This window comes from Lutra lutra, chromosome 4 (assembly GCF_902655055.1).
Source record: "Lutra lutra chromosome 4, mLutLut1.2, whole genome shotgun sequence".
Taxonomy (NCBI): Eukaryota; Metazoa; Chordata; class Mammalia; order Carnivora; family Mustelidae; genus Lutra; species Lutra lutra.
This window is the reverse complement of record NC_062281.1, coordinates 61,166,722-61,232,214: the sequence shown is the minus strand read 5'-3', so window position 1 is coordinate 61,232,214 and position 65,493 is coordinate 61,166,722. Positions and strand designations below refer to the sequence as shown.

Below are 65,493 nucleotides of genomic sequence, written 5' to 3'. Positions count from 1 at the left end.
GAGACAAAGCATCATCAGAGCCAGAGCCAGATAGGACACAGATTTTGGAGTTATCTGGCAAGAAATTTAAAATAACTAATTTATTTGTTAAGGACTCTACTGGAAGAAGTAAATAATATGTAAGAACAGATGGATAATGTAAGCAGAAAGACAAGAAGTCTAAGAGAGAAGCTAAAAGAAATGTGAGAAATAGAAAACACTAATAGAAATGAAGAGTATCGGGGCGCTTGGGTGGCTCAGTGGGTTAAGCCTCTGCCTTACGCTCAGGTCATGATCTCAGGGTCCTGGGATCGAGCCCCGCATCGGGGGGGTCTCTGCTCAGCAGGGAGCCTGCTCTCTCTCTCTCTCTCTCTCTGCCTGCCTCTCTGCCTACTTGTGATCTCTGTCAAATAAATAAATAAATAAATAAATAAAAAGAAATGAAGAGTATCTTTGATGGGCTCATTGGTAGACTGGACATTGAAAAAAGAAGTGAGCTTGAAGATATGTCAATAGAAATTTTTCAATCTAAAAGGCAAAGAGATAAAAGAATGAAAACAAAACAAAACAAATGAACTGAGCATTCAAGTATTGTGGGACAACGTGAAAAATTGTGGCATACATGTACTTAGAACACCAGAAGGGTAAGAGGAAGCAAAGCAGATGAAATAATTGAAGTCACTGATGGCTACGAATTTTCCAAACTAATAGTAGATACCAAATCACAGCAAACACCAAGCAATGAATACCAAAAGATCTCCATCTAGGCATACTATATCCTTTTTTTTTTAAGAGATAGAGCATGAGTAGAATTGGTGGGGGGAGGGGAAGAGAGGGAAAGAGGAGAGAGAATCCCAAGCAGCGCTTGATCCCACAACCCTGAGATCATGACCTGAGTCAAAATCAAACTTTTAACCAACTGTGCCACCCAGGCACCTACCTGTAGGCATATCATATTCAACCTACAAAATCCAAAGGCAGAGAGAAAAATCTGGAAGGAAGCCAGAGAAAAAGGAAACTTTACCTGGAGAAGAATAAAGATAGCAATTACAGTGGACTTCTCATCACCAACCACGCATGAAAGAAAAAAATGAAATGAAATATTTAGAGTGCTGAAAAAGTGATTTAGGGTTATTGGTTACACAGGAATAAACATTTGTCAAAAATCCATGGAACTGTACCTTCAAGTGAGTGCACTTCATTTTATGAAAACCAGAAAGCCTCCATAAACTTCATCAAGGTTTACCATAAGCCGATTATCAAATGAGGGCCTGGGAATTTTTTAAGGAGTGGGGTATGGCTCAAGTGTAGTACTCACCTTTCATGACTTAAAGGCTAAAAGATGTCGGCATGGGGTATGGAGGAACAATTTGTGCAGTGTGTCAAGCATCCTAAAAGAAATATGAACAAGGACCCAGGGAAGCCAAAGTATAAGCACTTAGCAGTCCCTGGCAAGGTCAGGAAGGTCTTTAAAGGAAGTGACATTTGGGCTAAGGTCTGGAGAATAAGCAGAAGCTTACAAATGTTTTCCTTTGCCTCGTCTTACTGTGGCCTCCAGTTCTTATCATATTAATGCTTGCGGCATGGTGACCTGAGGTGTCTTCCCTGAATAACCAACCCCCTCTCTCCCAAGAAGCGTTTCGCTTGAGAGAGAGGTCTGAAATGTCCCTGCTGGTTCAGGTTGAGAAAAAGACAACCAGGCTGAGTGCCCTTTGTTGTTTGTTCCTTTGTATCCTCTCGAGTTTGTCAATTCTTTCCCTATCAGTTTGAGACAATAAATGTCCAGGATACAGTCAAATTTCAGGTTATAATGTTTCACTACCATTTAGATGCCTTTTCAAAAAAGGAAAACAAAATTACCTGCCCCCCAAAAAGTGCAGGCATCAGAAAGATTCGGAAGGGGGCGCCTGGGCGGCTCAGTGGGTTGAGCCTCTGTCTTTGGCTTAGGTCATGATCTCAGGGTCCTGGGATAGAGCCCCATATTGGGCTCTTTGCTCAGCGGGGAGCCTGCTCCCCCTCTCTCTGCCTGCCTCTCTGCCTCCTTGTGATCTCTCTCTCTCTGTCAAATAAATAAAATATTAAAAAAGAGAAAGAGGGCGCCTGGGTGGCTCAGTGGGTTAAGCCGCTGCCTTCGGCTCAGGTCATGGTCTCAGGGTCCTGGGATCGAGTCCCGCATCGGGCTCTTTGCTCAGTGAGAAGCCTGCTTCCCTCTCTCTCTCTCTCTGCCTTCCTCTCCGTCTACTTGTGATCTCTCTCTGTCAAATAAATAAATAAAATCTTGAAAAAAAAAAAAGAGAAAGAAAGAAAAAGAAAGAAAGATTCAGAAGGCCATTTTTCACTTTGTCCAAGTTTTGTGTCCAAAACAGAAATGTGGCATGCACTTATTGCCATAACTGTTTTCTAAATGTCCCACATGTGCTGTGACTGAGCAGGAGAACATTAAAAATAAAGTATTCGTTAATCTTTGGGTTACAGCAGTCTTCCCGTGAGAGTGCTTCCTCCCTCTCCCTCTCCACAGCCCCCCTTCCCATTCATTTCTCTCTGCTTCGCAGGGCCCAGCTCTGGCAGCTCTTCCCGCCCCACTTTTCCGTGAAGCTGCTGTAGCTCTAAGCTTCAGAGTGACTCACCCACAAAGGCTGCTTCCAAGTCCCTGAAGGAGCAACAGTGTCAGGCCACACCCAGTCTGGATCTGCTCTGGGCCTCTCTCCTGTGACTTGAACCTCCCTGAATCTGGGGACTGCCAGGGGGCCTTTGCAGCCACACTTGGTGGCAGCTCCCAGGCTAAAGGAGAGGGAGAGAGAGAGAGCAAGGGATGAATCCAGCCCTTGCTCTCTCCTCCTCTAAGTCAACCTACTGAAGAGCACTGGACTCATTAGCTGTGAACAAACCTTAATAATCTAATCAAACAGATAACACCACTAATTTTCATCTTGTGTGTTAATGGGGACACATACAGTAACAAGTAATGTTTCTCATTAGAGGAAGAGCGAAATTAGCATTTACAGGTTCTAATTAAATTTTGGCTTCCAAATATGATGTTTTTTGCCTTTCACTAAAAATAGGGAACTTGTAAACTAGGGCAGGAAATAATAAAATGCTCAAATGATTAAAAGGAAATTGATGTGTGAGGCACCATTTTGTTTCACAGCTTCTGGTATTCCAGAGTTCCATGAATTGTGGGAAACCCAGATGAACAATAAGACAATATAAGATTAAAAAATAATAATAATGAATGGGAATGTACAATGAAAAAGGTAAACTTTTCTCTGAAATATGACTTATTATTTTTGTTGTTGCTGTTGTCATGAAAATACTTGCCCTTGGGATTGGACAAAGAGTCTGTACGGACATAGAATAATACATGCATAAAATTGAAAGCAAGTATGCCCTTCACTTCTGCCAAGGTCAGGAATATCAGATGTTGTTCAAATCTTTAAAAATCAAAACCAAAAATACTTTTATGTGGAATGGATGGTTTAAAAAAAAAAAGGCATTTGGAGCAATAAAATTTCACCTGGACCTTGTATACCACACTCAGACAAAATAAGCCTTTATTTTCTTCCAAAACACTCTACAAAATGCCTACAACTGCCTAGTTACTACCAACAGAAGATGTCTCCTTCTATTTTGGTGGCCCTGCAGCTTTCTCTCCCTAATTAGATCCTCCATATTGTCTGGCCATCTGCTTCTGGGTTCTGCCCAAGCTGTGGTGATAGAAGAGGTATTTTATGATCTCATTCATTTGGTGGGAGGATAAATTCCACATTTCCTGATCTGGACAAAATACTTTGGGGAAGACACATGGACCCCCTTGGTGCTTCTTGTGGCAGTTAAACATTCCCTCTGGCTGCAGAGGTGGAAGGCTTTCCTGTTTGACCACCTCATAGCCAACTAACAGGGTGACACCATGTCCAGAACATACCCCACCTACTTTCTCCATCATTGTCCTATGTTGTCTCCCTCTACTTGATTTGCTACTTGATAGACATCTTGGTATTTCCTTCAGGCATAGTTGCCTTCTCTTACTGTTGAGTCATTTTGGCTAGTAGCTACAACCTGTTTGGGTAGCCATCCACCTAGACTAACCCTTTGACCCTAGTTTCCCATATTTTCACAAACACTCTGGCACGTAGTTCACAAAGATGGGTTTCAACAATCCCTTTCATCCCTGTACAAATCATGTTCCTCCTCCTTTCAAGAGCTGAAGTTTACTCACCTACCATTGAACCTGGGATGACCTCACGTCTTGCTTTGACTGAAAGGGCATGGAAGAAGTGACACTGTACAGCTCTGGGCCTGGGCCATCAGAGGTCTGAGTACGTCTGTTCTCAGTCTTGGAGCCTAGCTCCTATGGTAAGAGGTCCAGTCTATCCGACTGAAAAGAGAGGCTATGAAGGATCTGAAGGAGACACCATGTGAAAGGAAGGGCTACATAGAGAAAACCAAGGGTCCAGACATATGCATGAGCCCAGCTGACACCACGAGAAGAGAGAGGCTCTGTCAATTCACACAGAGCCCCATCTTTTGAGCCATCCCCGATAAGGTGCCAGACATTGACTTAGGCTACCTTGGGCCCTCCAGTCCCAGCTGGCTGCCCAAGTCAGCAACATGTGGACCCAAGAAAAGCAAACCCCATCAAGATGTGCCCGAGTTCCTGACCTACGGATTTATGAGCAATAAAAGGATTATTCTCATAAGCCACTAAATTTGGGAGTGATTTGTTATATAGCTGTATATACCTGATACAGAAATACTATGGTGAGGGTTAAAATAATGCCCCCCCAAATTATGATACCCGACATCTGTGTCCCCTTGCAACACAATACTGTTTCACCCCTCATCCAGAGGTGGAGGCCTGTGACTTCCTTATGACCAAAAGAATGAGCAAGTCCCAGAGCTGAGACCACAAGAGATGATGCAGCTTCAACACTCACTTTTAGAACCTGGAGATCGCCACACTGGAAAAAGCCTAGTCTAAATTAGTGGTGGAGGAGAGGCCATGTGGAGGGGAGTCAAGGTACCCCAGCTAACAGCCAGCATCATCAGCCAGAAATGTGAGGGAGGCCTCCAAAATCCATCCAAGATGACTGTGAACATATGAGTAATCCCAGGCAAGACTATCCAGGGGTTGCCAACCCATGGAATCATGAGAAACAACTACTGTTTTAAGCCACTAAATTTTGGAATGGCATTTCACATAGCAAAGGATAATTAGGAAAAATGCCACTCACGTGGCTCCTGGCTGGTTCATCTGGCCTGGCTCCCCCAACCTCCCCACTCTAATGCTACCTCTAAGCACACAGCATAGCCCAACAACATAGCGAAGTTTCTGCCTCCATTTTTGACTGCTGGAAGTATAGAGCCCTCAAGTTAATTAGGGCTCTGCCCCTTAATCAGATGAGCAACCCGAGGCAGGTTATCCTGTTTGTTATAGGAATAATAATAGTAAGCACTCACTGAGTTCTTGTGGACATTTAATGAGATAATCTACATAGAAGATACTCAGAAATGTTAGCCTCATTTTTCAAAAGGATGAGATAGGTTTTTATGGAAAGTCTTTACAAGTTTTGAAATGAAGTCATATCCTTCAAAATCTTTTTATAAAATGAAACTGAGAATGAAAAGCCCACATTCCCTAGCCCTCCAAACCTTCTTCAGGGAGTTGTCATGGTAGTACTGGAAGGATTGGAGAAGAAATGGTACAGGGCATCTTTCATGGGATAGATCTGTAGGAGGGGATCCTTCTAAATGATAATTTTAAATATTTTGGGGCAAAGCTTTAAGCTCTGCTTTAAAACAGAAAATTGCTACTTCTTAATTACTTCTTAAACTAGGAATTTTAAAATTTTAGACTTCCTGTCAATATGAAGGTAGGCATCTAATATACTTCATTTCTTCTTTTTTTTTTTTTAAAGATTTTATTTATTTATTTATTTGACAGAGAGAGAGAGAGAGAGAGAGACAGCAAGAGAGGGAACACAAGCAGGGGAGAGGGAGCAGGAGAAGCAGGCTTCCCACTGAGCAGGGAGCCCGATGCAGGGCTTGATCCCAGGACCCCGGGATCAGGCCCTGAGCTGAAGGTAGGCGCTTAACCGACTGATTAATTTATTATTACTTAATTACTACTTAAATTAGTACTTAATTTATTCTGATGCTGCACAACAGAATCACTGATAAACTAGAGAAAGGACATGAAAATGTGACTCTTGGGACGCCTGGGTGGCTCAGTGGGTTGGGCCTCTGCCATTGGCTCAGGTCATGGTCTCGGGGTCCTGGGATCGGCTCACATAGGGCTCTCTGCTTGGCGGGGGACCTGCTTCCCCCTTTTTCTCTGCTTAGCTCTCTGCCTGCCTGTGACTTCTCTCTCTCTGTTAAATAAATAAATAAAATCTTTTAAAAAAATGTGACTTTTCAATCGGAGGAAGACAAATATCATATGATCTCCCTGATATGAGGAAGTGGAGATGCAACGTGGGGGGCTTGGGAGGTAGGAAAAGAATAAATGAAACAAAATGGGACCGGGAGGGAGACAAACCATAAAAGACTCTTAATCTCACAAAACAAACTGAGGTTGTGGGTGGGGGGGGGCGGATAGGGAGGGGGGGTTATGGACTTTGGGGAGGGTATGTGCTATGGTGAGTGCTGTGAAGTGTGCAAACCTGGCAATTCACAGACCTGTACCCCTGGGGCTAATACATTATATGTTTATAAAAAATTTTAAAAAATTATAAAAAAATTTTTAAAATGTAACTTTTAGTAAGTTTCATTGACTAGAGTGAGAGGTTTCACGGAGGTGATCTGACAATAGAAGCACAGGAAGGGAATTAAGCAATTCCAAAAATTAGAAAATAACCGATGAAGACTGAAAATTAATGAAAAGATATTACATCTATGCATCACGAATTGTAGCCTGGGAATACCAGGCGAGATAAAGGTAAATGCTCCAATTTCTCAGATGGTAATGCAAATAATTTCATTTAATGGTATTAAGGGCTTTTGCCTTGAGTATTGCTTCATATAATTGAGATGTCAACAAAATTATCAAGACAGCGCATTCAAAAAGAGGCATCTTCTGTAATAAGAAGAAACAAGATGAGGATTCTATGCAGACAGAGATGACGCCACATGTCTGGAAATTTTTAATAATCAGCACAGAAAATATGTAGGAAAAAATTTATACTCAGTTGTCTAAGTTCAGGCTGCTATAATAAGATGCCATTGAAGGGGTCCCTTAAACAACAGAAATTTATTTCTCACAATCTTGGAGGCTGGGAAGTCCAAGATCAAGGTGCCATCACTTCAGTTCCTGATGAGAGCCCTCTTCCTGTTTTTGTTGGCATGGAGAGCGGGAAGGAGCAAGCTCTCTCCTGATAAGTTTCCTCTTATGAGGGGCACTAATCCCACCTAAGAGCTGTACCCTCATAACCTAATTACCTCCCAAAGGCCCCATCTCTAAATATCACCACATTGGGGATTAGGGTTTTGACATATAAATCGGGTGATGGGGGATACATTCAGACCATAGCATTAGCTAAAAGGTTACTGTGGCAAATTATATTTTCCAAAAATGGCCACAAATATTTTGTTTTGTCCTATATGCTCTTCCAAAACCTTGCTATTCCCCTATAAATAGATGGAACCTGAGCAGGCCTTTGTGACTGCCTCAAAAAATAGAACTGTGGTTTTTACCTGGTGGTGCTTTCTCCTCTAGGGAACATTTGGCAATGTCTGGGGACATTTTTAGTCATCACAAACTGGTGGGAAGGGTGTAACCACTGCTGAATATTCTAAGGAGGTCAGAACAGCCCCCCAACAAAGAATTATGAGGCCCAAAATGTCAATAGTGTGGAGACTGAGCAACTCTGTAATCGAGTGTGGTGGAAGTCATGCTTTGTAACTCTCAGGCTAGGTCATGAACAGCCGTACAACTATTGCCTAGCACTCTCTCTGTGGGAGATTGCTCTCCTTTGGAATCCAGCCACCATGCAATGAAAAGCCCAGGCCACAAAAAGGAACCCACATGGGGAAGAATCAGAGCTGGCTCTTAGCCCTTGCTGAAATCTCAGCCAACAACCAGAACAAACTCAGATAGTCATGTGAGCGTGCCATCTTGAATTCAGCTCCTCTAGCTTCAAACCACCCCAGCTGATGCTCTGCCGGGGCAGGGACGAGCCATCCCCTCTAAGCCCTGTTTAAGTTGAAGATTCACGAAACAAACAAATGACTTATTTTTTAATTCACTAAGTTTGGAGATGGCTTGCTGCACAGCAAAGAGAACTGTCACCTTATCTATCTAGCCAGCCTTCAATTAACCCATCATCCATGTATCCAGTATCATGAGATGCAGAGATTAGCACCTTTATAAGTAGTATTACGGGCTTGATAAAACACTTCTGTAGTTTATTCTCAAATGCCTCATTACTTGGTCTATGGAGCCGAGTGGAGGATCTTTGGGGGGCAACAGGCCCTTCCAGGAGGCCCTTCCCTTAGATGCAGTGCATTGTGGCCACCTACAAAGTTACCAGTAAATCTGACATGAAGAATTTCCACAGTTCTTATACCAGTAAAAATAACCCGGTAAGCATAAATTAGAATTCCAAGATTTTATAGCAAGAACATAAAAGAACATAATTATTGATCCCTTCATAACACTTCTGAAATAAATGTAAGCTTTCAATGCATTTGACAGGGTAAGAATATTACTTTTAAAGAATCAATATATGTATATATTACATAGCTATAATGCTTTATAGGAAAAGATTTTCAGGAGAAATTTGCCCTGGGGCAAATTAGTAAAAGAAATTTAAATAATGGCTTTTATTTCTACTCAGAAATTTCTATATTACAACACAACAAAACTTATATCAAGAAATTTTTGCCAGGCCATTGACATGCTAAATAAAATAATGAAGGCAACTGGAATATTTTAACATTAGTTAGTATCTTAGGACTTATCAGGATCTTTCTAGTCAATATCCTCACCCTTTGAGTACTATGTTTTAAATTTTATGTATCTTCTGAGGTTATTACATTTTTCATTAATTGAGTTTCACATGGCTAATATTTTAGCATCATATCAAGGTAAAGAATACCATCTTTTCTTTACCTCATTCTTACAAAAGCATGTCTTATTTTTGCTGTAAGTGTTTGTGGAATGAGACTGGATGGGTAAAAGGATGGATGGATGGATGGATGGATGGATGGATGGATGGATAGATGACAGGTAGCAGATAGGAAAGGAGGTAGATGACAGAGGGATATAGATCAATTGACTGATAGATTAATAGATAACCCTCTCTGGAAACAGAATTAATACAACCAAGAGTTTAAATGATTCCAATTTTCTATGTAAAATTTATCATGGAGTATCTGATTCTAATCTAAGACACCAATCTCTGCCTGAAAAGAGCTGCCTTTTTCTCTTTCCTCACACTTCCTGATCCAGTCAAATGTCCTCATTTATCTCCACCTACTAACCCCAGATCAACCAAGACAGGCAACTGGCTCCTGATTATATAGGACATTTTATAAACATAATCCATTGTCTCATTACAGTTGTCTCTCTGAATATTGTTGTGTACCATCCCCATAATTCTCCGAGGTTTCTTCACTTTGTTTAACAAGACAAGTCCATTGATTGTGCACTTGGATATCACAGTAATATTTAATTGCAATGGAAGTTTCTAAATACTTAATTCTAGCTTTGTGCTTTGTGGGCCAGGGCACAGACTGGCACCAGCTGCAAACCACATTCTAAGTTAAGTAGTACTGATGTAGTACCTAGCATGATTGCCTCCTTCCTGAGGCATCACTTAATGAGGACGTTAAAGGCTGAAGATTTAGTCTTTTCAGGAGAACATTTTATTGGTGTATTTGTACATTCCAAGGAGTCATTTTAAGAGTGAAGAGAGTAAGGATTTGATGTCCCTGCACATGGACGCTAAGCCTAGCTCTATCACTTATGAAACGCATGGCTTCGGCCAGGTCATCTAGCTTTGCGACCTTCCATTTTCCACATTTAGAATGTGTGGATAACATGACAGGGATTGTGTGAGGATTAGCATGATGCTGTTGTAAAGCATTTAGCACAGTGTCTGCAACGTAGCAATGAGAAATAAATGGTTGTTCCCATTATTTTTTATCTTGAAAAACAAGTTGTGTTGTTCTTTAAAGATATATCTAAGCTTTCTTCCCAGCAAGAGGGTTTTCCTTTGGTAATATTTTGTCATGAGTCCAGTAACAATAAGGGGCACCTGGGTGGCACAGTTGGTTATGTGTCGGACTCTTGGTTTTGACTTAGGTCCTGATCCCATGGTTGTGAGATTCAGCCCTGCATTGGGTTCCACGCTCGGCACCGAGTCTGTCTGAGATTCTCTCTCCCTCTCCATCTACCCCTCCCACTCACTCTCTCTCTCTCTTCAAAATAAATAAATCTTTAAAAAAAAAGAGTCCGATAACAATAATAAATTGGGTTAATGTAAACGTCGTTTGATATTTCACAAAATAAAAGGCAGCACCGATATCATTTAAATTTCATATAAGATTAAAGGCATTGTAAACATAATACAGCTATTAAGCAACAGACTATTCATTTTGACTGGCCCCGAACTCTGTCAGTGGTTTTGACTAATGTGAGACAAATTTTTATGAACTTCTTTCAGGATGAGAACGACTACAAAAGTAGGATTGCAGCTCTTCCTGCTAAATTTTTAAAAACAAAATGTGTGACCACCTAAGTTTTCCAAACAGGTAAATTAGAAGATGATTATTTGAGGGAACCTGGGTGCCTCTGTTGGTTAAGCAACTGCCTTCAGCTCAGGTCATGATCCTAGAGTCCTGGGATGGAGGCCCACATGGGGTTCCCTGCTTGGTGGGGAGTGTGCTTCTCCCTCTGACCCTCCCCTCCTCATGCTTTCTCTCTCTCTCTCTCATTCTTTCTCAAATAAATAAATAAAATCTTAAAGAAAAAGAGAAGAGGATTATTTGAATCATAAAAATTATTTCATTTAAATAGAAAAACATTACTTTAAATCAGCACATCTCAACTGAGGGCAATTTGCAACACACCCCACACCCCCAACACTTTTGGTTGTCACAACTGATGGGAAATGCAGGGAAGAGCCACTGGCATCTAATGGGTGGAGGTCAGGGCTGCTATAAACACCCCAAGGGCACAGGACAGCACCCCACGATAAAGAATGGCACCATGCCAAATGGCGATAGTGCTGAGATTGTCAAACATTGCTTTACATGCACTTTTTGGGGCGTATTTAAGTGTTTGAAATCGGTAGGTTGCCTAGCACCAAGTATGACTTAATCAAAATTCACCTACTTTTTTCATTTTATCTTTCTCTTAAATATCATTTAGCATGGATAATTTCACCCCAACCCTTGATGAAAATCATTGCCAATCCCTGACTTTTCTATTCTTCACTCTTAGGTCCTATGGTCACTGTAATGGGCAAACACAGGCCAAATACAGGAATTAGAATGTTCAGTTCAGAAGGCTAATCGAAGCTCTGAATTTGATTTAATGTCAAATCTTCTCTCTTCCTATGGGTTGAGTTTGGTTCAGGGGGAAGCCTGGTGTGGGATGGGGATTGGAACTTAGCTGGCATCTGTTTCTCTGTTCCCTTAAGTCTTATCCCTCTAGAGCTGGCACCTTGGAAGAGAAGTAGGAAAGGTCTTACTTGAACTATTCACATCATTAGCTGGTTTTTCACATTCTGGGTCAGGCAGAAGTTTCAAAAGACCCTCAAGTCTCCCGGTGTTTTCATGGGCTCTTAGTTTCCAACCAAGAGCCTTTTATTGCATAATAATTTATTTTGTCTTTGTCCCAAATTCCTGGCCCAGAACTTCTAAAATCCCTTTTAGGATTTTCTGAAAGATAAGGATCTTTGTAATGATAATGAGGTGACTATTAGTAAGCCCCTAATAGCTATATTACGTTTACAATGCCTTTAATCTTATTGTGGGCTGGTTACCGGAGAGACCGTCGGAGAGATTAGAGGGTTGGGACTTTTTGGGCGGCCAGACCTCTGGGGAGGGAACTAGGCTGGAGAAGAAGTTCAATCACATGGCCAATGACTTAATCAATCATACATGCAGTAAGACCCCCAGTAGAAACTCTGGACAGAGAGACTCAGTGGAGTTTCCTGCTTGGTGTATATATCGATGTGCAAGAGAGTGACAGACCCTGGCTCAACAAGGAGAGGGTATGGAAGCTCTGCATTGTTTCCTTTGCCCTAAGTATATCCTTTATAATAAAACCATAATCATAAGTACAGCACTTTGCTGAGTTCTGTGAGCATTAGAGCAAATAATTGAGGGAATAGTGGAAACCCCCAAATTTATAGCCAGTTGATCAGAAGTGCGAATGACCTGGGGACCTCCAAAGTACAAGCAGTGTAAAGGCAGTCTTGTTGGGGACCATGCCCTACAGGGAAACCTGTAGTTTCACGCTGACTCAAGGTGGTTAGTGGCTTGCCATAGATGCAGTACTTCCCTTTTCCCTAGATAAATGCAGGATTATCTCTATGAAAGATGGGTCATTAGCATTGCTTTGTCTTGTAGGCATTCACCTTCAGCTTCTTGCTGCTCAGAGTGCCTTTATTATTCAAGGCAGCTTTAGTGGCTGAGGGGGTGGGGGGGGAGACCACCCACAAGGACTCTGCTGGGAGCTGCCCACTGCTGGCCCAGGAGAAACACTCATACCACCCTTGCCCTAACAAACTCCCCAATGAGCAGTATTCTTTCACACTCCCAGCAAAGCAAGAGGTGGCTCTTCCCGTCAACTCTGTTTTCTTTGGGAATAGATCTCAGTCCACTATGCCCGCAATTGCTGGGCCGCAAATGAAGATCCCTGTGTGAGCAACTTCACCAGCTCTCTGTGGAAGCTTCATTAGGCTTTATATGAAAGGACAAAGAAACTACTCTCACACCTTTCGCAGGGAAGGAGGGCAGTCTCAAAATATAATGACAACTCTGCAAAAAAACTTTTCACGAATCCCCCTTTCTATTTTCTGGACCCTTCTACTGCCTTAAAATGGCAAGGAAATTAGAACAGGTTCAAAACTATTTTCTCTAAGAATGAATACCTCTGGTGATTTGGTTTCTCAGTCTGAAATTCACATTTATTATTTCTTGGCTGCAATGTACTTGGCATTTTAACATGTTACATAGTTAATTGACGGTTACAAACAAAGATGAAAAACTAGAAGAAAACAGAAATTCAAAACAAAAATTACAGGAAATGGAAAGATAATTCTCAATTAGGACAAAACAATCCTGAGTTAATCACTCAATGGTAGAAACATTAAACTTACAAAAAGTGATTTGTAAGAAATTTTTCTGGAAACTCTATGTACTATGTTTTAAATGTCTAAAAATATACATTGTAATTTATCATTTCAAGTTTATCAACTATAGAAGGTAGTTTATCACACATACAAAATAGTGCGTGACTTTTCAATTCCAAGTAATCATGAAGGGTCTAGCACAATAAAAACAAAACTACACCAAAAAAGAGTATCATGAAATTGCAGATGACTATAAATAAAGAAGAAACTGTATAAAAGCTTCCAAACGGGAAAAAAGTTAGTTTCCAGACAAAGATTAAAAACTTGAATTGCAACAGATCTCTCTAGGGTATTCCTGGATGCTAAAAGACAATGGAGCAACTATCTTCCAGCAATTTCCAAGTGTGCATTCTGTATTCAAACTATCCTTCCAGTGAGAAGAGAGAATTACCGTATTTCTAGACAAGAATAGTCACCTCCCGTACATAGGGTAAGGGCACAGCTTTTCCAGATGTTGGTTGCCAAAAGAGGAAACATTGTAAGGCCACACTGATGTATGTTACTTGTATTTGTGCAGAAGTCTTCAAACCAGCTTCGCTGATCTCTGGCCCCCAGCCCACCTCACATTTTACTCTTTTGATTGTTGGACTTACAAGTGAACTAGTAAGAAAGAATTTCACAGCATTTTTGTTTTTAAGATCTAAAATATTTGCATGAGGGAGCATTATGTGTAACCAAATATTTCATTCCATAGTGACCTCTACTGGGAAGAAGAAATAGATCACCAGGGCTGACAAAGTAAGCAGCCAAACTAGTCAGTTCAGTCAAGGAATTGGTTAATCTGGAAAGGTAATGCTGGTTAAGTCTGCTATTAAGAATTGTTAAGGCCCGGGACGCCTGGGTGGCTCAGTTGGTTAAGCAGCTGCCTTCGGCTCAGGTCATGATCCCAGCGTCCTGGGATCGAGTCCCATATCGGGCTCCTTGCTTGGCGGGGAGCCTGCTTCTCCCTCTGCCTCTGCCTGCCACTCTGTCTGCCTGTGCTCACTCTCGCTTCTCTCTCTATGACAAATAAATAAATAAAATCTTTAAAAAAAAAAAAAAAGAATTGTTAAGGCCCAGCTGTACTCTGATTATTTTTATTTTAAAAAAGATTCTGGGAAGTATTTCAAACTTTTGTTGTATAGAGAATAATTAATAAATACATACATGCCACCCACTTTTATGAAATGTTTACATTTTTCCATATTTAACTCAGATCTTCTTTTAGTAAAATAATTCTGTGTGGTCTCTTACATCCCCTTTCTAGAAAACAGTTCCTTCCTCCCCTCGAAAGAGGGCCCTACGTGGCCTTCATCTTTCTCATGAATTTTTTCCTACTTCCCCTTCACATGAATGCATTCATATTTAATATAGAGTGATGTGGGCCAAGTTTTAAATTTTTATACAAATAGAATTACACACACACACACAACAGACACACTGTTCTTAAGTGTACACATTTCTGCTCATTGAATTGTCTTGTTATTGTGATCCTGTCCCCTCCTCCCTCAGGGGAAAACAAAACAAAACACGGAGACTTACACTGATAAGGAAAACATGATTCTTCATAATAGAGGTAGGACCGATAGTTTCCAAAGGGATTCTGTACAGAAATGTTTGAGAATCAGGACAAAGAAGAAAATCAGTATGAGCTAATATTAAGAGCGTTTACAATATCAGACAGCATTTAAGGGTTTCTTTGGTTTAGTAATTTAATACACACAGCAAATCTTTAAGACAACGTCTACAGTGACCTCCACTTTACAAAGAAGGAAACCGAGGTGAAAAGGGGTTACCTAGTTTGTAGGTAACAAGTAGGTCACGCTGCTGAGTGGCCAGCCCGCCCAGGAGGCCAACCCCCTCTGACTCCCTGCTCTGAACATGCTCATATGTAGATGAGACTTATAAAAGTTGTAATGTAGGGGCACCTGGGTGGCTCAGTGGGTTAAAGCCTCTGCCTTCGCTCAGGTCATGATCCCAGGGTCCTGGGATCGAGCCCCGCATCGGGCTCTCTGCTTGGCAGGGAGCCTGCTTCCTCCTCTCTCTCTGCCTGCTTCTCTGCCTACTTCTGATCTCTCTCTTTAAAAAAAAAAAAAAAAAAAAAAAAAGTTGTAATGTAGGGCCAATGTGGATGCTCTTGAATTCTACCTGTTCCCCCTCCTTGTGGCTTTCTGAGACTCCCCGCCAGGCCCCAAAGGGTGTTGACAGTGGCTCTCTTCTCTCTATTCTGAAATTTCACCAACCATCGCTTCTCGGCCTTTTGGCTAAGATCAAGTGAAATTTCACCAACCAGAAATTGAGCATCCTCCTCCATGCAAAACCTCTTGGTTCTCTGGCACGAGAAAACTAAGGTTTGTTCTTGACTCCAGCAACTGTGACCTGAGATAAGTCAATATCAAAACTTCTCCAGATCCATTCTTTTAAAAAGGCAAAATATTATCCTTTTCCATTTGAAATGATCTGGTTGTGAGGAAGAATAATTTAATGTGCTGTGACATCCTAAGTCATTAAATAGGTGGATGGAGAAGTGGTAGGCACTTATTGGCAGAAGCAGAGAGAAAGGGGAAGTAGACCTCTAGGCCAAGTAGGGTAACAAGGAAAACCAACTGGCTGGAGTCTGCTCCCCCAGGGCAGACTTCTAGTGAGAAGCAGGAATAGCATAGTTAGACCACTTGGTTTCAAGATCCTGGGTCTCTATCTTACTAACTAGCTAACTCACTTACTGGTCATGGATGATTTAGCACTCCTTTATAAAGGATCCATCCTTTATAAAACTGTAGGATCACAATGTATCTACCTAATAAACTTGATGTGAGGGGTGCCTGGGTGGTTCAGTGGGTTAAAGCCTCTGCCTTCAGTTCAGGTCATGGTCCCCGGTCCTGGGATCGAGCCCCACATCGGGCTCTCTGCTTGGCAGGGAGCCCGCTTCCTCTTCTCTCTCTCTGCCTGCCTCTCTGCCTATTTGTGATCTTTGTCTGTCAAATAAATAAATAAAATCTTAAAAAAAAAAAAACTTGATGTGAAGATTAAATTAGATGATACATTAAAAATGCTCCTAGGAAAATTTCTGGCGCCCATGAAACATGCACTAAATGTTAGATTTTGGTTGATACAATCATTATCATCATCATCATCAGTAGTATCTAGCTGATGGAACTTGGTCTGACCTCCTAAAGTTAAAGGGGGTAAAGACAGAAACAGAAGGCTCTGGTTTTTTTGGTGAATGGATGCAACAAATCTTAGCGTACCCTTAGTACTTATTAGCTGAAGTTTTCAAATTCTGAAAAGAATTTCATTGGTAAGAATGTTTTCTATTCAATTGATTGTCTAAAAGTTGTCTTTTAGACAACTAAGAAAACTGTATTGAATGAATCCATTCATTCAATGAATATTAATTGAACACCTACCACGTGCAGGCATTTTTCTAAGCACTGGGAATACAGCAGTGGACAAGACAAACAAAACACCTGCCCTCGAAAATCATATATTTTAATGAAAGAAACCGACAATTAAAGGAAAAACTAAACTGTGAATATAATCAGTTGGTGATACATACTACACAGAGTACTGCAGATGAGTGATATTTAGACAGAGTGATCCAAGAAAGCTTCTCTGAAGTCCCAACAGTTTAATTTTGCTTTTGTTTCTCTTGCCTCAGGAGACATATTTAGTAAGAAGTGGCTACGGCCGAATGTCAAAGACGAGACTGCTTGTGTTCTCCTCCAGGACTTCAATGGTTTCATGTCTCACATTTAGGTCTTTCATCCATTTTGAATTTATTTCTTGCGTATGATGTGGATGGAGCTAGAGGGTATTACACTAAGCGCAATAAGTCAATCAGAGAAAGACAAATACCATATGATCTCACTCACATGTACAATTTAAGAAACAAAAGGATCATAGAGGGGAGAAAAGAGAGCAAGAAGCAAACCAAGAAACAGACTCTTAACTACAGAGAACAGATGGTTTACCTGGGGGGGCATAAGTGGGGGGATTGGTTAAATAGAGGATAGGGATGAAGGAGTGCACTTGTTGTAATGAGGACCAGGTGTTGTATGGAAGTGCTGAATGACTAAATTGTACACCTGAAAGTAGTATTATACTGTATGTTAACTAACTAGAATTTAAAGAAAAACTTAAAAAAAAAAAAAAAAAGCCTCTCTGAAGAAGGTAGCATTGAATGCAATGGGTTGGCAAGAGATCCAAGCAATTATTTGAGAGAACAATCAAGTCAGAGGGAATAGCACGTGCAAAGGCTCTGAGACAAGAGTGAATGTGGTTTATTTAAGGAGCAGCAAGAAGGTTAGAATGGCTATAGCAGGCAGGGTTTTTATTTTTAACAACTATTGTTAGAAACATAAATAGAAATAGGTTTGTGTCATGCCTTTTAGGCTTAGTAAGGAGTCTGGATTTTATTCTAAGAGTGATCACAAATCATTATAGGTTTTGAGCAGGTGGGAAAAAAAAAAAAAAAGACCATGGTAAAAGCAAAGAGATCCATTGGGAGACCAGTGGGGTCCAAACCAGATGAGGATCCGTGGCTAGTGAGGGTGGAGATGAAGATGGTGATTAGTAACTAGATTCTGGATCTATTCTAAAAGTAGAGCCAACCAAAGCTATTGAAGGACTAGACGTGTTGTGTGAGGTAAGGAAAGGAATTAAGGATGAAGCCTGTGTTTGGGGCCCAATTAATTAGCTAAGTAAAGGGGCGCCTAGGTGGCTCAGGTCATGATCCCAGGGTCCTGGGATCAAGTCCTACATCAAGTCCCTGCAGAGCAGGGAGCCTGCTTCTCCCTCTCCCACTCCACCTGCTTGTGTTCCTTTTCTTGCTGTGTCTCTCTCAGTCAAATAAATAAATAAAATCTTTTTTAAAAAGTTCATAATCCACATTAGTGTATGGGTAAGTATGTGGCTCTGAGAAGTCCATGGAAAGGAAAACTGACACTTTTTTAAAACTACGATTTCCCAAATTGTGTGTGTGTGTTTTTTTTTTAATCGAGTTTATTGGGAGAAACTTACAAGCAGTAAAATCCAACCATTTTAGGTATACAACTTTATGGGTTTTTATATAATCATGTAACTACCGCCACAATCCCAACTGATTTTAAATAAGTGTTAAGGGGTTAATCAGTTTGCTCAAGGGTAAACAGAAAACGGAGAAAAAATTCAAATCTAGATCTTTCTAAATTCAGAGCCTGAAATTCTAGCTGCATGGTACTGTGCTGTCCAATACGGTAGCCACCAGCCATATCTGGCTATCTGGGAACTTGAAATGTGGCTACTCCAAATTGATCTGTGCGTAAATGTAAAATATATGCAGGATTTTGAAGACATTTTGAAAATGTAAAATATCCCAGTAATTTATTATAATGATTATATATCAAAACAATATTTTGGATATACTGGGTTAAATAAACTATGACATTAAAATGAATTTCACCTTTTTTCTTACTTTTTAAAATGTGGCTCCTAGGGGCACGTGGGTGGCTCAGTCGTTAAACATCTGCCTTCAGCTTAGCTCAAGATCCCAGGGTCCTGGGATGGAGCCCTGCATCCCTCTCCCTGCTCAGCGGGAAGCCTCCTTCTCCCTCCTCCACTCCCCCTGCTTGTATTCCCTCTCTAAAAGTTTTTCTCTCTGTCAAATAAATAAAATCTTAAAAAAAGAAGTGTCTCCTAGAAAATTAAAAATTACATATGCGGCTCATGCACTGCTTTAATAAGTAGAGGCTGTCCATAGAATTTATTTCTTAGTGTTATGGTCAAGAGTTTTCCCTTTATTTTTCTATCTGGGCGTAGAACATATCACCGGGATATGTTGTTTTATCCAGAGTTGGTTTATTTCCAGAGCAAATAGATGGAAACGCATTCTTCCTCTGGCCTCCAGCTATTTGCAGTCATATTCTTGTGTTCCACATAATTACTGCTTTCACTTTTAGCAGACGCATTTTATTCAAAATATTAGCTGCTCAATGATTTGTTAAAGGCATATAACAGAAGGTTTTTCTTTTTTAAAATAAAGCAGTGAGGGGCGCCTGGGTGGCTCAGTGGGTTAAAGCTTCTGCCTTCGGCTCAGGTCATGATCTCAGGGTCCTAGGATTGAGCCCCACATCGGGGTCTCAGCTCAGAAGGGAGCCTGATTCCTCCTCTATCTCTGCCTGCCTCTCTGCCTACTTGTGATCTCTGTCTCTGTCAAATAAATAAATAAAATCTTTAAACAAATAAAATAAAATAAAGCAGTGAAATACAATGATCATGGGAAGTCAATCCTGACTCCACCATTCAACCTGCTGCACTTCCTTGCAGGGCGAGCCAGCACCTCTCTGATGCTTGTATTGTGTCAGCCATATCCCACAAGGATCCTGAAATGCAGGTAATACCTCCTAAAATATCTCAAGGGGCTTCAAAAATCTTCTAAATATTTTTAAAGTTCTAAAGAATTAGAGTTGTCTAAAATAATATGTTCCTTCCTGAAACCTGCTTCGTTTTAGTTCTAAACATTCCTTTAGTCCTTGGTATTAATTTATTGATTCTGAAAAAGAAAGAAGTCTTCATAAGAGTGTGCTTTTTTACTCCTATTATAGTGTTATGGGTCTCCGTGTGTTTACCTGTTAGTGTCCACTACCTCAAAGTAGCATGGCAATTTGGCATTTATCTACTATCATTTTATTTCTGTGGTTCAGTAGCTATCAATCCTCTTTTGGTATTGGAATCAACTGGGGAAATTTTGAAAAACACAAATGCTCAAACTTTGTCCCTAGAAATTCTGATTTAGTGACTCCGAAGTCTACCTCAGCCAACTGAGAAAATTTGATACATCACTGAAGTTGAGAACTGTTTGTGAGGACAGCCAAAGTAGTGCCTTGGGCTCCATAAAGCTTACTTTTAAAAAAGGAATTAGTGTGCACCCAGCTCTCTCTCTGTCCTCTCTGCCTGCAAGGATACAAAGACCTCTCCTCAAACTTTCTTACCAAAATCTCATTGGCTTAGACCCTCTCCCTCCACCAAACTCCTATTAGGGCTACTGTAGGCATCATTCATTAGTCTGATGTCTACATACAGTGTGTGTATGTGGGCATGGGTGTGTCCCAACTGGTTTATGATTCTTTTTTAATTTTTAATTTTTTTAAAAGATTTTATTTATTCATTTGACAAAGAGAGACACAGTGAGAGAGGGAACACAAGCAGGGAAAGTGGGAGAGGGAGAAGCAGGCTTTCTGCGGGGCAGGGAGCCCTATGTGGAGCTCGATCCCAGGACCCTGGGATCATGACCTGAGCCGAAGGCAGATGCTTAACCACTGAGCCACCCAGGCACCCCTGGTTTATAATTCTTGAAGGAGAGGGATAACATCTTTATGTTCACCATGCACCATTCCAGCCAAGTGCACTTCACACAAGAGGTACTTTGTAAAAAAGGATGTTCTAAAAGTACACAAGATGATCCCCAATTGACAATGGTTCAACTTATGATTTTTCAACTGCATGATGGTGTGATTCAGTAGAAACCATACTTTGACTTTTGACTTTTGACCTTTTCCCACTAGCAGTATTTGGTAAGATAGTCTCTCATGACCCCAGGCAGCAGCAAGCTGAAGTTCCCAGTAAGCCATGTGATCACAAGAGTAGACAACCAATATACTTAAAACTATTCTTTACCTATACAGCCATTCTATTTTTTACTGTGAGTGTAGTTTTTGATAAATTACATGATATACTCAACACCTTATTATAAAATAGGCTTTGTATTAGATGATTTGGCCTAACTGTGGACCAATGTAAGTGTTCTGAGCCCATTTAAAGTAGGATAAGCTATTATGTTCAGTAGGTTACATGTATTAAATGCATTTTTGATTTAACATTATTTTCAACTTAGAATGGGTTTATTGGGACAGAACCCCATTGTAAATCAAGGAAAATCTGTATGTAATTTGGATAATCAAAAGACAGTTATAAGTACAGAAATAAAACAGTTTATATTATTCATAATGAGACCATTAGCTTATAGTAGTGACACATTTTTAACATGGTAAACATAATTTAAGAAATTTATAGGTTTCAAAGTGTTCCTTAGAAAACAGTCCAAGGCAAAAACAGTCTTGGGAATTGTAACAACACAGGGGCTGTCATGTAGCCTTTATGGGAATCTATATTAGTTAGCTTGGGCTCCCTATGAAATATCACAGACTGGGTGGCTTAAACAACATACATTTATTTTCTCACAGTTCTGGAGGCTGGCAAGTCAAGGTCAAGGTACTGGCTGATTTGGTTCCTGCTGAGAATTCTCTTCCTGGCTTGTAGATGGCTACCTTCTCACTGCATCTTCCCTATGGCTGGAGAGAGAAAGAGGGTAGAGAGCTCTCTGGTGTCTCTTCTTACAAGGATGCTAATCCTACAGGATCAGATATTCACCATTATGACCTTATTTAACCTTACTTACCTCCTTATAGGCCCAATATCCAAGTATAGTAACATTGAGGATTAGGGTTTCAATAGATTAATTTGAGGGATGGGGGTGGGTCACACAATTCAGAATCTTCCCACATATAAGAATCTTTCCACAGTATCTTTGTCTGGTGATCAGCCAGCCATTGCACCAATGATTCCAGTGGTGAGAAATCAGTACTTGGCAATATGTCACTGTGGAAAAGCTCTAATGGTTAGAAAGCACATACCATATGAAGTCACATTTGTATCCCCATAACTTCAGTCTTTGGTTCATTATGTGTTCTTAGGAACAACCCAAAACACTTCAATCTCTCCTCTCATAAAACTCCTTTAACTAAAAATAAGTGTAGCAGTTACGGATTTCAATCCACAAATTCAAGTTTGCAAGAAATATAATCTCCTAATTTTACCCAAGGGAGGACTTCAAAATCACATTCAAGATTTTCTCTTGACTCACCCATTCCTTCACCTCAAACTACTAGGATCTATCTCCTGAAAAGGAGTCATGAAGGAAATGATGCCTTATAAACTTTTCTTTTTCTTTTTTTCCTTTTTTTTTTTTTTAAAGATTTTATTTTTTTATTTGACAGAGAGAGAGAGATCACAAGTAGGCAGAGAAAGAGGGGGAAGCAGGCTCCCTGCTGAGGAGAGAGCCTGATGCGGGGCTTGATCCCAGGTCCCTGAGATCATGATCTGAGCCGAAGGCAGAGGCTTTAACCCACTGAGCCACCCAGGCGCCCGATTTTCTGGTGGGATAAAATTTAAAAATAATTTTTGAGCCACCCTTTTAGGCCAGTCCTTCTTAAATATTCTTCAGTGAAATACCAGTAAGAGGACAGAGAGCGCAATACGTAGCTGTAAGTAGCCCCTAAACTAAAATTTTGTTTGATGATTATGATTAAATCTTAATGAAATTATTCACCCAGGGCGCCTGGGTGGCTCGGTGGGATGAGGCCTCTGCCTTCTTCGGCTCAGGTCATGTTCCTAGGGCCCTGGGATGGAGCCCCACATCGGGCTCTCTGGTTGGCGGGGAGCCTGCTTCCTCCTCTCTCTCTGCCTGCCTCTCTGCCTACTTGTGATCTCTCTCTGTCAAATAAATAAATAAAATCTTAAAAAAAAAAAAAGAAATTATTCACCTCATTTCATTACATACCATTGCTTTAAATATTAAAAAAATGTTTCACTTTCCTGAATCTTGCAGTAAAATGATGCCATAGGAAAATAGGTTTACTTTATGGTTTTGAATAAACTGGTGTTATACCTAAGAATAACCTTTAACTCCAGGCTGGGAAGAAGCGGAGGCTTGGAGGAAAGGAAGAAAAAGCAGACCCTATGTGAGAGCCCTGAATGACAAAAATAGTTTCAGTTTGGAAACCAGGGGTTTGTTTGCTCATAATGTGCCTTAACCCTTATTTCCTTAGACTCTGTTCCCCTGTATTGTTTGCAAACGCGACATACTTTCCATGGGGCCATTTGAGCCTGAAGGTGCAGTCCCTTCCAACTTAACACTCTCTTCCAGACAGTCCAAATGTCCTGCTTGTTCAGCTAATATTAATTGAGCACTTATTATGCACCTGGTTTCCTTTTAAACCCTTTACATTTGTCAAGTCTTTTAATCTTCCCCAAAAATCTATGATGAGGGTATTATTATTATGCCCAACATACAGAAGAGAAAACTGAGATACAACTAGTCCAAGGTCACCCAGCTAGTGGATAACTGGCAGAGGTTATTACAAACTAGGAATTCTTAATGGCTACAATATAGTGCTTTATTTAAATGACTCCACATTTTAAACTATGGCCTTAAAGCAATAACAAATGTGTAAAATTAAAACACATAAAGCCTTGATAATGTTGGATGTGTTTTCAAGGTAGACTTTTTATTAATATTGAATATTGAAAAGTGCATAAATCATGTTCAGAGGTAACTATCACTCACGTAGAGAAACAGAATATAACCAGAGCCCGCTGTTCCCTCTTACGCTCTTAAGTTTCAAAGTTCAAAATAAGTATCCCCTTATTATTTAAAAGCTGAACTCCATATTCTATTTAAAACCCTAATTAAATTCATTTCCATAGTAATATACTCTTTCTAGAGTAGTGATCCTCAAAATGTGGTCCCCAGACAAGCAGCAGCTCTAGCATCATCTGGGAACTTGTTAGACTTGCAAATTCAAGGAACTCAAGCCAGACCTACAGCACAGAAACTCTGGGAGTGGAGCCCAGCAATTATGTTTCAACAACCCCCGAGCGGACTGTGACGAGCGCTAAGGTTGGAGAGGCATGGATGTACGTCCGCTGGAATGGTTTTGGTTGGGGATCGCATACTGTCTTACGCGAATACTAGCGTATGAAGCGTTACCCTTAAATAACAGTGACAAGTTCTAGTAACCTACCTTTTTGAAGTACACCGCGGGTAAGATGCTTTTCTATTTTAACTAACCGCGTTTCCGTTCCCGTCCATACTGCATTTTATCAGGGCTAGAAAGCAGGTCCCTCACTTCCTAATCTCACCGGTAGCCTGGGCTGTACTAGTCCAGTTGACCCGCAAAGCCCGGCCCCAGCGCCGCCGCGAATTCAACATCCAGAGGCGGGAGCAGGCATCGGCCAATCAAAAGCAGCGCTCGCCCATCCTGGCAGTGTGATTGGTGGTTTCCCACCGGCGGACGCGACCCGTGGGGGCACGCCCAGGGTCTTTCAGCACCAGCCAATCCTCGCTCGGCGCCTGGAGGGGCGGACCCGTTCGAGTGATTTAACATGGCGGAAAGTGCCACCGTAGAGGCTCCGAGTCCGCGGGGTTGTGCGGATGGGGAGGACGCAGACCCCCCAGAAGAGGGGATGGCAGAAACGCCGAGAGATGATCAGGAGCAATTTGAGTGCCAGGAATTGCTCGAGTGGCAAGTGCAGGTGGGGGCCCCCGGAGAAGAAGAGGCCTCCGGCCCGGTGGCGGAGGCCGAGGCGATAGCTGCCGGCTGGATGCTCGATTTCCTCTGCCTCTCTCTTTGCCGGGCCTTCCGCGACGGTCGCTCCGAGGATTTCCGCCGGACCCGCGACAGTGCGGAAGGTGAGTGCTGGGCAGGCCCGGCGGGGTGCTGCGCTGGGGCCGGGGCGACGACGCGCGGCGGGGCGGGAACGGCGGCGGGCGGTCGAGGCCTGGTTTGCTGCGCCGTATACCTAGTCGGGTCGGTGACGACGGGGGCTGCTGCGGCCGTCAACCGGAGAGACCGAGGCTCTGAGGAGAACGTCGGTTCGAATCTCTCATTGGCCCGTTTTCAGCTTCTCAGTTTTTCTCAGATTCTTGTTTTTTCTCTTCAGTAAAAAGGATAAGACCCCTCCCCCTTGTGGAACTGATACAGGATTCGGTGAGTGAAAATGTATAAAATTGCCCAGTGTCCCAAGTCCTTTTTCTTCTTTGGTGCTTGTATTTGTTGTTTCTTTCGACTCAGGTATTCCTGTGATGGCGTTTATGAAGCGGTCACAATGGCCTCCAAATGACCCAAGCACCGGGGTTTTCTGTTATTTTGTGAGCTTCTCCAATCCCATTTGGCCTGCTTGCACATTAATAGGCTGCAGGAAAAAAATAACTTGTCAGTGAAATGTGCTCCTTAGACAACACAGCCTTTGACCGACAAAGACACAGACTCCTAGAGACTAGCCTGGCTTTTTTAGTGGTAACAGAAAGGTGCTCTGCTATTTAATATAAAATTAAATACTTTGTAAAACTATATGGACACATTTCATCTTCATGGTAATCCCATTGCTTAGGCAAGTAATTTTAGTTTATAGAGGAGTGGACTAATTAAGCAGCCTCCAGTATTGGTAGGTTCAAGGGAATGTTCCACACTTGGGCCTTATCTTCCAGTTCAAGAAGCCTTCCTCCAGCTCTGTCGGATAACACTGAAGCCATGGTTACTTAACATGAATGAGAAAGTTAAGTTGTAAATTAGTGTATTACAGTGATTTATTTAAAAAGTCCACTTTGGGGAAGAGGGTACAGTGATCTGCTTGTCAATGAATTTGGATTGGAAACATCAGTATGACTTCCGGTTTGGCTTAATTACCATAATACCTTTAATACAGGTATAGATGGTGTTCAGAAACAAAGTTCAGCTAAGTAAATTTGCAAATGTAACTGCAGAGCTAATAAGCAATTTCATGAATTGGGCAGACAACATCCCACCTAGCGAGTAGGCAGGGAGCTTGGTGTTGTACAAAATGGAAGATTTTTATAGATGGAAGGTGGGGCAAGAATGTTATTAGCAAAAGAAAAGGATTGTTTTAGGCTTAGGTACTTTCCCTTAGGAGGAAGAGCAGGGGGTCTTATGCAGATTACCTCATCTTCCTTTGGGGCTGGAGAGGACCCATTTGGCAGACTCTGGCTCCAGTCACAAAATTCCTTCCCAACAGGTTAAGACTGTATTTCTGGGGGACATTGAAAGTGCAATTAGATTTGGTGTTAAGCCCCAGTTTGGGCCAGTGGTTCTCTTTTAACAGTGATTACATACAGAAGTATGTATGTAATATCCATATATAGTGGGTATTTCTATACATCTCTAGACACAGGTTAATATATATGCATGTATTTCCTCGTTCTGTTAGATGAAAGTGCACAGAAGCAAAGTAACCCTAAGTAGCAACCTATCACTCAAGTCTTGGCTTCTAGTATTAGTCCTTAAGAAAGACAGCCAGAGCTCTTTGGAGAAATGGCCTGATTCTGGGACTGGGACAGGAAGTGTGCAAGATGAACCTGGAGCATCTTGTACCAGAAAATAAGGAAATGCAAAAATCATCCAAACAAAAAAACCCCACAGCGGTGACATTACAAAGGGACAGGAACCAACTGCAAGAGCTGCCAATGGCCAGAGCAACTCGAGTAAGAAAATAGTTTGGATTAGAACCCAAAGGTCAAATAATTATCTATGAGCCCATAATGATGGAATAGATAGTGGGAAAAATAAACAAGTGGGAGAAGAAACCAATCTCATACAGAAGAATTCAGGTAATTTATATAGTAGCTACTGTGTTCTCAAGGAAGTGAAGTATAACACCCCATTCCTTAAATGCGTGCTGTGCATAGGGACTTTATTTTGAAGACTACAGTATGGACTTGGAGGGAGGATAATTTCACAGTAGAGAAACATAACAAACACTACTTAACCCTTAGGCAGCAAGGTCAACAGGAACAGTGCCAGTGGTGGTGTGTACACTTTATATGATGTGTTGAAGATAGAACTTCTTTGATCTTTCTCCCAAAACCCCTTCACTCATTCAAATTGTAAGGAAAACATCAGACAAACTACAATACAAAATGCCTCAAAACTGCCAAGGTCCTCAAAACCACGGGAGTCTGAGAAACTTTCATAGCCAAGCGATGCCTAAAGAGACATGAAAACTGAATGTAATGTCCTGGGTGGGATCTACAGCAGAAGAAGGACATGAAGTAAAAACTAAGAAAATCTGAATAAAGTATGGACTCTAGTTAATAATGTATATATTCTGTACTAATATAAGATGTTACTAACGGGAAACTGGGTGGAGGGAGTATAGGACTTAATCTTCACAATACTGTAAATTAAAAACCTTTCTAAAAAATAAAGACTCCTTTTGAGGTTCTAGAACAAGATCCAAAGAATAATCTAGGCCACCTCTATTATTTTGAAGTTAAGGGCACAGAAACCCAGAGAAAGTAAACTATTTTCAAAGTTGCTCTGCTAATCAGTGACATATAAATTTGAACATAGTGTTATCTCTCTCCATTTTTGACCAAAAGGACTCCCTTTTATCTTTTATAGGATTTCATTTATTACAATTTTCAGTGTTATAAAAATACACAACTCTTGATGCTTTCTCAAAAATTCTTAGCACTTTCATTCTGACTCAGAATTGTTCTCACACCTCACTTAATTCAGATAATACCTTTTCCAGATTTTCTTAGTTTTTACTTCTCCTAGAGAAGACTAGCCTGGCTTTTTTAGTGGTAACAGAAAGGTGCTCTGCTATTTAATATAAAATTAAATACTTTGTAAACCTCTATTACTAGATAGACAGAACAAATGTTCCAGACTGTTATTCCTAACCTGTCTCTTTCCATGGGAAGCAGTGTAAGATAGTGGGTAAGAGCATGAGCTCCAGAATAAATTGTCTGAATTTGATTCCTGACTCTTCTATTTTCTAGTTGTAACACCTGAATCAAGTTACTTACCTTTTGGTACCTCAATTTCTTCATCTTTAGAATGGTGACAGTAGTATCTACCTCACAGAGCTGAGGCTGAGAAACCTTACTTTATACGGATCAACAGCTCTGTGAGGTAGATTATGTTGCACCACATAATCCTTTGTTCTGTGTATGCGTGAGAGTAGAGGGGGGCAAAGGTGGGGCTTCTGTACGTAGTAGGATGTTTAGCATCCCCCTAACCTCAACTACTAGATGCTAGGAGCATTCCTCTTACATTCATAATAATCAGAATTGTCTCAGACACTGCCATAACTCCTCTAGGGGTCAAAAGGACCTAGTTGAAAACTGCTGGTGTAAAGTGCTTAGACTAGTACCTGGTATTAGAAGTGCTTAAACATGGTTGCTGTTGTAGCTAGTCATTAGATCTCCCTTATGTGTCTTTCTGTCAGCAGTGTTTGGTTACAAGTGAGGAAAAAGCAGATAGCAAGGTTCAACCAGGTTTTCATTGTTTTTGCTTTGTTTATTGTCTAACAGGTACAAAGAACAGAAGGGCAGTGGTGTATAAGGTAATTTGTCGTTTTTGCATAATGGACTAAAGGGAAGTGAAGGGAAGTAAAGATAGAGGTCTGACTTTCTTCTCTAGAATATATTTTGTTTTGCTTTTTTGTACCATACTTTTAACCTTTGTGGCATTAAAATTTTAATAACTTGCATAAATTGGGGGTTGTGTCTTCTCAAACTAAAACCTTCCTGAGGAGCAGGGGCTATCTTATCAGTCCCTAACATTGGCTAGCAGTAGATGTTTACTAAATATTGAATGAATTGTTTAAATTTTATTTAAGTTTTGTGCTGTCTCTGAATCCTGTTTAATTATATTGCGGCTGTATTTGGTCCAGATAATCTCTAGGATAGCACAAGAGTATGCTATTTTAGAATTTGAAGTAAATACAAACAAATGTATTTGTCTCTTACCTCCTTAGTAACTGCAGGACTGCTTTTTGATTTTGCTAGCTGATTTAATCTTTATATACAACAGCCAAGCCCTGGGTGAAGTATAACAGTGGCACCTTGAGGTTTTACTTTATAAACATTATTTCCTCAGAGAAGCTTTCCTATCTTACCCTCCAGCTAGCTACTAAAACACACTCTAAGGTTTGTTATATTGCACCCACAGCATTCTGTCCTTGTCTTTTTCAGTTTTCCCCATGTTTTTACTTTAATTACTCAATCATTTGTCTTTCATTTCTACATAGTAATAAACTCATTGAGGCCCAGGATTATGGTTTATGCACCATGATACTCACTGCCTAACACAATATCTGGGTGGGCATTCAAGTAGTTGGGAGATTAATATATTTTTTTTAAAGATTTTATTTATTTATTTGACAGAGATCACAAGTAGGCAGAGAGGCAGGCAGAGAGACAGGAAGAGAAGCAGGCCTCCTGCTGAGCAGAGAGACCGATGCTGGGCTCGATCCCAGGACCCCGGGATCATGACCCGAGCCGAAAGCAGAGGCTTTAACCCACTGCCTGGCACAGGGAGATTAATATTAATAAATTTGTTTCTATACATCTGCAGTCTTATTTCTTTGGAGCTAGGGTTGTGGAGAAACAGAGGTTTTGATGGAAAAATAAACTTTTAATTGCTGAGATTGTATCCTGGAAGTTTTTAAACCAATAGCAGAAGGGGATTAGAGGTAGTTGGTAAGCTGGGCCCTAAAATTGCTACCTCTTTCCATGTCTGCCTCCCACCCCCCGCCGTGACTTCCTGTCTCAAACCTAATTACAATAGGGAAGGGAACTATTCTCTTTATTTTGCTAGGTGATGATCTAGACTGGAGATAGAGAAGGGGGTGACCACAAGTTCCCAAGAATGAGGGACATAAGTCCATTCTTTTTTTTTTTTTTTTTTTTAATGATTTTATTTATTTATTTGAGAGAGAGAGAGAGCATGAGAGGAGAGAGAGATCAACGGGAGAAGCAGACTCCCCGCCAAGCAGGGAGTCCGATGTGGGACTCGATCCCACGACTCCAGCATCATGACCTAAGCCGAAGGCAGTTGCTTAACCAACTGAGCCACCCAGGCGCCCCCATAAGTCCATTCTTGTACTGTCTCTGTCTGAGGTACAATCCCTAAGACCCCTATCAAAGGGTAAAAGGTAGCTATATGGACTCAGTTTGCTTCCAGACATTTTCCAGAGCTTTTCTATCTAGCAGTCACCAGTGCACAAAGCAAAAACCAAGACACACCCATGACAGCCCCTTCGAATTTTCAGAGTAAGTGTTAGAGCTGAGCGGCAGCTTTTGAACATTCCTCTTAGATGAGCTGCATTATGATTTTTTTTTTTTTTTTTTGCCCTGAGGAACCACACTCAAGGTGGTTTTAGCCTGGGAATTAGAACATGGAGCACCTTATTCTGCCACCACAAACTCTCCCACCAGCCAGCTTGGCAGGTCTGACCTGCTCACTGTCAGCTTCTCCGCTTGCCCAGGAGCCTCTGCTTAGCAGAGCATTATAGCAGAGTGTTAAGGCGAAAGTGCAGAGCAACCGTTGCCAGAGGTGGCTGCCCTGAGGGAGGTCATGCATCCCTGGGCCCATAGTCCTGGGGGGCTCAGTGTCACACCTGTTGGGACTGCAGGACCAGCTTGACCAGCTTCACTGGCCTCCTGCCTCCCTCTGATGTTATGCTGTGGCCCTCCTGGAGCTTCCGCATCAGGGCTGCCAAATGCTGGAGTTGCCTATTGGGGCAGAGGCTTTATTGCAACATCCCTACGGTGAGAAAGACCAACACACTGTTGGATTCGGCTGTGAGCTCACTTCTTCAGACCCGCACAGCCTCTGGAAAAGGCTTCGGGGCCTAGGGTCTAGTACCCTGTCGCCACCGGGGCCATCCCTGTCTTCGGTCAGCTTGCCCCCCAGTAAATATGTTTTTTTTTAAGTCTTTGTGAACTTAAGAGACTCACTTAACTGAAACCTTGACTGAAATAATATAAAGTATTTCCTATAATAGGAGTTTTAAGGTACAAAATAAGCTTCCAGCTAATGTTTGACACATTTTATAGTTTTGAATCTAATTGTCCCTTTTTTTAGTATAGAGTGCTACTTGTGGAAGTACTATTAAATATTTATTACTCTGCATGTGAAAAACTATTTTATTTTGTAAGTGTTCATTGCTATTTTTTTAAAAAATGCCTGTAAACAAAAAAGCATACAGTTCCCAGTGTGTGACAGTTTTTGTTTGTAACCTATTATTACTCAGCCAACCACACAGAGGTGCTGCTGGGTCAAGTTTGGGTTTTTTTTTTTTTTTTAAAGATTTTATTTATTTATTTGATAGATAGAGATCACAAGCAGGCAGAGAGGCAGGCAGAGAGAGAGAGAGGAGGAAGCAGGCTCCCTGCTGAGCAGAGAGCCTGATGTGGGGCTCGATCCCAGGACCCTGGGATCACGACCTGGGCCGAAGGCAGAGGCTTTAACCCACTGAGCCACCCAGGCGCCCCAAGTTTGGGTTTTTTAAAAAATGTTTTAATGTTTTTCTTTTTCAGCTATTATTCATGGACTGTCCAGTCTAACAGCTTATCAGTTAAGAACGATATACATATGTCAGTTTTTGACAAGAATTGCCTCAGGAAAAGCTCTTGGTAAGTATGTGTTTTTATCTTATTTTGGAAATATTTTAGTCTATACCTAAAGGTAAAACAATGGGAACAGATGAGATCTGTTATTTTTGAGAGTTTGCACAATGTGTTTGGGATGTTCATCTATGCAAGCATATCTAAAGCAACTAAAAGAAATAATAGTTACAGTCTTCTTAGAGCACTGGTTGTCAAACTTAGCTTGCTTCAGAAGTATTAGAGAACTTGTTTAAAAAAAAAAAAAAAAAAACAAAACAAAAACCAGAATTCTCCACCATGAATTCCTGATGAGGTAGGATGGATGGGAGGGGCTGTGGAGTTTGTGTTTGTATTGGAGTTTCCAGATGCTTCTGACACTGCTATTGGTAAGCTATACTTCATGGACTGTCTTTTGGAGAGTTCACCTCATACTAGACTGTATGGTAAGTTTGTGGTGACTCTTACTATCATACACACTTTTTTTTAGTAGCAACTATGATAATTGACACCTCTTATTTGAACTGGATTTCCGCACTTCTTTAGATAGGCGAATATGATTTGTAGCTATAATAGCTCTCTCCTTTATCTCTACAGGTTATTTTAGATTGTAATGGGTAAGCCTGCTTCAGTTAATGAGTAATGCCTAATATTTACAACATGGTCATTTAAAGGACCTCTTGATGCAAATAATTGCATATTTGTAATTGTATAAAACCAATATATTGGTTTTATAATTTACATGATGCTTTCCCAGAGTGCCAGTTGGTAGGTGGTACTTAAAATGAACCAGTTACTTACAGTCCTGTTGTGTTATATGAAGTCCCAGTGTGCTTGTACCATTCTCATGGCCCTCACTATCTAGCTCTGGCTCACATAGCATACTCTCTGGGAGTGAGGCTGGGTCTGGAGTTGGTGCCATGACTGTAAGTGAACAGGACTAGAAGCAGAGTAAATGTTGGCGAGATAGATCTATAAGTAGTCTGGGCCTATAGCTAAAGAAGAAAACCATCTTGATGTGGACACAGAGAATTCCTGATCATGTAGACAATAAGTTAGCATGGTTGTTAATGGTTGTTTTGTAAATTAAAATACGACAATATACTCTAAAGTGCCCAGCTGCATTTCACATACTAGCAGTTGTTCAGTAGTTCTTACTTTCTCCCCTGACAACCCTTCCTCCAACCTGTCTTTTCATTCTGAAAAGAAATGCAGATTTTATGTGTAACCCTACTAATCTTGAAATTCACCAGGATCCCCCTTTTAAGTATATCTTAGAATAGGCCGTCAGTTATCAAGAATCAGTGTATTTCACCATAATGAGCTCAAGTGAAGCAGCAAAATTTTAATTTATATGTTGGATTTTTAGCTATACATAACTCTTTTGTCTTATTTTTAAGTGGTTGCTCAACAGCAGCACTGCCTAATAGAAAAATCATGTGAACTACATATGTAATTGAAAAGAAATAGGTGGAATTAATTTTAGCAGTATCCTACTTATCCCAATATTTCTAAAATATATATCAACATGTAATCCATATAAAACATGTTAATGGGATATTTTACCCCTTTTTTTGCAGTAAGTCTTTGAAATCTGGGGTATATTTGATACTTAAAGTGCATCTCAGTTTGCAGTTAGCCATATTTTAACAGCTCATTAATTATATACGGCCAGTGGCTACCATATTAGCTTTAGTTTCCTGCTGCAGATAGCTTTAAAATATGGTAAATGTCTTGAAGGGGAAATGTTTGTCTATGGCAGCCACCCTCATCTCATGGAACTTTATTTTTTAAGATACGTGCAACTCTGGGAGACTTCCCTTCCTTTCCACTCCAGCTTTCTATAGCACCCAGAACTCAGCAGATGTCTTGAGGGGAAAACCAACCATGTGTTTTCAGTTCCTCTAGTTTCCAGTCCACCAAAGTAGCCCTAAGGAAACCACCAGAAGCTTTTCCTCATTTTCTTAACCCAGTGAAATCTCCCTGCCTGGAATACACTGAATCCTCATCCTTATAAGCAAATATGGCCAGGGAAGAAAAGCTGCAAATCATTGACTAATTCCTGGAAATGTAGTTCATGTGGTTCTCTTTGCTTCCATCACTATCCCATGTCTTTTAGCAATATGATTTTGCAACTTACTCCACTTTTTTCTAGTTGTAACAAGAGTGTTGGCCTACTGTAATATCCTATATTCTACCAGAAGGAGAAAGGCTACTCTAAAATTTTTGAAGTTAAGATCTAACATAGGTACATTTTTTTCTGTATCCCACATTTATAAGAAGGCAGCAGATTAATGAGATGGGTTAGATAATGTCAGTCAAGAAAGACTTAGTAGGAAATATAAATACTGAAATGAGTTTTTAAAAGAAAAACAAATGTGAAATGAAGATGGATTAGGCAGTCTGCCCTTCCATTTCATGCTTTCCAGCACATAGTCTAGCCTTACCAGGCATCTTGTTATTCCTGAAACATACCTTTTTTCTGAGATAAAGTGGTTTTTAAGGGTTCTGGTGTCTGTTTTCTGCTACTCGCTAACTGAGTGACCGAAATCTCAGGTTCTACTTTATAAGACAGGGTTGGTAATGTTATAAACCCTTTTTTTTTTTTTAAAGATTTTATTTATTTGACAGACAGAGATCACAAGTAGGCAGAGAGGCAGGCAGAGAGAGGAGGAAGCAGGCTCCATGCTGAGCAGAGAGCTGGGTGCGGGGCTCGATCTCAGGACCCTGGGATCATGACCTGAGCCAAAGGCAGAGGCTTTAACCCACTGAGCCACCCAGGCGCCCCGAGTGTGAATATCTTTTGTCCTCTTCCTTATGTTCTACTGCTGCCTTTCTGAAATATTCTTCCCATCCTTCTCCTCTTCACTTAGTTATCTCCTGTTTATACTCGATGTCCCAGTTTGGATGGTTTCTCTTTCATAAAGGATTCTTTTGTTAGTATCCTTTCATAGAGCTGGTCTTCTTGGAAAACACAGATGCATGGGCTCTACCCTGTACTAATAAAATCAGTCTCTAAAGGATGGGTCGAGGCATCTGCATTTTTATAAAAGCTCCTCAGGTGATTTTGAGGTATAGGTAGGTTTGAGAAGCACTGGCATAACACATAATTCTAGTAGAGTACCAGTCACATTGGTTTGTCTTTCTTCATAGCTAGCATGTAAGTTTCATAAGGTCAGGAACTGTTTCTTCTTCCTGGTCAGATCCTAAGTATCTGGTATAGGGCCTGGAATATAAAGAGACTTTCTTTGTATATGAATTATATTTTTATGTTTAAAATGTTGGATAAACAATGAGAAGATAACAGGAAATTGTTTCTACAAAGTAGGAGTTGTTGAAACTGCTAACATTTAAATTGCATGCTCCTTCCAGTTTTTCAAAGGAAAAAAAAAGGAAATTAACTTGTAAGTTATATCACTTGCCTAAAGTGTTGTATACAGGAATAGTACCTGGCACATAGTATATACTCAGTAAATATTTAAAGAACTGAAATCATAAAAAATTGACAAAATAAGGTTCTGCTTAGCTTCCTAAGTTACTTATTTTTGTTCTGGTTTTAAAAGATGCACAGTTTGAAACTGATGAACGAATTACACCCTTGGAATCAGCCCTGATGATTTGGGCTTCAATTGAAAAAGAACATGACAAACTTCAAGAAGAAATAGAGAATTTAGTTAAAATTCAGGTATGTGTTACATTATTATTACTATTTTGCATATAACATCAAAAGAAATTAAGAGCCACTTAAGAGAAGTTGAGCAGTAAACCCAAAGTAAAATTTAATATAATAATTCTCTTCAGAAATTTGACCTTTGGTTAATAATCTTCATGCAAGCTCTGAGAACTGGGACTTAATGTTTGCTACCTAAGTATATATTGCCCCCACATGAGAAAATACATCACATTGATTTAAAGATCACAAAGCAACTTTCAAAAACAAATGGCTTGTGCTCTCACAATTTCTATTCAAGGTTACAAATATAAAAAAAAATATTTAAAAAGAAATCAATGGATTTTTGTAAATAGGAGAATGTAAAACTTTAGATATGTAGAGGGAATTTTAGAAGTCACCTATTAAAGAGTGAGAAGCTAAAACAGTCATTCAAAGATACAGTAGCAGAGAAAATATGTTTTGCTAGCAGGCAAAGGAAATACTAAGGATTGTTCTAATTAAATATATTTGTCCTCATTTTTAGAAAATTATTTTATGGTGGGGTAGGAGAGAAAATCTGAATGATCTCTCACCTTCCCGCAAATTAATTATTGTTAGTTTGGTGACTGCCATGTAGAATTAAAACCGGAAGAGAATGGCAGAAATATGACTACTACTTTAAAGAATTTCAGCCTGGGACAAAGAAGTGTTTTATATTATCTCAGTTTTGGGGGGTTCCAGAGAAGGAGGCCATCATTTTATACTAGTATAACATTGAATGGGTTACCATAAATACACAGCAGACACGTAATACATTGCATACTATTTGTCAGGTACTGTTCTAGGCACTTTTCACATAGAAATCCAATCCTTACGGCAACCCTATGAATAGGTACTAGTATCTCCGCCATTTTACATACAAAGAAACAGAGGCACACGAGGTTAAATAGCTTACCAGAGCTACCCAGATGATATTGGTAATTCCCTGTTTTACTATATACATTATCAGAAAGGCCAGATTATCAAATGCTCATTCAGAAGCATCTGGTTTCCTAGGTTTCTATTAGAAATTTTCCAGGGATTCTAACTAGCTAATTTTATGTATCCTAATCATACATGCCAGCTACCTCCGATTTCATTTACCTTTTGCCCAAGTTAATATTTAGGTGGGTCCTAAATGTACATAATCTAGCTCCTTATTTATTTATTAATGTCTGCCTTTAATTGGCCTAAATTCGAAAGAGCTAGAATGCTGTGCATTTATCAGTAAATATGCAAGGGGCCAGTGAAACATTTTTTACATCTTTTTCAAACCACAGTTACTTCATCTTTGAAAAGCTATTTTATGTCCTGTATCAGAATTTTTAAGTAAAGTAGTTTAGACTTAACAGGACTTATTTCAATATTAAGCAATAGTTATACATTTTAAAAAAGCAATCTAAGGTTTGTATTTGTCATCTTGTCTTTTAGGCTATAGCTGTTTGTATGGAAAATGGCAATTTTAAAGAAGCAGAAGAAGTCTTTGAAAGAATATTTGATGACCCGAATTCTTATGAGGTAGTTTATAATAGAATCAGAATTTTAGAATTGTTTATATGGAGTGAGGTAAATGAAAGAACACTGGAGAAAGAAAGTGATGCTTTATCTTTTAAAAACTATAGAACAGTGCTGTCCAATAGAAATATAATTGCAAGTCACATGTGTGTTAGTAGCTACATTAAAAAAGTTAAACTAGTGAAACGGATTTTAATATTTCATTTAGCCCAATATATCCAGAAACATCATTTTTAACATTTAATCAACATTTAAAAATATTGAGGGGATATTTTATACTCTCTTTTTTGTACTGAGTCTTTGAAATCTGGTGTGTATTTTATACCTATGTCTAAATTCAGGTCTCACATTTCAGAGGCTCAGTAACTACCTGTGGCTAATGGCTACCATATTGGGCAGCACAGGTACAGAAAAAAAGCTTTTTTTTTTAAGATTTTATTCATTTATTTGAGACAGAGAGAAAGAGAGCACATGCATGGGCAGGTGGGAGGGGCAGAAGCAGGCTCCATGCTGGTCTGGGAGCCTAGTGGCCCTGGGGTCATGACCTGGACTAAAGGCAGCCAGTTAACCTACTGGGCCACCCAGGCACTCCCAGAAAAAAAAGAAAAAAACAACATTATAATTAACTTGTTTTTCTAGAGGGTTCTTACATGATCATTAGTAGTTTATGTGTTTATGTCTAATGTTAAGATCAATTGAACTTAGTTCTTTAAATATTAAAAATAAAATGTTGGAATAAATTGAGCTTATTTTTACTTAAAGAAATAAAAAATAGTTTTATACACTTTTAGTGAACTTTTTATTGAACAGTAGCATACTATTAGTAGCATACATGTACAAGTGTATAAAAAGATGTGTTTTTGCGAAAGAAACATGCTTTTGTAATGACCTCCTAGGTCAGGAAAATGAACATTGCCCACACCCTCCCGTCACTGTCCCTCCCATCTTTTCAAGGATAGCCATTATCCTGACTTGTAACATCCAAGATTAGTTCTACTTGTTTCCATATTTTATGTAATGTAATCATTTAGCAAGGGTTTGTTTTTGTTTTTGTTTTAGATTTTATTTATTTGACAGAGACAGCGAGAGAGGGAACACATGCAGGGGGAATGGGAGAGGGAGAAGCAGACTCCCTCTGAGCAGGGAGCCCAATGCAGGGCTGGATCCCAAGACGCTGGGATCATGACCCGAGCCAAAGGCGGACACTTAATGACTGAGCCACCCAGGTGCCCCCATATAGCAAGTTTATGTGAGATTGATCCATGGTGTTGCTTGTAACAACAGTTGACTTAGTCTCATTGTTCCATTATTAGAATATGCAACTTAGGGATGCCTGGGTGGCTCAGTGTGTTAAAGCCTTTGCCTTCAGCTCAGGTCATGATTCCAGGGTCCTGGGATCGAGCCCCACATCGGGGTCTGCTTAGCAGGGAGTCTGCCTCCCCCCTCAATCTGCCTGCCTCTCTGCCTACTTGTGATCTTTGTCAAATAAATAAATAAAATCTTTAAAAAAAATAAAAAAGAATACTACTGTTGAGAAACATTTGATTTACTTCCAGTTTGGGGCTGTTACCTTCTTTTACACATCTTTTGTAGAACAAATAATACGTGTTTCTGTTAGATATATACTTAGAAATAGAATTGATGGGTTGTAAGATATACATATACTCGGTTTTAGTAGATTCTGCCAAACAGTTTTCCAAAGTGGTTATGTTATATCCGTTTGCTCAGTAGTGTGGAAGAGTTCCACTTGCTTCACAGACCTGCTCTGTAGTTTTCCTTATAGTCATTCTGGCAAATATGTAGTAGCATCACATTGGGTTTTGGTTTCTCTTCCTTTGACTAGTGAAGTTGAGCACCTTTGAGCACACTTGTGTAGAGTTGGAGGTGATCACCTTAATCTGTTGAGGGACTGAGTGGAGTCAAGAGAAGGTTGAAGTTTTATTAAGGCTCCGTTTATTTCTAATTTGCTTTTGTTTCCAAAGTATAAACCTCCACAGAGATTCCACCTGAAAGCTTGATGTGTTTATTGGGTTCCATGCCCCCTACTTTTTTGCCTTAACATGTGAGGTTACTGAGAAACCCCACTCTGTACAACACAGAAAAAAAAAAAAAAAGCTTACAGCCAGTAAGTGTAAAAGGAAATGCTTAACCTCACTAGCATGAGTAATCAGGGCAATCCCAAGTAATGTATTGAAATAGTATTAACTAAACCTCAGGCTGGCAATGATTAAAATACGTTAGAATACTAACAGTTGACTCAAGGAGTGGAGAAATGGTAAGGCTGCCATACCTTCTCAGTCCTGTAGATTAGCTCATAAACTTTGGAGAGCATTTTAGCAAAATCTGAGTATACATTCCAGCACTTCTACTTCTAGATAAGTCCCTAGAGTGACTTTTTTATTTTTACTGCACATTTTAAAAGCCATGAAGATTTTCTTTTAAAGATTTATTTTAGAGAGAAAGCACGTGCATCCAAGTGGTGGGGGGAAGGACAGAGGTAGAAGGAGAGTTTTAAGCAGACTCCCCATTGAGTACAGAGCCCAACTTGGGACTCATTCCCAGGACCCCGGGATCATGACTTGAGCTGAAATCAAGAGTTGGTCACTCAGCTAACTGAGCCACCCAGGCACCCCTAAAAGCCTTGAAGTTTTATTAAAAAAAAAAAAAAAAAAAACAGGTCCCACTAAGACAGTTGGTCTGGAGTAGAGACTAAGAAGTAGAATTTTTTGAAGGTCTGGGAGCTTTTACTGTGCAACCAGTCTTGAAAGAACTGATGTCCAAGACAAGCTTGTCCTGTGCACAAGAAGACCTATAGAAAAATGTTTGAACAGTATAGCAGTAATAGAAAATAGCTTTTAAATGCTTTCAGAAGGCTGGAAGAATGGATGAATAAAGGCTATTTTTGATAAGTGGAATGTTGTAATAAGAGTGAAAGTAGCTAGTCCTATAAAAATCAAATCAATGTGGATAAATGTCACAGAGTTGAGCAAATATAGCAAGTTTCGGAAAAATACGCATATGCTAAATAGTACCATATATTTTTATGGTTACCTTCATTCTTAGTGCAAGTGTAAAGGAATGTGTGGATATGGTAAATTCTAATTTAGGATAATGGCTGCCTTGAGGAGAGGAGAAGCTAGAGGTGTAATCATTATGGTAGAAAAAGAGGGCTTCAGTTGTACAGATGATGTTTTATTTCTTAAATTTGGCAATGGACTTTCAAGTTCATAATTTATTTTTAAATCCTTATGTATGTGAAATACAAAGTAGTTTAAGTAAGAAAAAAATACATTGATAGGCCATTTAAAACAGAATTTTTAAAAATCTCATGTGTCTTTGAGTTTATAATGTGTTTTTTTATTTAAATAAGACAACATTTCTACCATCTTATTTGTGATTTACATGTTAATTCATTTTTCCTATTGTCTTTAGCCTTTAAAAAGGAAATTGCATAAGATAATCTCTCAGAGAGATACATTCCACTCAATTTTTCAGCACTTCAGCTACAACAACATGATGGAGAAAATTAAGAGTTATGTGAATTCTGTGATAAATGAAAAATCATCAGCCTTTCTTATGAAGGTATGCATACTTCAGAGAGACTCTAACAATAGAGTAAGGAGAGAATATTATAATAAAGGAGAATACTTGAAATAGAAATCCTTAAAAACTAATCAGAATTTTATTTAGTGATTTTTGTAGAATGACAAACTGTTATAATTAGTGAATCTAAAGGGTTTATTGGTGATCTTTGTAGTATTTTTAAACTTTTTTGAAATAAGAGTTGGGGAAATTTTTCAAAATAGAAAGTTGAGGGGAGAATAGATCAAAGGAATTTTTAACATGTTTTTAGAAAAAAGAATTAGACTGAAGAAGGACCTTTAGAAAGATTTTTTTTCCTAACATTTTATCCTCAGTCTTGGCCTCAAAAAGTTTTAACTTATGTTATAGGGGAGCACTGATTAATTGAGTATAAATACCTGGAATTTTTATTTTTTAATTGTTATTTAATTGTTAAGAGTTTGTTTAGAGAGGCAGGGGAGAGAGAGAATCCCAAGCGCACTCTGTGCAGAGCAAGGAGCCTGACGCAGGGCTCAATCCCACGACGCTGAGATGATGACCTGAGCCTGAATCAGGAGGCAGATGCTTAACAGACTGAGTCACCCAGCTGCTTCTATCTGGACTTTTTATTGATTTTTTTTTTCCTAAGTAACCTTTTATCTTAAAATTGCCTACTAAGTGCCCCATGTATCAAACAGATGTACAAAGAAATCTTCTCTGTAAGACTTATAAACCAAGCAGGTGACTAAAGCAGCTGCTGTTGATGATAGTTACTGGAGAAAACACAACACAGTCCCTTTCTTGACCGGTAGTGACCAGATACTTTAGTTATGACTATCAAAGAATTAGACGGCTTAATTTTAATGTTACTTGTTGAGAATGGTGTAATGGATTCCTTTCTCTTCAACAACTCCATTTTTTAAGGCAGCAGCAAAAGTAGTGGAAAGTAGAAGGGCAAGAACAACTCAAGATAAACCTAATGGTAACAATGTTGAAGTGGAAACTGAAGCTAATTTGGATGTAGGAAAAAGGTTTGTAAATTCATTAATATATTTTTGTTTCATGGATTCATGTTTATGTGAAAGTGTTGCTAATGAGCCATTTTTTAAAAAATAATTTATTATAGAGGGTATGTTTTACTGATTAGTAACATTTGGATATTTGGAGTACTGTACAGTTACTTTATAATTTATACAAATTGTTGTATATACTAAGCAAAATAGTACAGTTTAAATAGTGTGAGTAATACCATTTACCATCCTCAGGCAACGTATGCTCTGGAACAGTGTTGAGGTTGGAAACTTGAATCCTCTATGTCCCTTAGATCTCAGATCCCACATGCCATCGTCAGTGTGCCTCACTATACTAAGGGTTATTCTAGTATTTTTTTTTTTTTAAGATTTTATTTCTTTATTTGACAGAGAGAGAGATCACAAGTAGGCAGAGAGAGAGAGAGAGAGAGAGAGAAGGAAACAGGCTCTCCTCTGAGCAGAGAGCCTGACTCGGGACTCGATCCCAGGACTCTGGGATCATGACCTGAGCCGAAGGCAGAGGCTTTAACCCACTGAGCCACCCAGGTGCCCCTTTAGTATTTTAAGATACTGTTTGTGGGGCACCTGGGTGGCTCAGGTGGTTAAGCATCTGCCTTCGGCTCAGGTCATGATCTCCAGGTCCTGGGAACAGAGCCCCATATAGGGCTCCTGGCTCAGTGGGGAGTCTGCTTTTCCCTCTGCCTCTTCCCCTGCTTGTGCTCTCTCTCTCTCTCTCTCTCTTTCTCTCAAATGAATAAATAAAATCTTTAAAAAAAAGAAAAAAAGATACTGTTCCTACATCTTCAGTAGTAGCCTAACCACTTCATCTGGTGCTGAACTGAAGAAATTGTGATTTGCTTCAGTGCTGGAGGGAAATGGGCTGTGTTGGTCCTACACATAGTAGTCCCCCTTGTCTGCTGGGGGATGCATTCCAAGACCCCCCGTGGAGGCCTGAAACCACAGGAAGTACCAAACTCTATATATACTATATTTTTTAAAAAATTTTTTTAATTATTTTATTTTATTATTATTTTTAAGATTTTTATTTATTTATTTGACAGACAGAGATCACAAGTAGGCAGAGAGGCAGGCAGAGAGAGAGAGGAGGAAGCAGGCTCCCCGCTGAGCAGAGAGCCCAATGTGGGGCTCGATCCCAGGACTCCGGGATCATGACCCGAGCCGAAGGCAGAGGCTTTAACCCACTGAGCCACCCAGGCACCCCTATATACTATATTTTTAACTATATATATATATGTGATAAAGTTTATAAATTAGATACAGTAAGAGATTAACAACAACAATAGAACAGTATAATGTAATAAAAGTTATGTGATTGTGGTCTCTTCTCTCTCAGAACATCTGAGTTCTGAGACAGTGTGAGGATGTGAGCTGATAAAATGCCTACGTGATAAGATGAAGCAAGAAGAACAATGCAGGCATCATGACCTGGTCATCATGACATAGTGTTAGGCTGGTGAGATCGTCAAGAGGAGGATCATCTTCCAGGTGCAGTTGGCCATGGGTAACAAAAACTGGAAAGCAAAACCACAGATAAGGGGGACTGCTGTATTGAGAGACAAAATCAGTCTCCAAAATTATTTCTTTAGGGATTTTCAAGGGTAATTTTTACCTTTTGTTTTGGCTTTAGAAGCTAACCTTATTGAAGAAGATAAACTCTACCACTATCAAGTTCTCTTCTGTTGAACCTGTGGTCCATTGCCTCTATTCTTATACCCTTAACCCAAGGCCACATGTCAAATCCGTGTCGTCTCTGGATGAATGGATTTGGCAGTGGGTGTAATATCACTCTTTTTTCTTGGTCCTGTGACTTGAGTGCTGCAGGCTCCTCATCTCAACTACTTATATAGAGGTGGGGATGGGGGTTCAAGTTGGACGGACATGCATTGCTTATACCTCAGGACTAAGCTTAGTCATTATTGTCTATCCTTTTCCCTACCTATCTGTGATCTGCTCCCTCACTGGTCTTCCACCAAACTCTATTAAGGTCTTATTATTTTCTAAGATCCATTTTAAGAAGTAGAGGTCATTTTTATTGGCTAAATTATTTCATTCTGTTTAGGAAATCAAAGTTAAATAGTAATACCAAAACCAAGTACTTGTGGAGCCTAGCCTTCCAGCCCAGTGTAATACTGCTTTAAAATCAAATTAAAACTTGCTATGATTCCTGCAGATAGCGAACACATTTCCTATGTACTCATGTAGACTGCTCACTTACTTCAGATGCCTCTCACACAAGACGCAGTTTAATGTGTGAGCAGAACTGTTGATGTTCTCGTCTGTCTCTCTGTATCCTGACTCTCCTCACACGTCCAGTTAACTCCCCAAGTGTTGTAAATCCCATCCCCATGCTTCTTTAATATAGTCTTTCTTATTACTTGTATCCTAGGTTATTACTTAGCTTTGTACCATATAAATCCATCTTTGACATGACTTCTAGAATTAGTGTCCCACAAAAATAAACCTATTTAAATCACTTTCCAACTTAATAATCTCTTTTGGCTTTCTTTTTCCTACTAGATGAGTTAGAGTTCATTGGCATGGCAAGCCTTACAAGGCCCCTTTCTGGTTTTTTTGTTTGTTTGTTTTTCATATATAACCTTATCCCTAAGCTTATCCTCCCCTGCCCACATACATGGTACTTTCTAGCAACACAGAATTTCATCCTGATCCTCAAATATTAAAAGCTTTTTCATGCCTGTCTCTTGCTTCAATTTTGAATTCCCCTCTTTTTGTTGTCTCAAAGCAGCCCCTTACTTGCCATTCAGGGCCTAGCTCAAAGATCCCCTATGTTTTACTGAGCTCTCTGATCAGTTGTCACTTCTGTGCTCCTACAGCATTGAGTCACATTTCTATAAAAGGACTTCTCTTGGATGGTAACATACCTATTTATCTTTTTGTATTTCTCACTAGACTGAGAATCTTTCAAAGTTTCTTAATTAGCTGTGTATCCTTGGTACTTAGTTCATTACCTGGTGTATATTAGAATTTGCAATGCACTAGACCCAGAGAATAAAACTAGAGACAAAATGAAGATCAAGAACCAAGCAAATCTCAAGACCACCCTGGAGCAAATAGAATCAGAACAAGTAAAGCATCAGATTCACCAGTATCAGGACAAAAATCAGCAGGACACAGGTGAACAAGGGTAGAATCAGAAATGTGATTGTGAAATCAGACAAATAATAGGAAAGATGAAACCTTCATATCAGTGGTAAATGAAATAAAAACTTTGATAAAGCTTATAAACTATTTTGAGGCAATAAGAATTATAGACAGGAAACAGGAACTGAGGCAGACATTACATAATTTGTTGTTAAAATGTATAGACTTAAATGCTGAAGAAGTTGAGATGGAAGCCTCATGGAGGGGTGAGTATTGTGCAGGTCCTTGAAGGATAGTTAGGATATTTACAGTTGGACGAAGAGGAAATGTCATTTTAGGATAGAAGAATAGTTCCAGTGAAGGCACAAAGGTGTAAATGGTTATGCTGTGTTTGTGGAAGCTAAGTTTAACTTGGGGCGGGACTTGTTAAAAAGTTCAGTTGGAGCCTAGTGGGGAGGGCAAGAAATTAAACTTAAATCCATGGAAATAAAGAGACATGGGAGAGTTTTTGAAAGAGTGACATGAATGCCTGATTACAACATTAATTCTGCTTAACTTAATGTTTGTGAAAGCTTGATTTACTATCTGGTAAGTACATCTGGGCAAAATTATCCATGTTGTAATGGCCTCTGTACGTCCTGATGTTACCAGGGTTTCTTTCCAAAGATACTTTGTATAAATTGAAATATGACTTGATTATGTAGTAAGTATTGACCTTGTGAAAAGTTTCTTTTGTTTACATTCTTACATATTTTTTCTTTTTTTAAAGTGTTAGTGACAAACAGTCTGCAACTGACTTCTCAGGGGGTACAGTGTCCTTATTGAGGTGAAGTACATGGACATTTTTCTTTTCTGTCTTTAAGATTTTTGATTGAAGTACTTCATGCCGACCTAGATGTTTTATAATAACTGTCATGTTGATGGTGTAATTTAGAGAATATCGTAGGTGCCTGATTATCTCAACATATATTCAAGACCTTCATGTGTCTTGAAGTTCCAAACTATGGAGACCTGCCTCTGGGATCCTGAGTTCTTACACATTGTTTCCACAAGGCCATTATTGGCATACATGTATAGGGAGTGCTTGAACTTAAAGCATATGTTTAATAAACTCTTACTCTGTCCTAGAAACAAGGTTATGTTGCCAGGGGTTTGGGGGCAGTTACTTTTCTGATGAATATCTCAAATTCTAATTTTATGAAATTACTTGAAACACTGTGTTTAATCTACTAGAAATTTTGTGACAGACAATATAATGTGGCTCAGAGAACAAAAGGTCTACATCAATGATTTTAGAGATAGAGCAGTTAGGATGCTGAATAGGAACCATAGTGGGAGGTTTTGATTTAGTGTGGGGGAGGAAGTCATTGGAAATGAGGAATTGAGAGGTCAGGATTATATATGGGTTATCCACAAGAACATGGAAATAACATGATAAAACCATCACTTGAGTGTAGAAAAAGATCCATGAATGAAAAAAAAGTGTTTGCAAGGGTCTGAATAACTCTGAAGTATGGTAGACGTTGATACACATTAGTAGAATGAATCCACAAGGGCTAAGATTTCTTATGGAGGCAGGATCCTGAAAGTGGCGTTTGTTAGGAAATGGAAAGTATAGACACCCACCTCTGGGACCCTGTGTTCAAAGAAGGTAGAATTCTGGCCGGTCTACTTGAGCAAGCCACAGAGAAATATTCTCTGTAAGGGAGATTTTAGGCGAAGCGAAGAGGTAGGAAAACTGGTAAAGGGGTTGAGAATGGCATTCCAGAGCACAATAGAAAGTTTTGGGAGGAAGGGAACGGATTAGTAGGTTTCATGCATGGGTACTTAGGTAATGATACAGATTTTAGGTGGTGATAAAATCATTTCCTAAGTTTAGGTGAACTAATTTTTTTCATCTAAACTAGCTCCTTTATAAAATTGGAATAATACCAACTTTGCAGGGTTGTCAAAATTTTGCCACACTCTGTTTCCAAACAACCTTCATTTCAAAAACACTCCTTTTGGAAGCTGTGAAGATAAGTGATACCTACCATTATGTGTAAAGGAATTTTAGAATTTAGGAGAGAATGAAAGTTAATAGCTGATAGTCTGAGGATTTTTTTTTTTTTCTTCACCTATCTAATTAGAAGGCCAAAAGAAGCTTGATTTCTAAGTAGCTAAGATGGAGAAAATAAGTGATGGGAGGAGAGGGAAAGTTAGACAACAGAAATTTTAAGAGGCCAAAAGTTAAGATAGAGCACTCAGAGCACCAGAGGAAACAGGCCAAAGTACAAGAAGGTCCTAAAATAGAGATTAAGACAAGTCAGCTACCTTCTTTCATTACTTTTCTACTCTTTGTGGAACCAATCCCATGCTTTTTTGTTCAATTTAGGTGTCACAAGAAGCTCATTCTATCTAAGTCAAAACACGGAAGCCAACAACAGGATTTTAGAAGGGAAGAAGAAAGAATGGAAATTCTTCAAAGTGAGTACTCATAGTACAGTTTTAGAAGTAGAGAATTGATGTGTCCTTGAAAGTGGTCCAGTCCTTGCCCCCTCCCTACTACAACACCCAGAGACACTTCAGAAAACCGAAGCACAAAGGATTAAATGCCATACCTTCTTAGAGTTAGAAAGTTATTACTTAATTTAAAAAGTTAGCCCTTCTGATTGCCTAGCTTAGAGTACTCATGCTATGATGGTACACTGCTTTTCTACCTTAACGTTATTCAGCAACTTGAAATATTTACTTAATCTGAAACATACCATTGTTATCATGATAGTTATGTTCTGTAAAGTTACTGTGGTTGGTGAATACTAAACATTACTGGGGAATTACAGGGTTAGATTCCTTTCTGCCTCTTGTCACCAGTTTTGTCAGCTGATAAATACATACCCTTGTTCAGTGTGTTTCTGTTTAAAGATACTAATATATAATGTTGATTCATTAACCTTGAATTTGTGGTCAAGTAGCAGTGTAACTCATGCCTGGATTAAGCTTTCTAACACATTTTTTTTCTGTTGGGAACATCCTAGTGTTCTTTCACTTGGGAACAGTAGACAGCATCTCCACAATACATCTTGGGGCCATTTTAAACAGCTGTAGTACCCCAAAACACAAACTGTTGCATTAAGTAGACTCTAAAAAAGACAGTTATTTATAACATTGCTAAAACATGAAGGCAAAGCATCACTTTGCTTAAGCTTAGCTGGGAGCACACATATCAGGTGAGATAATTTTTTTTCTTTTTTGACAGCGATCACAAGTAGGCAGAGAGGCAGGCAGAGAGAGAGGGGGAAGCAGGCTCCCCGCTGAGCAGAGAGCCCGATGTGGGGCTCTATCCCAGGACCCTGGGATCATGACCTGAGCCGAAGACAGAGGCTTAACCCACTGAGCCACCCAGGCACCCCCCTTTTTATTTGCTCTGTTCATGTCCACCAGTGACCACAAAAGCACAATACACAAAAGTGTATTGATTTTAGAGGTACAAATTATTAGCAGGGAAGTAAATTCACAAATACAGAATCCACGAATAATGATGATTGACTGTGGAATCTAGCTACCCTCCTTATTGGATTTAGAATTTATTCTTATAAAAGACATTGCTTGATTTAAAAAACACACAACAATAACCAACAAAAAAAAATCCTTAAAAGTAGTCCGTAAGAGCACCTGGGTGGCTCAGATGGTTGGGCATCTCTATTCGGCTCGGATTATGATTCCAGGGTCCTGGAATCTAGCCCCATGTTGGGCTCCCAGCTCAGTGGGGAGTCTGCTTCTGCCTCTGCCTCCCCTTCTTGTGCTCTGTCTCTCTCTCTCTCTTTCTCAAATGAATAGATTTAAAAATCTTTTAAAAAGTCCATAATTGTTTTAAATTACAAATCTTTAAAAAAATATTTATTTATTTGTCACAGAGAGAGAGCGCACGCACAAGCAGAGTGGCAGGCAGAGGCAGAGAGAGAAGCAGGTTCCCTGCTGAGCAAGGAGCCTGATGTGGGACTTGATCCCAGGACCCTGGGATCATGAACTGAGCCAAAGGCAGTGGCTTAACCGACTGAGCCACCCAGGCGTCCCTTAAATTACGATTTGATTGTAAGTTTCTCCTTGGTATGTATTCCGTCAGCAAATGTTCACTGAACCTACACTACATTCTAGATACTGTGTGAATGAATGACTGAATAAGTACATGCATGCAAGGATTTTTTTTAAACTTCATCGATCCACACCTAGCAGCTTGTGGTCAATATGAAAGTAATAGATGCACCAGCTTGATGCCAAGGACATAGTAGGGCTGCAATAAGTATTAATTGAATACATTCATAATTGACGGCTGGTGACAGGGCCAGTATTAACTAGTATTTGTAAATTAAAGCTCTAAAACATTTACATCCACAGATACTGTCGTCTTCATTTTAAAAATGGTAAAGTTAAACTCAAATAACTGCTTCATGTTGTTATTCCAAAATTGTTCTGCATCTATTACTGCAAAATGGCTAGGAATCATAATTCTAAGCTAAAATAATTTGGGGATTCTGGACTTTTAATTTCATAATACAAAATTCAAAGAAGTAGAAGCATTTTTTTTTAGATTCTAAGTAGTTGATTAGTTGTTAAACTCTGAGAACTGTAACCTCATTACAGACTGGTTTGACAGTGACTGTGGATATTGAGCCTAGAAGACCTTGAGTTTTAGTACATTTTTTGACTTTTTGTTAGATGTTAGTAATATATACGTACCCATTTTTTTTTTTACTTCTAGTTTGCTTAAAAGGTAGGCAGTATCCTCTCCATAGAGGATATTAGTTTTGTTTATGCTGAATTTTTTCAGATTTGTAAAATTGCCCTGTACTTTTAAAAAATCAGATGATTCAGAGAACTTGAAAGAAAGAAAATCAACTAAGTTCTTTCTGTGCAGAAAAAACTTACCAGCATTCAGTGAAATGATGTGTAAACTCATTTAATCTTCAACAACCTTACAAGTACCTTTTTTTAAAAAAATCATCCCCATTTTACGGGTGAAGCCACTACAAAAAGAAATTAAGTAAAATATACTTGGTCACAGAAATAGTGAACCGAACTAGAATTTGCAATTAACCTTCTTGGGGTGCCTGGGTGGCTCAGTCAGTTAAGCGTCTGCCTTCAGCTTAGGTCATGATCTCAAGATCCTGGAATCAAGCCCCATGTTGGGGCTCCCTGCTCAGTGGGAGCCTGCTTCTCCATGTCTGCTACTCTCCCTGCTTGTGGACTCTCTCTCTTTCACTCTCAAATAAATAAATAAAATCTAAAAAAAAAAAAAAAATTGACCTTTCTTAAATAAGCTCTATGGCCCAACATGGGGCTTGAAGTCACAACCCCAAGATCGAGAGGTTCATGCTCTGCCAACTGAACCGGCCAGGCCAAATCGGACACTGACTGCAGCGCCCATGCTTTTAATTGCTGGACTAGACTATGTCAGTGGAAAAATAGTCAAACAAAAATTCAGAAAAATGTGATTAGATTACGTGTTACTTTAAAACACATTAACATTTTGAATTTCATGTAGATGCTATTTCATAGGAAGTATATCAATAATCTGTATGATTCCTCCAAAATGAAGGATATAGAATATGAAATGCTTCAAGAGGGTGAATCAGGTTGCCTCTGTAATCTTAAGTTTAAATTTTAGAGTGTTGAAGGACTTTATCTAAAAAGGGTGGTATTAGCCAACAACAACAAAAACTCCCACTAATTCCCAGTTTTTCAATTACTTGAAATTAATAATTGAATTAATTTTTAAATTATTTTGTATGATAAAAGTTTGTAGAATTCTCATCTCTAGCCATAATTTCCAAAGTAGTTTAATCTATTTAAACTGATTTATTGCTGATTACCAATCCTTTGACCGTCATGTCCTCATTCTATACCTCTTATTTTGCTACATTTTTTTAAAAAGATGGGATTATAAGTACTATATTTCTAAATATTTACATCACTGAGAAGCTCTGCCCTTCTTTTTTCTTTTTGGGGTGAGAAAGGGAATTTACTGCCTCGAACTCATAATTTCAGAGGTACATTAGCTAGCGACAAGTGTGGCTGGCTGGATCCAGCTACTCAAGCATTTTTGTCAGACCTGGTTCCTCTGTGTCCCTCAGCTCTACTTTCCTCTGTGATGGCTTCCCTTCCGGGAAGACTCTCTTCAAGTGGCAAACCCTGACAGATTCTCCTGTCATCACTGAAGTGGAAGATGTTCTTTTCTTTTTCTTTTCTTTTTTTTTAAATTGAAGTATAGTTGACACACAATGTTGCGTTGGTTGTGTGTGTTTAGTGTAATAATTGTACAGCTCTATGTATTATGCTATGCTTACTCCAATGGTAGGTATCATCTGTCTCCATACTTCATTATTACAATAAAAAAGCCACTGACATAGGGACTATGCTGTACCTTGGGTGTGTACTGTTTTTTGCTTAAAGGGAAATTTAGCTAAACGTAATATTCTTCAGAGATACTTTTCTTAAAACTTTACAGATACTGATCCATTTTTTGACTTTATAAGTGCTGCTATGGGCAAGTCTAATGTCAGCCTTTCTTCCTTCTTTGTATATGAGTTGCCTATTATTCATAGATTCCCAGATCTTTTTTATTTTATTTATTTATTTATTTTTAAAGATTTTATTTATTTATTTGACAGAGAGAAATCACAAGTAGGCAGAGAGGCAGGCAGAGAGAGAGAGGAGGAAGCAGGCTTCCTGCCGAGCAGAAAGCCCGATGTGGGGCTCGAACCCAGGACCTGGGATCATGACCTGAGCCGAAGGCAGCGGCTTAACCCACTGAGCCACCCAGGCGCCCCTCCCAGATCTTTTTTAATATGTGCACTTAATGCTATAAACTCCCCTTTAAGTACTGCTTTAGTTTCATCCCACAGATTTTTTTTTTTTTTTTAAGATTTTTTATTTATTTGTCAGAGAGAGGGAGAGAGAGCAAGCACAGGCAGACAGAATGGCAGGCAGAGGCAGAGGGAGAAGCAGGCTCCCCGCCGAGCAAGGAGCCCGATGTGGGACTTGATCCCAGGACGCTGGGATCATGACCTGAGCCGAAGGCAGCTGCTTAACCAACTGAGCCACCCAGGCGTCCCTCATCCCACAGATTTTAAGATGTTGTTTTTTCATTTAGTCCAAGATATTTTTTTCATTTCCCTTAAGACTTTCTCTTTGACTTCTGGGCTATTTAGAAGCTGTCTGTTTAATTTCCAAATAATTAAGGGTATTTCAGATATCTTTCTATTAGTGCTTTCCAATTTAATTCTGTTTGGGACTGAGAATATACTTTGTAGGAATCTTTTTTTAATTTAAGATTTGTTTTCTAGTACATGATAGGGTCTGTGTTGGTGAGTGTTGATATGCACTTGAATGTGAATTCTGTTGTAAAATATCAGGTCAAGTAGATTCATAGTGCTGTTCAGATTTTGTGTGTGCTTGCCTATTTTTGCCTGTTCGTTCCACCAATTACTGAGAGACAATATTAAAACCTGTAATTATGAATTTCATTGTTAATTATTAATCTGTGCTAATTTAATTTCCTTTTCTGCTTTTTTAGTCTTCTTGCACCTGTTTAAACAATTTGCAGTATGAAAATCTCTGTTCGTAACTAGTGTGGTTTCCATTTTCCTGACTGGAGCCTGACCAGCACATAGAGTCTGTTCCTGCAACAATGCCAAGTTATCTAAATTACTGTAGTTTCATAATAACTCAGTATTTGATAGGGAAATTACCTTCATTTTACTGTTCTTCAGGAATATCTTGACAATTCTTGGCGTTTTAATCTTCCCTGTTGTTAGGGAAAACCTGCTACCACTCCACAGGTGCCAGAAGTAGCCAATACGACTTAATGAGTCAGAGCAGAACAGTTCATTACGGCACAACAAGTAGCATGGTGTCAGCATGATTGTGTTGGATTCTTTATTCCAAGTCTCACAGGTGGTGTGGTGGCCCCAGATAGATGCTGTGCAGGCAGATAGGTTGTACTGTCACTGAGAAACTTGGTGCCAAGGGCCTGCCTCTTTTGGAGTAAGCAGCAAAACAGTATTGCAAACGGGATAGCAAAACAGCCAGACCCCTCCCCAAGAGAGGGTAGTTACATGGTGGTCAGGCTGTGGTTCCTTTGACCTACTTGGGTGCCTATTTGACTACAAAACTGTTCAGTATCAGGAAACAAATAAACCTTGTACATTCAGCAAAAACTGTAGGGATGCTCAGGGCTGGTGGTGAACTACTCATAACACATACAATTTTAGAATAATGTTAAGTTCTACAAAAAGCCCTGTTGAAATTTTCATTTGAAAGTGCATTTTAACAGTAAGTACTTTTGGAAAGAACAAACACAGTTATTATATATTAGTATTAATTATAGACTTTATATTAATTATGTTGTCTTCCTATGCATGAACAGAAGCACATTACTCTATTTAGATTGTCATATATTTTCTTATAATGTGTAGTGTATATATATATATATATATACACACACACATATATGATGGAGGTTTATAATTTACTACCTAGAGATCTTGACCACTGCTAGATTTATCCCTAAGAATATTATATGTTTTGTTTTGTAAATAATTATATATTTTATATTGTAAATATTATCTTCTTGATTGTTTCAAATATTTTAACTATTGCTAATGAACAAATACTATTGAGCTTTGTTTATTGATCTTCTATCCAGCCATCTAAACTCTTTAATTCTGTTTGTAGATTCTTTAAGATTTTTTATATAAACAATTTTTTTTCAGTTAACAGTTCTCTTTTCAGTTACGTATGCATCTTGTCTTACTAAACTGACTGTGACTAAGAAAGAAGAAATGAAGGAAGGGCTGTAGTTCTTACACTAGGTTAAATATTCCTTAAACATTATCTTAAGAAAATTTCAACAATCCTATAAGATAAAATATTATTCCGTTTTTTAACAGATGATGAAAAAGGACAGGTTCTGGGAGGTTGAGATAACTTGTTTAAAGACATAAAAGAATGAGCATTCAATATCCACTATTTTCAGAAACTGATCTTTGCATTGTACTCTGCTGCTTCCAGATTCAAAGGGGAAAAAATTAAGCAGATAGCGTTCTTTTTATTTAAAATAGCTAAGTACTAGATAGAATTTCATGGTAACCTTTAAAAATATCCCCCTTTTAATTTTAATGTGAAGCAATTTTTGATGATTTTTTCTACTTCTAGGTGAAAGAATGAAAAGACTCAGGAGACAAGCTGCTGAAAATAAGAGACGACGTGTTTTGAATAGTCAGCCAGGAACTTCTAAAAAACCACAATCTAGGAAAAAACAGGTATTTATTATATTTAAATAAGACTTAATGGACATTAATTCAATTATTTCAAATTATTTCTGCTCAACCATGGAAGATCTTGAATGTAAAATGTTTCCACTTCACCATCTTTGATTTTGCCATGTTGGATTAATTGGCCAGTCCTAATAAGTTCCAAAAAAAAAAAAATACTTCACTTGTATTTTTATAACAGCCCTAAGTTGGATATTGATAATGACATTTATTTAGAATTATTGTGATACTATCATAAGGTCTATTTATCAATGTAAAGTGGGACTTAAATCCACATTATATAAGCTTTTATATTCATATCTTCCTAATCGGGATCCTATTTATTTATTTATTTATTTTTAAAAAGATTTTATTTATTTATTTGACACAGAGAGAGAGAGGGAGATCACAAGCAGGCAGAGAGAGAGGGGGAAGCAGGCTCCCTGCCAAGCAGAGAGCCCATGCGGGGCTTGATCCCAAGACCTTGAGATCATGACCCGAGCCAAAGGCAAGGGTTTAACCCACTGAGCCACCTGGGTGCCCCTGGGGATCCAATTTAAATATGGTCCTTCTGTGCTTTAAAAAAAGAAGAAGCCATTTGTTAGGGAATTTTTCTATTCAGAAAGTTAAGATGGGTCAATTTTAGGACTCACTTCATTTCTGCACTCAGTGTTTATAGTCCTATGTCATCTGTCCAGTGCCTCAAACCATTGTTTCCTGTATTTTATCTGGTTTTCTAGTTTTTTATAGCAAGTGAATAAATCTATCCTTTTTATCACAGCTAGAAGTTGAAGGTGATCTAGTACTTTTCTTATTCTCCTTTATTTAAGATGAGATTTTCTTTTACCCCTTTGAAAAGCTATTTGTAAATAGTTCATGTTGAGACACAGGCTAGGGTCAAATTCCAGGCTACTGGGAATATCTTTTGTGTCCGAAGTGAACATAGTAAGCAGTTCCTACTTCATGAGCTTTTGTATTGTATCAGATATCATCTGTGCACTCTATTAAAGGTAATTCATTCATATTTGAACAAGAAAAACTGTCATATGTATGAAATTTGCATGAACCAAGGACTACTTTTTAAAATTGAACAAAACTGTAGCAGCTTCTTACACAACAGAAATTCTTAACTTGGGGACTATAAAAGTGATATTTTAAGGTTAGTCTAAGTGGCCTCTGAAATGTTCTGTGAAATTGGGTATGTCTTCACTTGTCTGTGAAATGGATCCATAGCTTTTATTATTCTCAAAGATTTATGTGACCCCAAAGATTAATAACCCACTGCTGAAGGACTTTTAATCGGTAAATCCATCTCTCTCTTTTTTAAACTCCTCACCCACACACAGAAAATTTACATCTCCTTTGGTTTTGCATCAGTGACAGGCAGTGAATTGAAATTTGTAGGAGTGGTGACTGATGGGAGAAGTGGCTGGGTTGGTCACCGCAGACTGCCACTGGAGGATATCCTCTTGGTCTTTGTCTAGAGATCAATTAGCCATGCGCACCATGCACTCAGGACAGCCCGGTTGCCAAGACATGGCACCTCAGACAAACTTCTACAAGGGGTTTAATTATGGTCAGTGCCAGTTTTATGGCATTGAGCCGTACACAAGAGTTTTCATCTCAGGTTTGTCTTCTTGAAGCCACCTTGAGTTCTTTTTAATAGTGCATCAGACAATGGAGTTCGAATTTTTTAATTGTAGTGAAATATACATAACAAAATTTACACTTAACTATATTAAAGTGTATATAGTTCAGTGGCATTAAACACATTCATATTGTTGTGCCATTACCACCGTCCATCCACAGAACACTTTTCAACTTGAAAAACAAAAACTATATCCATTAGGAGCACCTGGGTGGCTCAGTCATTAAGCATCTGTCTTCGGCTCAGGTCATGATCCCAGGGTCCTGGGATCGAGTTCCCCATCGGGCTCCCTGCTTGGCGTCCCTCTCCCTCTCCCACTGCTTGTGTTCCTTCTTTCACTGTGTCTCTCTGTCAAATAAATAAATAAAATCTTTAAAAAACAAAACAAAGCTATACCCATTAAACCCTGACTCCCTATTTGCCCCTCTCCCATGCCTCTGGCAACCACCATTCTACTTTCTGTCTCCAAGTTTGACTGTTTTATGTACTTCTCCTACAAGTGGAATCCTATAATAAATCCTATAATAATCCTATAATAAAATCCTTTTGCGTTTGACTTCCTTCACTTAGTGTAATGTCCTCAGGTTTCATCCATGTTACAGTATGTGTCACAAATTAACTTGCTTTTTAAGGATAAATGATATCACTATATTTATATACCACATTTTGTTTATCCATCCATCCATCAGCAGATAACTTAGATTGCTTCCAACTTTTGCCTACTAACGCTGTTACAAACATGCGTGTACAGATTTCTCTTCAAGTCCCTGTTTTCAGTTCTTCTGGAATATACCACAAGTAGAATTACCAGATCACATGATGATTTTATTTAATTTTTTTTGAGGAACTACCATTCTGCTTTCCACAGTGGTCACACAGTTTTTCATCCTTCCCACAGTGCGTAAGAGTTACAATTTCCCCACAGCCTTACCAATACTTAGTATTTTCTGTGGTATTTTTTTGTTTTGTTTTTTTGATGATAGATGTAAAAATGGGTGTGAGGTAGTGTTTTGTGGTTTTGATTTGCATTTCCCTAATGGTTAGTGATGTTAAGCATCTCTTCATGTACTTACTGGCCGTTTGTGTATCTTTGGAGAAATGTCTATAAAGTTCTTTGCTCCTTTTTTAACTTTTTTATAGCTTTGTTGTAAAATATAATAACAAAATTTTTCTTAATCCTTCTTAAGTGTATGGTTCAGTGGCATTAAGTGCATTCACATTGTTTATGCAACCAATTTCTGTGACTTTTTCATATTGTGAATCTAAAACTCTGTACCCATTAAACAGTTTCTCATTCTCCCTTCTTCCCATCCCCTGGCATCCACTATTTTACTTTGTTTCTGTGAGTTTGACTATTCTAGATACCTCATGTATGCGAAATCCTTACACTATCTTTTCATGACTTGATGAATGGATTTTTAAAGAAAATAGGAAATTCAGCTGGGGAAATTAATCCTAGTCTTGACACAGTACATAATCACTCAGAAGTCATTTGCTCCTTAAGCATGTCAGCAGAAGGGGTAGGTTAGTTGGTCACTTATAGCAAAAGCCAACTATCAATAATTTTTTTCCTATGTATGGTACTAATTTGATTTTTAAGAAATTTTTAGCCGTTTTCTCCAAAAGAAAACAGTATGTTTTGAATTGATCTTTTTTAGTTGCGTTTTTAAGAATTTGTTTTAGGGAAAAGCTGAGGTTTATGGCTGTGTATACTTTGCCTAACATAGACCTGGGTTTTTACTGGGTTCATGAGTAAAATAGTAAATATTTAAATATTAAAAATTAAAATTAAATATTAAGTATTAAATATTCATAAGTTCTATTTAGAGTTACATGGGAAGTACTAGTACTAAGCAGTACTAGTCTGGGGATGCCTGGGTGGCTCAACCAGTTGAGCGTCTGACTCTTGGTTTTGGCTCAGGTCTCAGGGTTGTGGGATCCAGCTGAGCCCTGGGTTGGGCTCCCTGCTCAGCGGGGAGTCTGCTTCTCTGCCTCTGCCTCTTTTTGTGAGCATGTACTCTCTGTCCCTCTCTCTTTTTCTTTCCAGAATTAATAAATCTTTTTTAAAAAGTATGAGGGGAGAATAGCAGTTTGATAACAATTGTAGGAAAGCATCGCAAGAGACAGTGTAGGCTTAAAGTCTGATGAATCGGGTTGGATTAGCTCTGTCACTCTGTAGCTGTCTGATTCTGGAGCAGCTGAGCTATTCTGTGCTTATGCGAAATGAACAGTAATAGTAAGGGCCCTGAGAAATCTTATAAACATAAACTCTTGCAGAAATCTAAGAAATACATATGCAAGTTCTTCCATCCTTAAGAAACTAATATTATTTTGATTAAAAACAGTTGGATTGGGGTACCTGGGTGTCTCAGTCGGTTAGGTGTCTGCCTTTGGTTCGGGTCATGATTACAGGGTCCTAGGATCGAGCCCAGCATTGGGCTCCCTCCTCAGCAGGAATCTGCTTCTCCCTCACCCTCTGCCTGCCACTCGCCCTGCTTGTGCTCACTCTCTCAGTCAAATAAATAAAATGTTAAAAAAAAAAAAAAGTTGGATTTATAGTAAGTATGTTTTTTAAAGAATTGTTTCTGTGAATAACTGTTCTGCATTTTATCAAAAGGCATGGCTTTGGGAAGAAGACAAGAATCTGAGATCCGGTGTGAGGAAATACGGAGAGGGAAACTGGTCTAAAATATTATTGCATTATAAGTTCAACAACCGAACAGGCGTCATGTTGAAAGACAGATGGAGGACTATGAAGAAGCTAAAACTGATTTGCTCAGACAGTGAAGACTAAATGTGTTTGTAAAAGCTTGATAAAAGGACATTTAAATATTTTGGTCACTACCTTTTGTTTGAAAGTCGGTGGTCATTGATGTATCTTAAAATTTTTGTCTAAAGCATTACAGTATCATTATAGTATCACTTTGACTAATACAAAGACTTATGCTATAAGAGTAAGGTGATATGCCATCATTGCATCCTTTAAGAATCTTTTTCCTTTGATAAAATATAAATTTGTTGAACCCTGGTGCTTTCAGTAACCCTATCCTCAAATCCTATTCCGATTAAAAGAAAGTTGAAAAAATATATTTATTCCCATTAACCTATTCTGTGTTTGTAGGCTGACTTCATCTTTGTAACACACATTCAAGTGAAGTTTCTCTACAACTTGATTTAGGGCCTTAATATATTAGTTACTAATACATTTGTATATAGAATGATGCCTGTACAAAAGTAATCCATGAGTTGTAACATACTTAAATTTTCCTTTCAGTTGTTTCATATAGAGGAGGTAACTTAAAAATAGTAATACCCATAGGAGGAAAAGGTTTGTACTATTATCAAGAACAGCTTCATGTCTCATTAGGTACATTTAACTTTGTTCCAGTGTTAAAACTTTGATAAACATGGTTTTAAATCTGTTTTTAACCTGGTGTCATAAATGCCAGTTTCATTGACCTTTTTTTTTCTGTATTTTCATCTAATACATCAGTATTGGGCCTAAGTGGTATTCTGTAAATGCTTAAATTAGTATTACCCATGATCATTTTAATGTCTGTGGTAATTGCTAAATAAACAAGGTCATCCATAATATACTGAACAATTTTGAGTTTTGACAGCATTTTATTCTTCAAAGAATTTAGTCACAAGTGAAGAATTAGTGTTTTGAGTTACATGTGTTTTATTTAATGAGTGGAAATACTGAAGTACTGGTGTACACAGTTAAATGGTAGTTTTTAATAATTTAAATTTCATTTCTTATTAAAGTTGCATACATTACTTTCCTATTGTTCCTGAAGTTGTCTTTATGCATATAGTAAACAGAAATGTGGATAATTACTGTATGCTTCCTGATTCCATCTATCCCATTACCACTAGTTACTGTCAGTGTTTATTACAGACATGTTGATGGTAGTGCCAAAGTTAGCGACATGAGCCAAAATGGACCCCTAAGTAAACCTCATTCCATACATACCATAAATCATCAAATCCTAAGTTTCCACTAAATGTGAGATGCTCAATTATTTTATGTGCTCCTAAAAAAGATCAGAGTACTTACACTGTAGTATGGTGCTTTCTTGAGAATTTTATTTTAGTTCTTGGAAGAGCTATTTTAGATTTATTTAAAGATAAATTTCTATCACATAATTTATGGATGCATAAAAAGGAGAAGCAAAATAAGTTCAATAATGTGTTTCTAAAACTATCTCCTATTAAGTCTGAAATCTTCTGAATTTTTTAATCAAAATTTTTGAGATAGTTACAGATTCATATGCAGTTGCTAAAAAATGATGCAGAGAGATTCCTTACACTTTTTTTTCTCTGGTTTTTCCATAAAACTACAGCTTATCGCCATCATAATATTGATACAATTCAGTGTTATGCACATTTTCCTAGTTTTACTTGTATGGTAGGTGTGTATTTAGTTCTAAATAATTTATCACTTGTGTAGGTTCACATATTCACCACCATAGGCAAGACCCTGACCAGCTCCCAACACCACAAGGATCCCTCCTGTTGCTGCTCCTCTCCTTCTTGCATCATTCCTCCAACCCCTGGCAGGCACTCATCTGTCCTCCATTTCTAAAATGTCATCTTTTTAGAAGTGTGACAGTGACATCACCAAAAATGGTGGGGTGGGGAGCTCCCAAGGCTTTTCCCTTGACTCAGACAACTATTAAACTGACAAAAACTGTTAAAAATCTAATTTTTGAAACTCTGGGATATAATCAAAACCTAAAACAACTGGAGCAATGCCTACTAAAGAGACACTAAGTTTTGTAAGAAATTCTTGGTATGGCTTGATGGTGCCAAAGGGGACACTTTGTTCTCACCTTGTTTTGACCTGTTTGACATTTCCCTGAGGGTTAAATTCAGAAATTGCCTTGGTTTTCACCCTCTGAGCTCTCGGGCTTTAAAAACCTATGACCTAGGGGCGCCTGAGTGGCTCAGTGGGTTAAGCCTCTACCTTCGGCTCAGGTCATCATCTCAGGGTCCTGGGATCGAGCCCCACATCGGGCTCTCTGCTCAGCGGGGAGCCTGCTTCCTCCCCTCTCTCTGCCTGCCTCTCTGCCTACTTGTGATCTCTGTCAAATAAATAAAATCTTGAAAAAAATTTAACAAACAAACCCCCTACTACAGCTGCCTAGTGTCAGAGGTGCCACACAAACCTGAAGTCTGCAGAGGAAGGTACATGAGGGCGGTGAGGGATGGGGGCAGTTAAGGGACTTTGAAGCACTGGAGTAAATTAGGGAATCTGGAAGGCAGCCGGATGCCCAGGACTGCACAGTCTCTGAAAAGACTTGGGAGGACCCTAGGTCTCTACCTCTGATCTTTGAGCTTCGTATGTACAGGAAGTGAAGGATAAGGCAGAATTGTAAGTGATCCGGCTTCCTGTTGAATGAGCCCCAGCTCGTCTGTTAAGGCCAGAAGAATATCTTGATTTTCTTTTTGACTTGAGACACTTAAGGAAATTAAATGAAATAACTGTTTGGCCTTTTTCCTTTGAATTCATGAGTGTAGCTATAGTTTGTTCATGTATATAGTAATATCTGATTATACTACGTTTATTACATTGTTGAGCATTTGAGTTGTGGAAATAAAAACTCAGAAGTGAGAACAAGACAGGCTGTTCACTCAGCTTGCTGTAGCAAGGGAGTCAGCCACGACTACCTGGGATGTGCGGAGATGCAGGCAGAAGTTTATAATGGGAAAGCTTTCAGGTGACAAAGTCGCAGGCATGCTCTGGTTGGAGGTCATTGGCATGAGGAAGCTGGAGCAGCAGGCATCTTATGTGATTGTTTGGGGGAAAATATTTGGCTTTCTCTGCTTGGTCCTGAGTTTGGACCAAAAAATCAGGATGTTGGCAGTCATCAACCGAGTCTCCACCATTCTGAGTGGTTGCTGCAGGGTTCCATTTGGTGACCTAGACTTGTTGCCACAAAGGTTGTGGGTCAGAGTTTGTTGTCATATAAGTTCTCCCCATTGTCCATTTTCATATTCCGTCTCTGAGTTGTTTCAGTTTATTGCTGCAAGGCTTTTCCAAATTACATGAAGTCTTCTATTAGGAATAATATTAACTCTTAAATAAAATGGAAAGGCTAGGTATGATACTTAATCCCCTAAAGCAACCATTTTAAAGAACACATATGTACCAACAGATACATTAAAAATAGAATATTAAAAATTATTCGGATAATCCAAAAGAAAGTGAAAGGGGAAACAGGAAGCAAAAACAAACCACAGGGACAAATAAAAATTGGTACACTGGAATCCAACCACATCAATAATTATATTAAATGTCAGTGGTCTGAGCCAGGGGTTGGCAAGCTTTCCGTATAAAGGGCCAGAAAAAATATTTTAGGCTTTGTGGGTAGAACAGTGTGTCGAGTCTGCTTGGAATTAGCCATACACGTAGGTAATAAATGAGTGTCTGTGGCTGTGTTCCCATAAACTTACATTTACAAAAACAAGCAGCAAGATTTAGCTTGCAGGCTATAGTTTGCTGGCCCTGGCCTTTGAATTCTTAAATTTTGTTTTCTTTAAAATATGTAGGACTTTGGGGCACCTGGGTGGCTCAGTGGGTTAAGCCTCTACCTTTGGTTCAGGTCATGATCTCAGGGTCCTGGGATCGAGCCCTGCATCGGGCTCTCTGCTCGGCGGGAGCCTGCTTCCCCACCACCCCCCTCTCTCTGCCTGCCTCTCTGCCTACTTGTGATCTCTGTCTGTCAAATAAATAAATAAAATCTTTGAAAAATAAATACGTAGGAGTTTGTTCTGGTAAGCAGTTACTTCTGAGACTGGGAATGTCTTTCAGTTCCCATTTTTTTCTTCCGGGTTTGGCACTTTCCAAGTTTGGAACCACTTTTAAAGTAAATCAACAGCGTAGGGTTTCTGAAGACCAGCCTGGTGATGAGAATTTGGGGTGCAGATTCACAAGACAGCAGACTGTGGTGACAGCCTTAATTAGGCCAAGGTAATGTGCTCCACAGTTCCTTAGAGAAAAGGGGACCGTTTTTTATTTACTTCCAGTTCAGTCTTCCTCTAAGAATAGAGTCTTTTGGCATCCTTGTTTAATCATACCCCACTTTGGTCTGGTCTTGGGCTTTACATTCTGCCCCCATAGCTGAGGAAGAGAAGATGATAAAGGAAGTACTGTAAACGGGCACCCCTTGCCTCTGCTGAGTGGTGGAGCACAGTCTGCTGGAGGTGAAGAGATTGGCAGGGGCTACAGGGGGTGCTGGTCTGGAAAAGCAGCCCACCCACCATTCCTGGGTGGTGTGGGGACGATGGAGAGGGGGCCGGAGGGTGCGGCTGGAGCTCATCCACGCGACTCCCACGCTATGTAACTATGGAAGGGAGTGGGCTTGCTGTCACCATCACTGGAGTCACTCCAGCGCCCTCTCTTGATAAAACTTAACTGTTAGGTCAAGAGATGTGTGTGCAGTTCTAGCTCCAGGATCACAAAGCAGGGCACAGAAAGGGGTTTGCAGCTGAGAGCCAAAAAACTGCTTCTGTTTTTTGTTTTGTTTTACTTACCGTTCCCCACCACGTAACACCTTCATATGTCAAAATACTTTAATATGAAAGTAAGCCTTCATTTAAACCTAACCTGTGTTGAGAGAGCAAAAATAAAAAGACAATTTGACATAAGGAATGTGATGGTTTATATAATCTACACCTCTCAAAGGAAAAGAATCCTTTTTCAGTGTCTTTGTTTTTTACAAGAAAATTATTTAAAGAAAAGAATGTTTTCCCTTTCCACTTGAGTCCTTGAAGAGCTCACATCTGTCTTTGTCTTTATAAGTCTGTGAGCACTTTGGTTTGCATGAATTATAACTCTTGCAAAACCCCGATGAGGAGGCAGAACAGTATTAATAATTACAAGTCACAGATGAGGAATCAAGCTTATTTTTTCTGACTTGCATTGGCAGAATCGCATTGGTAAGTGACACAACTTTTATTTTTTCTTTATCAGAAAAAAGGGCAGAATTATCTTCCCTCTTTAGTCCAGGAATGTTGATGTCTCTCATAAAAAAGCCCAGCTCAGTATTCTCAATTCCAGTGGAACTTGGCAGCTGCAGCAGCAAGTAAAATATACAAGAATTCCTCAAAATACACCTGTAATTGAAGTGTATTTTTCACTGTCAAGTATTTTTTTTTTTTATGATTTCAGAGATGCTTTTCTAAGTCTCTCTAATTCTAAGGCTTTCTACCACTACCAAGTGGTTAAAAACAACAGTAACAACTTTGATGAGTTGCTATCCAAATGAATCTTACAATGAGCCCTTTTGCTTATGCTTCTGTATCTTGATTCCTTCGACGTGGCTGTTGCTATCACCATTACTCCCCGGATAGGACACAGGAGACATTTAACTCCCCTCCTGTGCCCCTTCCCTAAACTCAGCACTTCGTTCTTCCCAGCCCTCCTATCACCATTACATTGCTAAGAGGTTCTGTTTGTTTGGATTGGTTTGGTTCATTTTTAGCATTCAATCTAATAGTGAAATATTCTGTGCTTTGGATATGGAGTCATTCTAAAAAATCAGAAGCCAATAAGCCTGAATTATGACTATACCTATATTATTCACATTAGATCTTCAAAATGTGACTAACTCAAAAAATGTAATCTTGTATCATGAATTCTTGCAACTCAAAGAAGTGTCAAGGTAAATTGTGTACTCTCTGTCTCTCTCTCTCATTGTGTCCTCCTATCCCTTCCCCTTACCCTAGTAGCTCCAAACCATGCCACATTTTAACCATACTTTCGTTTTCAGTTTTTTCTTGGAATTTTTATTGCCATTTTTACTAAAGTAATCCATGTTCACAGTTTTAAAAGTAAAATTGTTCTACATGGCTAAAATGGAAAACATTTCTGGGTGGCTCACTGGGTTAAAGCCTCTGCCTTCAGCTCAGGTCATGATCCCAGGATTCTGGGATCGCGCCCCCGCATCGGGCTCTCTGCTCAGCAGGGAGCCTGCTTCCTCCTCTCTCTGTCTGCTTCTCTGCCTACTTGTGATCTCTGTCAGGTAAATAAATAAAATCTTAAAAAATAAAATAAAATGGAAAACATTTCTTCCCTTCCACTGCCTTTCAGTTCTCCCTAAAGGTGATCATTTTGAACTCTTTTAACTCTTTTCTCAAGTACTGATTTTTTATATTTAATAAAAATATGCTCACACTGCTGTTTATTTTCTAGTTTGAGGTATTAGATTATTGAACCCCACCCCACCCCCACCCCCCGCTATATAGGTAGAAGTTTTAGGTCTCTTGCATGCTTTTCCCCCAAGCCCCGGCAAACACACACATTGTACCATGCATATGCTTCTCCTCCCCAGTTCTTCCAGAGTACTTATATCCATTTTTGGCTAATTGAGTAATCAGTGTTTGTATTATTATAGTTCCCTGTTATTTACACCCGAGCTGTGTGTACCCATCATTTACCATCTCCAAATTCTCTGACCCAACTGTGAAAAATCTCTGAATACACTGAAATATGTCAGATACTCTGTCGATTTGTGTCTGGCTGCCCTCCAGGCCTGCTGTACAGCTGTCGAGCTCACATGTCCCTTTAGCTTTGGCCTGGGGATCCCAGTCATCTCTCCTGCATTGGATTTCGTACTTCCAGGACCCTCTCCTGGTTTATGGTCTCATTTAAGTAGAGCCTCTCTTCCTGTACCTTCTCAAGAAAAGTATAGAATGAAAAACTATTATATCTTGCAGGTTTGACAATATTCTTATTCTATCCTTGTATTTGACTAATAATTTTATTGGATATAGGATTTTAATTTGGAAGATATTTCCTCTCAGAATTTCAAAGGCATTGCTTTCTTGTCTTTAGGGTCGAATGTTGCTTCAGGAGGTCTGCTAACCATTGTGGTTACTGATCCTTTGGGTGTGACCTACATTTTTCTCTCTGGAAGCTTTTGGATTCTTTTATGAATCCAATGATCTAGAATTTCATGGCAATGTACTTTAATGAGAATCTTTTTTCTTTTTATTTAAACTAATGAGACAGGCACTCCGTAGCCTTGGCAATGTATATACTAAGTTCTAGAAAATACTGTATTATTCTTGAGTAATCTC

General features: G+C 39.2%; 1 protein-coding gene and 1 long non-coding RNA gene across 7 annotated transcripts; one reads left to right on the top strand and one right to left on the bottom strand.

The window, feature by feature from the left end:
• Positions 1 to 14,496: 14,496 nt before the first annotated feature.
• Positions 14,497 to 24,409, bottom strand: LOC125097933 (uncharacterized). Of its 2 annotated transcripts, none has more exons than XR_007126652.1 (3): positions 24,155 to 24,409; positions 21,520 to 21,643; positions 14,497 to 14,919 (listed from the first exon to the last, which is right to left on the bottom strand). It is a non-coding gene; the product is annotated as an uncharacterized LOC125097933 (long non-coding RNA). The 2 variants fall into 2 exon arrangements; XR_007126651.1 differs by lacking the exon at positions 14,497 to 14,919 and adding an exon at positions 16,785 to 17,120 and having other exon boundaries at positions 24,155 to 24,403.
• A 74-nt stretch (positions 24,410 to 24,483) lies between these two features.
• Positions 24,484 to 59,187, top strand: TERF1 (telomeric repeat binding factor 1). 5 transcript variants are annotated; one of them, XM_047726150.1, is made up of 10 exons: positions 24,484 to 24,822; positions 31,480 to 31,575; positions 35,109 to 35,230; positions 36,668 to 36,754; positions 40,184 to 40,333; positions 41,237 to 41,343; positions 45,236 to 45,292; positions 46,841 to 46,932; positions 53,662 to 53,768; positions 58,025 to 59,187. In XM_047726150.1, the coding sequence occupies exons 1-10, from the start codon at positions 24,516 to 24,518 to the stop codon at positions 58,199 to 58,201; spliced, it is 1,302 nt and encodes a 433-aa protein (XP_047582106.1). In that variant the 5' UTR covers positions 24,484 to 24,515; the 3' UTR covers positions 58,202 to 59,187. The 5 variants fall into 5 exon arrangements, with proteins under 5 accessions (XP_047582106.1, XP_047582108.1, XP_047582110.1 ...); XM_047726152.1 differs by lacking the exon at positions 36,668 to 36,754; XM_047726154.1 differs by lacking the exon at positions 40,184 to 40,333.
• Positions 59,188 to 65,493: the final 6,306 nt, after the last annotated feature.

What these genes read in the sequence shown, in the direction of transcription:
- TERF1 (XM_047726150.1), top strand. Translation starts at nt 24,516, where the DNA reads ATGGCGGAAAGTGCCACCGTAGAGGCTCCGAGTCCGCGGGGTTGTGCG. An exon ending in TGCCTCAGGAAAAGCTCTTG is followed by an intron (nt 31,576 to 35,108) that starts GTAAGTATGTGT and finishes TGGTTTTAAAAG; the next exon opens with ATGCACAGTTTGAAACTGAT. An exon ending in CACAATCTAGGAAAAAACAG is followed by an intron (nt 53,769 to 58,024) that starts GTATTTATTATA and finishes TTTTATCAAAAG; the next exon opens with GCATGGCTTTGGGAAGAAGA.